We start from the raw sequence: 72,089 nt of genomic DNA, 5'->3' as shown, positions 1-72,089 counted from the left end.
AAATGAACTTTAAGCATTTGTCAAACTCTATGACAGTATTTTATATGTCCCACCAACTTAATTGTTACATGACCCTAGCCTTGCTTGAATGACATAAGTTTTACATTTTCTTTTCAAGGAATGATTATAAAAAGGAACATTCTTCATGATTTTCCAACCAACAAATGAAATCGATCATCCTAATGCTATGAACAACAAAATACTATCATAATCAAGAATATGGGTTGGATTAGACACATTTTCCATACGAAATTCATACTCCGTTTACTGTTTATATTTATATAGGTGTTATATTCCAAATGAGTGATCGAGCATGTAGCTACTTTAATTTCTTAGAGTTAAGGTTATTTTTCTTTCTTCTGATGATCATTGCCATGGTGCATGTATTTTGTCAAATATGAAATATCCTTGTTTTTAACCCAAAACACTATAATCCAAGAGGAGTTTCTTGAATCTACCAAAAAAAAAAAAAAAAAAAAAAGACTTTAGAGTAAAAGAAATTAATCAAAGAGAAAGTCTAAAGTTTTTTAAATAATGTTGATTAATTACTAAACTGTTATACAGCTGTCAATTTGTCATACAACTGAAATGATATGGTAATGAAAATTTATCATTATTAATTTTTTTTTTTTTTCTTACATGTGCTAATTCAAATGTGAATTTCACTATATATAACATCGTCAAGTAGTATAACAATCGTATAACAATATATTAAATAGCAATTGAAAGCATGAGGCTTTTACAAACTCTACTTCTATTAATAGCTAGATAGAAGATTAGCACTACTAGCCGGCTAGGCTACAGGAACTGTTGTTCGTAAATTTTGTGAAGATATAATTGTTTTAAAAGGTAAAATTGTAAAATTGGTTTATATTATTTGACCTTAAAACAAATAAATCACTCTCTATAAAATTTTGAGAGTATTTATGAAATTATAATTTACCCTCAAATAATAAATATAAAAATAAAAAAATAACAAACAACATAAAAGAAAAGAAAAATTGTATGGGGTGGGGGTCATTGACCAACCTCGCTAGCCTGTTTTAGGGTAGTCGAGCAACCCCAAGAGCTTTTGGGAGTGGCCCACCGATTTTAAGGTTGGTTTAACCATCTTTAAAGGCCTTGAGGTAGCTTAATCATTTCATAATCGTTTAGAAGTGGCGGTCGGTTACCATCAAAATCGTCTACTACGTAGCCGAATATTTTTTATAATTATGAAGTGGTTCAACCATCCTTAAAATAGTCAAAATGGGTAGTTGACAACAGCAAATGGCCTTTGTGTCGGTAGGGCATATTACGGCACAAATGGTGTAGTTTTTTTTCTTCTTTCTTCTTCAAGGCAGTACCCTTTTATGGAATTATGGATAACATCGATCCCATCAACTTCTTGTCGTGCTACACCGGCACTAGATGCGCCACAATCAGCTAAGATCAGGTTATTTACGCAGATGACAAAATTTAACTCGTCACCTTTGTCATCATTCAAGGGACCTTCGAGGATAGATCAAATTTTTTAAAATATATATTTAAAAAAAAAAAAAAAAAAAAGAAGAGGAAGAAAAAGAAACACTCAACTATCCTATCCGCACTAAATTAATTGCAGTTTAAGCAATAATCATGATCGGGAAATGTCTCAACCCCATTTGGCCATTAGCTTTAGTTCTCAAGTGGGTGCTTGTATTAATTAATTAATTAAGATTAAAAAAGCAGCAGAAACTCATTCTGCAATCCTTTAATTAATCTATAATTAATAAATATAATTTCTTGAAAGTAACATCTCTGGGGCTGGACACCTTAATTTCTTAACCTAACCCAACTCAGAATGGGAGAATCAATAGAAAATGTTAATAAATTTTGAAGATATTGTTGTAATTCAAACAAGCACGTACATAAATGCCTACATATATGCTTTTGATAATATTCTTTGACGACGAACGTATGCGGCATGCTTAACTCACGTATTTAATAACATCTAAACATAGTTCATGCTCTACTACGTACGTTCTTGTTAATGGATTACTATACACGTATAAAAAATTAAATACTCTCGCCATGAACTTATTGGAGAAATTTCGGAAAGTACGTTATAATAAAAATTAAAAAAAATAAAAAATAAAAAATTTCACTTAAGAATACCGAACTTTTACGTTTTTTTAAAGAAGATACCTAAACTTCAAACTGTCTCAATTTAGGGTATTTATTTTTCGAAAAGTCTCAATTAAAGGTCATCCGTTAGGATTTTCCGTTCAATCCTATCAAAATTTCTAAAATACTTTTTTTTTTTTTTTTTAAAAAAAAAAAGAAAAAAAAATTATTAGGATTTAGGTGTTGGTTAGAATTTACCAGAATTTGCAAAAATGCCCATGCTTGAATTTTTGAAAATTTTTATAATTTTTTTTTTTTTAAAAAAAAATTCGGTACCCTTAAGTAAAGTTGTTCAAATATATATATATATATATATATATATGAGATAATCTAAAGAATCTCTAATCTGGACTAGATTGTTGTCGGTTTATTTTTGTTGGCTACATTCTGATTGACAAAAACGTTTTGATATCAGGGACACCTTTTTTTAGAGGACTTCCAGAAGAATATTGCAGAATATTAATTCCAATATAGAAATGACTGATCAAGGCATGAATATGCACAGAATAAACCTAAGAAGGCAAGTTCTTGTTGAAGGAAATATTTCTGGAGACTGTATAGCTTAGAAAGTCGGTTTTCCCTACAGTCCGTCCGGACGCCCAGATGCTAGAGTCCAGACGCCTAGCTCAAAAACTCAGAAAAGGTCTAAACGGCTCAGCAAACATGAGCCACAGAGAACACCTGTCTACAAAGAGGTCCGAACACTGATACGATGACTACAGATGCAATAAGTACTTTATGCAACCGTTCGGATGTTAGGGTTGCAAGTCCGGACACACTTAAGTGATTTCATGAAATTTTAGTTGCAGATTCGGACGCCGCCTATGCAAATCTGAGTTTAAGTAGAATTAGAATTTTTGAAGCCTATTTAAAGAGGCTCGTAGGCTGTGTTATTGTAAGAATTCAGTGTAGAATTCTCATTGTGCCAATAGATGTGTCTAGACAGAAATTGTTAGATGTGCTAACTCTCTTAAAGTATTTGGTTCGTATTGTTCAACCGTTTGAAGTTTAACTTAGAGAGGTGTTCTAAGTTATAAGAATCTATTGAAGAACTCTTCAGACAAGGGTCTGGTTGAGAGGCAGACAAGTAGGCGCTTGTTAGAGTTCAAGGTACGATTATTGGAAGGGTATTGTGAGTACTACTATCTTGTAACTAGCTTTTCTTTTGAATAGTAGATTTTCTGAGTTTGGCTGCCTTAGAGTGGTTTTTTTCTTTGGCTCAAAAAGTTTTCACTTCGTAACCAAAATATTTGTGTCTATTATTTTTTCGATTTATATTTTGGTTGTTTATTTATTTACAGTTGATTATGTTAGGAGTCTTTATTTTTCAGTTGTGTCTTATGATAAAACCTTGAATTCAGCAAAAGAATTTGTTGTTTGACAATCGGTGATTGACGTACTATGTCTATATATCATCCACTTTTAGTCCTCAAACGAGACCCGAATACACACTGCTGTTCTTCCATGTGCATAAATTCAACAACCACAATATAGAAAACTACTTGATAGAATGATTATGTGGGCTATTGTCAACATTAATCTTTGTAAGAAAGAAGCAGATAATAATAATAATATATATACTTATCGAAGTGACATAAGCTGAACACTTGCAAGTTGCAAGTAATATACTGTAAATTAAAAAGGTGAAATGTTACATAGAGGCGTAAATGCGGACGGATATTTATCGTCTGCATTTGTTATTCAAACATATCTAGTATCCACATATGCGGATGCGGATAACAAAAACCACTATCCAAAAGTTGCTAATATATATTTTTTATATTTTTATATATATTTCACTCATGAATGTGTAATATTTAGACAATTTAAGTTTTTTATATTATGAATTTGTAATATTATTTTTTTACGTTGGATTTGTAATTTATGTTATTGTATATATGTTTGCAGGTTTGATTGTTATGCTCATTTAATCATGGATAAAAAAAAAAAAAGAAAAAAAAAAAGAAAAAAAAAGAGTATTTCTTGTGAGTATTGATTACCATAAATATTTTAAGGTTCTATCCATCATCCTCTTTTTTTCTTGGTTCTACATATTTTTGGTGTTGCATTATATTTTCACGACAAGCCCAAAAGACTAAAAATTGGTCAAAATTATTTTTAAAAACATTTAAAATAGGTTTATTACATATTTGTGGATAGCGGATAATAACCACAATAACCGCACTGATGCGAATAGTAAAAAATAATGTGAATATCTAAAAGTAATATCCCAATTTTACCGATAGTCATTAACGATAGTTTTCTCAAAAATTAGAGTTAAGTAATTCGAATGAAATGATGAACAGAATGAGAAAAGTGTGCAAAAGGGAATGGGGTGAGGGGGCCTTGCGCACCTAGCTAAGATTCTCAAGACGAAGTGCTCATGGTGGCCTGATCTGGCCTCACAAGATGATAATTGCTGAGTGGAATGTTGCATCACCTGATTCTTGCGATTTTGGTTTAGTTTTGGATAAAAAAAGAAAAAGAAAAAGAAGATTTCATTTGGTTTTTATTTCATATCATATGGGTGATGATAATGTCTTTCAAGTGTTATTGAAAATCCATACTGTAAATGAGGGGTAAAGGTGCCCATCTTTTATTATGTGAACATGTCATCCAAAGTGAAAAAGAAATAAAATAATATTTCCACCATACATTGATGTAGATAAAATTATTAGCAAATCTTGCTTTATCATCTACCAAGCACTATAAAAAAACATTTTTTTTATGATGCAAGGGGTGTGTAATATCCCATGAGCCACCTAATTAAATGGATAATATTTATTAATATGATTAATTTATTTTATTAATAAAGTTAGCATTCAAATAATTTTTAAAGGCATTTGTAGACCCTATATAGCCGCAAGTGCATAGTTTTCACAAAAAGCACTTTTATTTTAATTAGGCAATGTTGCCTGTTAATTTCATAAAACAAAGTTAGAAAATTATTTTTCTAAGGCCAAATGGGGATCTCAAAACCTAATTCTTTTTTGAGAAGGGAAAACCCTAGCCTATGAAAACTACCTAATGGAACCCCACAACTAATGATAGAAATGACATAAAATTTTTCACAAACCGGTTTGTAAGAAATTTCTATCATATACTATATTGATAATATTATACTCCTTTCAGATAAGAGAGACCACAATAACTATTTTTTGATTAGGGAGACCGTAAGTAAATCCAATTAGAACTGGAAACAAACTATAAACAATAGCTCCTAAGAAAACTATCCCTATTTCCATGTACCCCATTGTTGCCTCTCATTCTCTCAATTTTACAACCTTTTTAAAGAGAATACACAAGCCCCTAGCAATAATTGGCCACCCATAGTTTTTGAAGAAAATCAATTTCTCTCCAATTTTTTTTATACCACACTACAAAAAATCAGAGGTTTAGTGTCGCTTGAATAACGTCGTTTATGGCCTAAAAAGCGATACTATTCGTTTAGTGCCGTTTTAATAGTGTCGCTTACTAAACAACATTAGACATAGGGTCGAGAATTCAAGATAGCGTAGTTTACTGTTCAAACAATGTTATTTAATGCCGTTTAAGTTCAAATGACACTAAGTTGTTAGTGTCGTTTGAACAGTAAACGACACCAACAACTTAGTGTCGTTTGAACAGTCAAACGACACCAATAGTTTAGTTTCGTTCAGCCTCTAAAAGACACTAAAATATAAGATGAAAAAAAAAAATTGGGCAAATATATGTGTGTGTATTTATTTATTTATTTTGTGCAAAACCTAATTTACAAAATTCAGACATTCACCTATTCAAAACCTAATATACAATCTCAAGTCCATACCAATATACAATCTCAAGTCCAAAACTAATAATCTCAAAATTAAAATGAAAGTCCAAAACAAATAATCTCAAAGTCAAAACTCATAATATCCAAATCACAACTCAAGTCCTACTCAAGTTCAACCACAAGTCCAAACATAACATAGAAACAAGTTGTACCATATGAACAGTAAAAGTTCATAATGCAAACTTCAATCACTTTCAAAGGCATAATCTTGCATCCACGCATTTAATAGAAGAAAATACATTGTCACAATCATAATGTTAAATACAATTCTGAATTCCGTACATATACCTAACTTAAATTAGAGAAGTAATGAAAGAAATTGTTGAGTTGTTTCATTAGCAATAACATAAATCGGTCAAATCACCATCTGACCTTCCAAGCCCCAACATGACTTCACAATAATGTCCCTTAACAATGAACTACAAATTATAAGAGGAAAAATAGTATCCAAAATTAAATAATGGTAAAAGTATAGACGAAACCAAGTAAATTAAATTTGAAATATGTTGAAAATATTTATTAACTTCTAAAACAAACCAAGTGTGTGTGTTTGTGTGCAAACAAATATCTTAAATGCGGAATGTAAATAAGACAAGATATTTGTTATGAAGTGGAAACTCTATAAAGAGAAAAAAACCACTTTGTGGTAGCCAAACCCAGGAAATCCACTATCAAAAAACAAAGTTAGTTATAAGACACTCGTACTCACATAACCCTATGCAGTAGTCATACCTTTAACTTTGACTTGTAACCCAACATAACGCTTTCCATCCAGATCTTCCACCTGAAAGGATTTTTGATGGATTCCTTTACCTTAGGGCCGACCCCTAAGATAGACTTCACACGAACACTTGAGCACACACTGGCACGGGCTTGAGAGTTAGCAGATCTTCGATTCTCCCTAAACACCCTCTCAAAGCACTTTGGAATTCACTGTCGAATTCTGTACAAAACACAGACCTAGAGCCCCCTATTTATAGGCTTCAAGAGACCTCAAAAACTGCTGAGATTCAGACTCTGTTTGTCGAGTGTTCGGACGGAAATTTACCACGTCCGGACGGATTTCTGTGATATCCTTCAGAAACAGTGCAATTCAATCCTTATCAGGTTTGCGTCCGAATGGCTTGACATAGCGTCCGGACAGTCTTCGCTAAAATCCTTTCTGCATTCGAACAAAAATCTGGAGTTTATTTGAACTACTGGATATCGTTCGGACGTGTTGCCGAGTCATCCGGACGGTCTGTAAATACTAAACATCGTCCGGACGTGTTGCCGAGTCGTCCAGACGGATTGCAGAGACTTCCCAAACAGTTTCGATTTCTGAAAACAGACTCGTTGTTGAATACTGATTAACCGAGCGTTCGGACGGTGTTGCTCTGACGTCCGGACGTCTTCAATGTTTATCTGTAAGACACTGTGGGGCGTCTAGACGTCTTCAAAGGCTCGTCTAGACGGTTGCACAAGAACTGGCTGATTTGTCTTGGTTTTTGTAATGGACTCTTTATGAATATCTTCTAGAAGCTTGTGAACAGTAGACGTCTGAATATATGAAGATTCTGAATTGAAAACCATCTTTCCGAAAATGTGAAGATTGAAAAACCGACTGTCCTGTTAAAATGCAATCGTTACATAAAGTGTTTTTGTTTTATCCAGAATGTAGCCAGTAAAAATACTAACAAACTCCCCATTTGGCCATTCTGGGACAAAAACACTTGACCGGTTTGAAAATACATTTCTGGTCTAAACACCAAATACAATAAAAAAAAATCAAAAAAAGACTCCCCCTTTTTGTCACACAATGACAAAGGGTAAACGAAGTATGAAATTAAAACCATAAGTGTTTAAGTAGTACAAAAGTGTCAGCATAAATTTAAAATTGTTCTGAAAATAAGACAAGAACAACAAAAACAACAAAAAAAAAAAACATAAACACTCAATCATCATCATCATCATCATCATCATTCAGCTTGGGATGATGATATTTCAGGCATTCTCTGATGTCGATCTGGCTCTGCTCGACACGCTTTCTGATAAGATTGACTTCTCGATGAAGAGCTGACATGGAAGTCATGAGCTGTACAAAAGTAGCCTCAATGTCAAAAGAGGGAGGCACAACCTGAGATGATGATGATGCGGCTGCTGTGGGGAGATCTAGTGGAGGCTGAGGAACAGCGCCTTGAGCCTCGTGCCGCAACTGGGCATTAGACTTCATGAGAGTCTGGATGCCATGGGGATCTGGAATCCGTGAGTGGGGTTCCGAGTCTGAAATGTCTGGCACTACCTGAAGGAGATTTGAGTGATCAGACACCCAAACAACAGACTCGTGTTCTTCTCATCGCGAACTTCGAGCATAGTGTGCAAGATATGCTTGCACAGGCAAAATGGAGTCCGCATCACAATGGCATATAGAAGGGTGGACTTTTAGAGGGTAAGCTTACTCCGCCGAGCTTGAGGCCAAATGTTTGTCACCACAATTTTTGCTAAAAATCGGTGCATAGGAGCAAAGACACCGATGTTGATCTTGGAGTGTGACTTGTCCTCACACTGTGGTCTTGTCCCAAAGAAGTCGTGGAGAAAATCAATTTTGGGAGCCTCATCAGGAAACAGAGCTCCGGAGACTGGCAAAACAGGGACCCCGATCACAAAACTGATAAGCTGGGGGTTTATCAGAATGGTCTGACCTCTGACCATAGTCTGCATGATCAGTCCATGATCATCATCCTGAGTGACGATCATATGGCCATAAAATTCCCGCATCAGTCTGGGAAAGGCCTGGCAGGCACAATTGTAAAGGTACTCCCAGTTGTTCTCCAGGAGCATCTCAGCAATAGGAAGCAGAACGGGGTCTCTCAGATCTGCGTGGAGAAGATTCTGCTCAGATAGGACCTGTTGTGATTGCATACGATGCAATCGGTCAGCAACTGATTCCTCAATTCTTTGTCTGACTCGGGGAGGAGAACCGTCTGAAGACATGATTTCTGAACAAACAAAAAAAATCACAGACACAAATCCATGAAAGCATTCATTCCTGTTAGTCCAAAAAAAATTTAGGCATTATAACGGCTGAAAAATGGACTATCCAAAAATTTATAACATCAAGAAACCACAAGCCAAACAATATGGAGAACCAAATAACATAATCTCAACCCCACTAATAGCAAATTTTGAGGAATAATACATATTAAATTCAAAATTGTAGAAACCCAAAAACAACCTATTTTAATCATAAAAAGCTTAAAATAAATTAGTAAAGGGTACAAGAATGTACCTGGGGTGGAGATAAAATCCAAAGACGACTTGTGCACATGAGAACTATGCATAAAAAGTACTAGAAAAACGCACAAGACGACAAACAAACACAAAAGGAGGCCAAAAAGTGAGCTGCGGCACGGGGAGAAAGTGATTTAACCCTACAGGGTTCACCGTCCGGACGGAACTTAAGTGACTTCTGGACGTAGTGCCACGTAGAGGTCACAAAAGCACGGTCGTCCGAACAAGAAGAATAAACGTCCGGACGAATCAACCGTATCGTCTGGACATCAGAAATACCGTCTGGACAATCAAAATCATCGTCCGGACGTCCCAACACACCATTTGTACGCTTCACACAAAAAATCTAAAAAAGAGAGGAAATAAAGTAGAAAATATTTGCAAAAATAATTTCCAGAGCACGCATGCATATAACACTGATATCTTAGTTCAATTAGCATTTTTTTAAAAAAAATCCAAGATATAATAGAGAGTTATGTTTTAATCACCACAATAATTTCCCTGCGGAAGAACATTTTTCAATAGAAAATTTAACTTAAGCAATGCGTGTATGTGTGAAGGCTTTCTCAATAAGGTATGAAGTATGCTGATATGACTTAAAACACTCAAATTTTTCAAAGAAGAGAGAAAATCAATTTTAGATCAATCAAAAGTCAAACCTTATTATGCTAGGGCCTAGGTGCCCTCATCTGATACACCCCCCCTAAGCGGCAACACTTTTCTTTTACTATGTTCTTTAGTGACCGTCTATTTCCGCAATGATGTGGTCACTGACTGTTTATTTAGGGACAAGATCAAGAACAAATTTAGCATAAGCAGTGGATCTTTTTATTTATCCATGATTATTTAGTTTTGAATGCCTTTTATTACTTGGTGTTGCAACCTAGAAAGAATGTCAGAGTTTATGGGTTCTTGGTTCAACTAGCGAGTTGGTCAATTTGACTATCTTGACAAAAATATCTCCCATTTAAAAAAAATCCAGAAGCTACAAGTCAGAGGAGAGACACAATTACCTTAGGGGAGCCTGGGAAAGTGCACATTTTTCATCGCAAGAGAAAAGCAACTATCTAGAATGGATGCCACTGGAAGACTTCGCAGATAAAAAAAAACTCTCAGTTATATAAAGGCATTTGAAAAAAATGCATAAAAAACTGAGACATTAGTTAAACATACATAAGATATTTGGAAGTTATAAAACAAGAAAAACTCTGCATCCTTTTAACCCTTTTTTTTTTTTAAAAAATAAAATAAAACAAACATGCTTTCAAAATAAAGAGAGTAGGGTTGACCAAGCATGTATGGTAAAAAAAAACCTGACCTCAGGGAGAGAGGTTTGAGAATAACAAGATAAAAAAAAACAGCCGCTGGACGTGCTTTTATTATCATCCCTATTTAGTACCTGCAGAATTTTCTCAAGACAACCTAAGAGGGAATATAGGAATAGAAAATATGGTTCCAAAACAGCATGCAAAGTTTTTATAAGATGATAAAATAAAATAAACTATGCAAGTGTACCTGTCATGCTCTAGGATTTAGGAACCAAAATCCTAGGCATGTGTGACCTTACCTATTCCGAAGGTCTGTTCCCCTCGGGGAGTGAGTGTTCTCATCCTTGTCCTATCTTTCCTTATGAAGTTGTAAAGTCAGAAAATTGACCAGATCTTGCATGAAAGTACTGGTGGAAGATGTTCCTTCACTGGAGATTTCCCTTGTTGTAGTTTTCTTGGGGACCCAAGTCTTTTTCGCCTGAGTAGGCTTTTACAGCTGCTGATGCCTTGGAGGATGATTTCTGGGCGGTGATCTATGTTGCCTAGGTGACTTAGGTGGAGGACACTTAGGTCTGACATGACTGCTAACTCCACATTGGTGACACATGGGAGTTTTAGGAGCCTGCCACTTTTTCTTCTGCTGAATTTGCCAATATGGGCACTTAGGTCTGATGTGCTCTAGCTTGCCACAGTGATGACATGTGGGAGGCTTTCTCCTGATGGGAAGCTTGAGCAGAGGCTGAGAGTTGACAGGAACTTCTCCTTCCATAACAGCTTTTCCCTTATCCACTCTTGGGGGTGGAGAGTCGGGAATAACTGGCTTCACAAAAATGGTCTTGGAGGTCGAAGGAGTATCAGAAGTAGGAACATACCCAAGTCGGGTCTTGTCAGTTGGGCACTTCTGAATGGAGAGCATGTGAGTGTAACGCCCCGCTTTTGCAAAAAGCGTAGGTGAAAATTTTCGAATTTCCACAAGACATTACTAACTTATCAGAGGTAATTATTTGCAACGGAATAAATGTAATATAAATTGGGATTAGGTTGACACTTTAGAGCTACTACTGAAATACCTCAAATATATATATAAAATGAGTCAGTCAGCATAATTATACAGACAGTAATACCAGTCATGCCACACAGGGCTAAATAATTATACAAGCCAAAATATATATATATATATAACCGGAGAATTATAAATATTGTTTTAAGATAGGCTAATGGACTATAACAGGGTAGTCCCAAAATATAGGCTTTCCAGCCTTACAAAACTGGACCAGGAACTATCTATGTGTCGGGATAGTCCTGATAATCCTCTTCTTCTTCATAGCCTGAACCATTACAAGTACCATACAAAGAGAAGAAAACAACATAAACACTAAAGTAAGTCCGCTGTTTCCAATAATAATATGAGTGCTGATTTATTTAGTTAATGCAACATAATGCAATGACCAAATAATCACATGTATATACAAAATATAATCCATGATCGCGAGTCATAGACATAAAATGAACATAAATGTAATCATAGGGCAATGACAGTCTTAAGTGTAGAGTTTTAGGAATTTCCCTTTTTCCACTACTTTGTTGGCCTTGGCACGGTTAGCGTGTTATTTGAAACCTTGGTTTCCTCACTTAACTTTTAATTATAATCTTTGGGAGCCTTGGCTCCTGGAAACCTTGGTTTCCCTGGTGACCTTGGTACACCAGTTTTTGTATTTATTATTCTTTTCAGGTATCTCCTCATTCACTGAGAACCTTGGAACTCATGTGAAGCCTCGCATACCCACCGTGGATCTTGATCCAACAGCTTGTTATTAGACAAGTTATTAGAAATAATAAAATATGCAAAATCACATGCACAAACAAGTAAATAAAACAGTAAACATAATATCATAGGAAAATCAACCAGCTTCGTCCTCAGTAAGTATAGAGATACTTACTAGTTTCTGCTCCAAAAGTCTTTCTCTATAACTGCATAATTCCAATCATATGGTAATACTAAATTAGTGAAATGATGCTACAAATATGTTCACTATATTTATCCTTAAAGTATCATTTTAACCGTTATCCTAATACTTCCGTTTTTTTGGCTCTCTTAATCAAGATATTGAATGCCATCTTAGGTTATTGAATAATGAAACTAAGACATCCCTTTTTACTAGCCATTAACTCCACTAGTATGTTGATATATATATATATACAACTCTCATTCATACCCTTATGTAGCCAAAATAATACTTTCCACACACACATGCATTAGCCATATACCATTTACACTTACTTACAAGTTCATACTTTAATATTCTGATTCATGCAGGGAATTCCAGCACACAACACACACACACACACACACACACACACACACACACACACACACACCTTCCTTTTCATAAATCAATACACCCATATTTCAACAGCTCACTTCCACACAAAAGTATTAAAGTAAAGCTACTATCTTGCTTGTTTAAAGCCTCATGAGTGTAATTCTTTCAAGAGGAGAAATTACCCATGATTCTTAGGAACACATACTGAATTTTAGAGAGTAGAAAGGAAGATTCACTTACCAAGATTCGCACCCAACAGATTGGATGGAAGAAGGAGGTCAAACTCCAAAGCAAAGTGCTTGAAATGAGTTGGAAGTTGCTGGCTTTCGAGCTAGAATTTGAGAAAGGTTTCTGATGTTGATTATTGGTGTTTTGTTGAGAAACAAGAGAAGATTTAAGGCTTTATTTCTGGCTATAGGTGCTGGCTTCCACAGAAGAATGAGAGAGATTTTTCCATGGGAGATTCAATACCAAAACATTGAAGGGGAGGGGAGCTATCGTGAGTGGCATGGGGAGAGTTTAGGCTGATTTTTGGTATCCCATGCAAGCTATATATAATAACCACGAAGGGATGAGATCAATCCAGCACAAATCCTTCCAAGGGTCGGATCTTTGGCAGCAAGAGAGAGAAATATCCATGCAAGATCATCTAATATCCAAGATTAGATTTCTTCCATATCTTGAGTCATGATTAGATTGTACCACCATATCTAGTTCAATTTCAACCAAACTAAGCTAACTTAGGCTAACTAAATAAGTTTCAATCATCTGAAACCGTTCATAAGCAATGGGTTCAAAATCAATGGTAAAAATCACTTTTCTGCTGTTTACCCGTAAGCTGCGTCACACTGGATAAAATCGCTCGATCGAAACTAAGTCGATCGATCGAAATCGACCTATAATCGCTCGATCGACCAAAAAGTCGCTCGATCGACTTCACTTTACTGATCCAACTTTCTACATGCATAACTACATAATTCTATTAGACTAAGAGCAATTATTAAATCTTATATTTATGCACATAATTTAATAACTTAAGTGGGGTGTCTTTCTCGGGTATTACAGTGAGTGAGCTTCTCGTCTGAGACTCTCTCTAGTTGTAACTGTGTCTCCAGAAGCCTCTCTTCTAAATCATTGATCTTTATGAGCATAGAGGTCTTCTCAGTCCTGAGGCTACTCAGCTCTAGTACCTGTTGCTTGTATTTCTCCCTCAGCTTTAGGAATTCTACATATTGAAGTTGATAGGCTGACTGCATATCTTCTTCTTCTTCACTATTCTCAGAATAGTAGGACTGAGAATCCTCCTTATCTTCATATGGGGCAACGAATGCCAGGAATTTTTCTTCTCAGGAGCTTCTTCTTCTTTCTTAGACTCACCGCTGAGAGTTGCATTAAAGGCTTTCCCTCTTTGTTTCTTCAGATTTGCACATTCAGTCCTGATGTGCCCAAAACCTGAACATTCGAAGCACTGGGGACCCCTTAAATCTTTCTTTTTTGCTTCTTTTGTATCAGTTGTGTGAGGAGCCTTTCTTAATCTGTCAGAGAACTTCTTCTTGAATTTATTATTCTTCATAAAGCGCTTGAAGTTCTTGGCTAACATTGCCACTGCATCTTCATCAACATCCGAGTCTTCGTCATATGAGACTACGGATTTCTTCTTGGATGCCTTAGATGCTTTGAGGGCAATTGTCTTTGCCTTTCTGACCAGAGGTAATGAGTATTCGTATGTCTGAAGAGATCCTACCAGCTCTTCAATCTTCATCTCCTCCAGATCTTTGTTTTTGTTAGTTTTTGTGTTGGCTGCATTCTGTTGGACAAAATCACTTCTATGTAATGTTGCTGCTTTCACAGGGATGCTGCTTTATCCAGAGTCTACTCTTCAGCTATGTTTTTCGAGAAGATTCTGTGAAGTTTTCAAGGATTTATTTCGGTTCCCTGTCAGCCGTCCGGACGACGTGGTATTCCGTCCGGACGCTCATCAGTCAGCAACATCCGTCTAGACGACGAGATCTTTCCGTCTGGACGCCCATCAGTGTCTAGAAGCTTCGAACAGTTCAAGATTGCATCCGTCCGGACGTAATGGCAAATCGTCCGGACGCTCTTCAGAGTTCGAGAAAATCTCAGTGTTCCAGCGCATCGGTCCGCACGACGTGGTTATACCGTCCGGACGCCATTCAGTGTTTGACAAGAAATATGGATTCTGCCTCAAGACACAATTATGGGAAGATGGTTGCTACCGTCCGGACGATGTGTGATCCCGTTCGAACGATGTCCTCTATAAGGCAAGAACATGCATACCAAGTTCAACCATCCGGATATCAGCCTTCATGGTCCGGACGATCAAGCTTCATATATGGAAATTGCGTGCACCAGTTCAACCGTCCGGACATTATCCTTCAAGGTCTGGACGCTCCAAGCCTTATTATGGTAATTTCGTGCAGCCGAAGTGCAACCGTCCGGACGCTAGGGCAACACCGTCTGGACGCGGCCTTGTTATGGAAGATTTCAGCGCTATCTTGGAGAGGTGGTTGCAGTTGACCGTCCGAACGCTCGGTCAAGCTGTCCGGACACCCTCGGGTATTTTGGTCATAACTTTTTACTCAAATATCGGATTGGGCAAATCGTCCGGACGCTCTTTAGAGTTCGAGAAAATCTCAGTGTTCCAGCGCATCCGTCCGCACGACGTGGTTATACCGTCCGGACGCCATTCAGTGTTTGACAAGAAATAGGGATTCTGCCTCAAGACACAGTTATGGGAAGATGGCTGCTACCGTCCGGAAGATGTGTGATCCCGTCCGAACGATGTCCTCTATAAGGCAAGAACGTGCATACCAAGTTCAACCGTCCGGATATCAGCCTTCATGGTCCGGACAATCAAGCTTCATATATGGAAATTGCGTGCACCAGTTCAACCGTCCGGACATTATCCTTCAAGGTCCGGACGCTCCAAGCCTTATTATGGTAATTTCGTGCAGCCGAAGTGCAACCGTCCGGACGCTAGGGCAACACCGTCTGGACGCGGCCTTGTTATGGAAGATTTCAGCGCTATCTTGGAGAGGCGGTTGCAGTTGACCGTCCGGACGCTCGGTCAAGCTGTCCGGACACCCTCGGGTATTTTGGTCATAACTTTTTACTCAAATATCGGATTGGGATGAAATCGGCTTCATTGGAAAGCTTAGAAACAATTCTGTAATTTGAGCATCTGGACGGACCATAAAAGCGTCCGGACGGCCTACGTACGGACGGAAAGATTTTCCCGTCCGGACGGCCCTTCAGAAAATTCCAGAATTACTTTTCGGACAAGAAAAACTTGACCCGTCCGGACGCGCGTACCACAGAATCCGTTTTTGACTCAAAATAGGGTTTCCTAAGCCTATAAATTAGAGGCTCTAGGCATGCTTTCAATACAGAATTCGGTAGTGAATTCTCTACAGCTTAGAGACGTGATATTTCCTCTAAAGCCTTGCCAAGTGTGTGATTTGATCAGCTGTGAAGTCTATGTTAGGGGTTGGCCCTAAGGTAAAGGATTCCACTGAAGACTCATTCAGGTAGGTGAACTTGGTTGGAAAGCATTCGTGTTGGGTTACACGTTAGAGAGCAAGGTACAACCACTGCATCGGTGTATGTGAGTGTTACTGCTTTGTATCTAGCTTTGTCTTCTGAATAGTGGATATCCTGGGTTTGGCTGCCCCGGAGTGGTTTTTCTCTTAATTGAGTTTCCACTTCGTCAACAAAAATCTGTGTGTCATTTACTTTTCGCTGTGCTTTAATTTTTGTTGACACTTATGCACACACTTGTTATTTAAATTAGAAGTCGTTTCAAATTTCAATTTTCAGTTTTCTTCTATGGTTGTCAACTTAATCCTGAAACGCTCAGGCAAAGATCTTAGTATCTTTCAGATGAGTTTTATATCCGAGATTTGCTTCCCAAGACTCACCATTGAGTTTCTTAGGTCGCTAATCTTAGTGTAGAACTCTCCGAATGTCTCATCTTCTAGCATCTTAATTTCTATAAATTTAGAAATCAACATTTGAAGTTTGGCAGATTTTACTAGTTTTGTGCCTTCATATGTTGTTTCTAGAATTTGCCATGCATCTTTAGCAATTTCACAATTTGAAATTCTTGCTAATTCAGATGGTGAAAGTGCTTGACATAGTGCATGGAGGGCTTTATCATTGGACAACCTTGCGCTTGTTTGAACAACAGTAATTTCGTCTGTTTCTTCTGGTTTAATCCAACCAGTTACAACAATTTTTCAAACTTCAATACATTTTAAAAAGAAGCGCATTCGGAATTTCCAATAGCCATAGTTTGTTCCATCAAAGGACGGAATAGAATTAAGATTTTGAGACATAATAATCAAAAACAGAAGTCAAAAGGATACACTTCAGAAATAAATCTAAAAACAGAGTGTACCAAGCTCTGATACCAATTGAAAATATTTATTGACTTCTAAAACAAACCAAGTGTGTGTGTGGTTGTGTGCAAACAAATATCTTAAATGCGGAATGTAAATAAGACAAGATATTTGTTACGAAGTGGAAACTCTATGAAGGGAAAAAATCCACTCCGAGTCAGCCAAACCCAAGAAATCCACTATCCAAAAAACAAAGCTAATTACAAGACACTCGTCCTCACATAATCCTATGCAGTAGTCATACCTTTAACTCTGACGTGTAACACAACACAAACGCTTCCCAACCAGATCTTCCACCTGAAAAGGTTTTTGATGGATTCCTTTACCTTGGGGACGACCTCTAAGATAGACTTCACACGAACACTTGAGCACACACCGGCACCGGCTTGAGAGCTAGTAGATCTTCGATTCTCCCTAAACACCCTCTCAAAGCACTATGTAATTCAAAAGATCTTAAAAACTGCTGAGATTCGGACTCTGTCTGTCGAGCGTTTGGACGGAAATTTGCCACTTCCAGAAGAATTTCTGTGATATCCTCCAGAAATAGCGCAATTCAATCCTTATCAGGATTGCGTCCGAAAGGCTTGACGGAGCGTCCGAACGGTCTTCGCTAAAATCCTTTCCGCGTTCGAACGAAAATCTGGAGTTTATCTGAACTACTGGATATCGTCCGGACGTGTTGCCAAGTCATCTGGACAGTCTGCAAATACTGAACATCGTCCAGACGTGTTGCTGAGTCATCCAGACGGATTGTAGAGACTTCCCAAACAATGTTGATTATGAAAACAGACTCCTTGTTGAATACTGATTGATCGAGCGTCTAGACGGTGTTGCTCTGACATCCGGAAGTCTTCAATGTTTATCTGTAAGACACTGTGTGGCGTCTGGACGTCTTCAAAGGCTCGTCCGGACGGTTGCATAGGAACCGACTGATTTGTCTTGGTTTTTGTAATGGACTCTTCTTGAATATCTTCTAGAAGCTTGTGAACGGTAGATGTCTGAATATATGAAGATTCTAAATTGAAAACTGTCTTTCCGAAAACTTGAAGATTGAAAAACCAACTGTCTTGTTAAAATGTAACCATTACATAAAGTGTTTTTGTTTTATCCAGAATGTAGCCAATAAAAATACTAACATATGTGAATAAGAGCGAGCATGGAAAACATGTTGAAAATTTAAATAGACTTCTAATTTTAACAAGTGTGTGCAAGAGTGTGCAACAAAATATCAAAATGCGGGATTAAAAGAGACATATTTTGTTGATGAAGTGGAAACTCAGTTAAGAGAAAAATCACTCCAGGGCAACCAAACCCATGATATCCCCTATTTAGAAGATAAAACTAGTTACAAAGCAGTAGCACTCACATACTCTTATACAGTGATCGTACCTTGAACTCTAACGTGTAACCCAACACGAACGCCTCCCAACCAAGTCACCTATTTGAAGGGGTCTTCAATGGAATCCTTTAACTTAGGGCCAACTCCTAAGATAGACTTCAGTTTCAGCACAGCAACAACACTTGGTAACGGCTTGAGAGTGAGCAGATAAGCACAATAACTCTAAAATAAAACTCTTTAAGCACTACGGAATTCACAACCGAACTCTTACAATTCTCAAGCCTAGGGACCTTTATTTATAGGATGTAGAGTCAAATGAGCGTTTGGCTTGAAATACCTAGGTGCCGTCCGGACGAAAGACATAAGGCGTCCAGACGGACAACTGTGCAATTAGCTTTCTAAATTTCGTAGAAAATCTTTCCTGAATTGAGCCACATCCAGACAGTGTTGCCCTGTCATCCGGACGGTCACACTTTAGCTGCACGCAATTTTCATATCAAGGCTTGGCGTGTTCGGACCATAGCATATGTCATCCGGACGGTTGATCTGATGCACGCAATTTCCATATATGAAGCTCAAGCGTCCGGACCATGAATCCAACGTCTGAACGTCTGGATTTTGAATGCATGACTTGCCTTATGGATGAGCGCGTCCGGACGGGAATCCACATCGTTCGGATGGTTGCAGTTGTCTTCCCATATCTGTGTTTTGAAAAGAAATCCCATAGTTGATCGAATACTGAACAGCGGCCGGACTTGTTGCTGAAAGGTCCAGACGGATGCAAGCTGGAGCAGTTCGAAGCTTCTCGACACAGAGGAAGGTTTGGACGGAAAGTTCTTGTCGTCTGGACAGATGATGCTTGGACAATTGAGCATCCGGATGGAATATTACGTTGTCCAGATGGTTGCAAGGGATCCAATTTATTTCACTTGAAATCTGTGCAGAACTTTTTAGAAACATATCTCTAAAGAAGACTTCTGAAAACTAACTGAACCCCTAATTAAAAGCATCATTGTTTATGTTACTGACTGATGAGTGTCCAGGTGTTTCACCAGGCTGTTCGGACGATAAACTCGGCATCTGACTTTTACTGAGCTGTAGACTTTTTAGAGTCTTCTTGGAGTCCGAAAATTCCTTCCATAGCTTTGTCCGCGACCGCAAGTTAAATCGTTCGAGTAGAATAGTCAGGTCAGTATTTTAGCTGTTTGCAAGCTTAATCTTTATCTGAAGTTTCCTTATCTTTTTTTGATTTACCCCCATAACTTAGTCCGCAACAGCGGGCTAAGCCGTTCGAGGTGGGTAGCCAGGTACCCTGGATGTCCCTTCTATAACTCTTTCGAGTCGTCTGAGGAGGGAGTCGGGTAGATAGTCCCTTGGGAATCCCTTTCATAACTCTTTCGAGTTGTTCGAGGAAGGGAGTCGGGTGGATAGTCCCTTGGGTATCCCTTCCATAACTTTTTTGAGTCATCCGAGGAAGGGAGTCGGGTAGATAGTTGGTGATGCTTTGTCATACTTGAGAATAAATTGGCAAAGAACTTGCTTTATTGATGTGGAAATTACTGGACATAAATGATTACATATCGTATTTCTTCAAGTGTTCAGCATTCCATGCTCTCAAGAGCTTCTTTCTAGTCTCGGGTTTCAAATGATAGGCCCCATTTTCCTGGCACCTTACTACTTGATAGGGGCCCTCCCATTTCAGTGCTAGCTTGCCTTCGGCCGAATCTTTTGTCATTAATCTAACTTTTCTGAGAACCCAATTGCCAACCTGGAACTTCCTGGGTTGCGCAGTCTTATTAAAGTATCGAGTGGTCCGACCCTGATAGGCTGCCCAAGTGACTTGCGCATCATTTTTTTCCCTCCAAAACATCTAAATGTAGGTTGATGCCTTCATCATTGAGGCCGAGGTTGTAGTAGGCCACTCTAAAGCTTGGGGAACCAACCTCGGCCAGAATAACTGCCTTAGTCCCATAAGTGAGAGAGAAAGGTGTCTCGCCTGTCAGAGTTTTGATGGTGGTTCGGTACGACCAGAGCACTTCCGGGATATATTCAACCCAAGCTCCTTTCTTCTTTTTGAGCTTCTTCTTCAATGTTCTCACTAGGGTCTTGTTTGTCACCTCTACTTGTTCATTCGCCTTCAGGCGCAATGGAGTTGAATAATAGTTGTGGTAATGGAGTTCGGAGGACCAGTCCCGAAACGGTCCATAGTCAAACTGTTTTCCATTATCTGTGATGAATGCATGCGGTATCCCGAACTGACATACAACCAACCTCTAAAGAAAATTAGTCACGTTTGCCGTGGTTATAGCTGCCAATGCTTCTGCCTTGGCCCACTTAGTGAAATAATCAACAGCTACAACTAAGAACTTCTGACTTCCTTTTCTCGGGGGCATCAGCCCTACAATGTCCTCCCCCATTTCGCAAAGGGCCACGAAAAAGTGATGGGAGTGAGCTTCTCGAGTGAAGTCTTCATAATTCTAGAGAATCTCTAGCATTTATCACAATGCTTCACAACTCAGGCCGAGTCCTTGTTCATTGAAGGCCAATAATAATCGGCCTGTATTGCCTTATGTGCCAACATTCGTCCCCCAGAATGGTTTTCGCACACACCTTCATGGATCTCCTTCATCACATACTCTGCTTTGGTCTTTGAGAGGCACTTCATGAGGCGTTTGGAGTAACCCTTTTTCTAAAGTATTCCCCTAAGCAGATTGTACTGGGTCACTTGTAACTTGGTCTTTCGAGACCTAGCCCTGTCTTCGGGTAATAAATCGTTCTTCAAATACTAAACGATGTCAGTAGCCCACTCTGGTTCAGTCGAAGTTGCATCCAATTCCATAATATCAGACTTTGGAGATATAGATGGCTCAGACAGAACGATTATTCGTTGGTGCGAAACTTCAATCTCCTCTTCAGTTCCTGAAGCTAACTTCGAGGGCTCATCTGCTTGAGTATTTGCTTCCCTAGGTATCTTCATCACAACAACCCCGTCAAAATAAGATTGGTACTTGCGTACCTGCTCCAGATATCTGGCCATTTGGTCTTCCTGAGTGTCAAACTGCCCCTAGACTTGGCCCACCACTACTTGAGAATCACTTCGGATTTCTACATTCATAGCGCCCATCTCTCGGGATATAGCCAAGCTAGCTATTACTGCCGCATATTCTGCTTCGTTGTTGGTGGTGACAAAATCGAACTTGATGGCAAATCAAAATTCTTGGCCTTCGGGGTTTATCATTGTAACTCCCACTCCACTTCTTGGACCCGTCTACATGTACAACCCAAGTAGACTCCTGAGGAAGGAAGCTCTTCACTTTCTGGGATATTGCAAAATTTCACCAAGAAATCTGCTAAAGCCTGACCCTTAATAGCTGTCCGAGGGTAAAACACGACGTCAAACTGTCCGAGCTCTACCGCCCAGTTATCTAGTCCTCCTAAGAGGTCGTGCTTTTGCAGAACTTTCCTCATGGGATACTTGGTTAATACCCGGATCACATGAGCTTGAAAAAAAGGTTCTCAATCTCCGAGCCGAGATAACAAGGGTGAAAGCTAACTTCTCGATCCGAGGGTACCACTCTTCTGCTCCATGAAGGGCCTTACTTGCGAAGTGGACCGGTTTCAAGACTCATGCATCTTTTCTAACCAGCGCCGAGCTTACTGCCGAGGGAGACACAACCAAATAAAGGTAGAGTACCTCCCCCATGGTGGGTCGGCTCAACAATTGAGGGTTCATCAAGTATTCCTTCAATTTTTCGAACGCCTCCTCACATTCCTCACTCCAGGTAAATGCTTTTCTTGAAATCTTAAAAAAGGGAAACAACTTATCTGTAGATCGTGAGATGAATCGGTTTATGGACATGATTCTCCCTGTTAGTTATTAGAACCGTTTTGTAGTCCTTGGTGGTTGCATATCGAGGACGGCCTTGACCTTCTCTGGGTTTGCCTCGATGCTCCTCTGCAACACCATAAATCCCAAGGACTTTCCAAAAGAAACCTTGAAAGCACACTTCGCGGGATTAAGCCTCATCCTGTGTTTTCGCCTTGTGTGGAAGGTCTCTTGGAGTTCTACTATGTGCTTGGTTGCCTGGATGCTCTTCACCAGCATATCATCTACGTAAACTTCGACATTCCTGCCAACCTGCCTCTGAAACATCTTGCTTATTGACCTTTGATAAGTGGCATCGGCATTTTTCAATTCAAAGGGCATCATCTTGTAGCAGTAGAGTCCTCGATTTGTGATGAAAGAAGTTTTCTCTTGATCTGCCTCATCCATATAAATTTGGAGTTCATGCCCCGATGTAGAGTCTACCAAAAGATCAGTTCGAGGCAATGGGAAGCTATCCTTCAAGCATGCCTTATTCAAGTCAGTGAAGTCTACACATATTCTCCACTTGCCGTTAGACTTTTTCACTAGTACTACATTAGCAAGCCATTCTGGGTAATCTACCTCTCGGATTAATTCAACCTTCAGTAACTTTTTGACCTCTTCTACAATAGCCTGATTTCGCTCTGTAGGGAAAGCCCTCCTTCTCTGTTTCACAAGCCAATGATTAGGGTCCACATTTAGCTTGTGGACAATGATCGAGGGATCAATCCCTGGCATGTCTTTGTGGCTCCAGGCAAATACATCACTGTTGCACTTTAAGAATGCCATTAGTTCTTCCTTCATAGGTTGGGGGAGTTGCAAACCAATGCGGGCCATATTCTCAGGATCACTGACCTCAAACTCCTCCAGGTCTTCAACAGGCTCCCCCAACTGTGACTCCTATTTTTCTTCCTCTTTGATTTTCTCCACGAGATTGTACTTCTAGGGAGAATTCTTCAAAGATAAGTTATAGCAACATCGAGCTTCCCTCTAATCTCCCTTCACAACTTCGATCCCTTCCTCTGTTGGGAACATCATACTTAGGTGCAGTGTTGAGGTGACTGCTATTTACTTGCTAAGAGCCGTTCTTCAAAAGCTGGCATTGTAAGCCGATTTTCTATCTACCAACAAAGCTCTCACCATGATGACCTTCTGGCTCGGATAGGTCCCAACGGTGACGGGGAGTTCGATAGATCCAAAAGGTAACACCTTCTCCCCGACGAAACCTAACAAATGGCATGAGACCGGGACCACCCTATCCCGAGGAATGCCCATATGATCGAAAGCTGACTTAAACAAGATATCAACCGAGCTTCCTGTATCAAAAAGGATAAGCCGAGTCTGGTGATTGGCTATGGTCAATGATACTACGAGGGCGTCGGTATGTGGGAGACAAACTCCAGCATAGTCTTCATCCGAGAACCCCACAACCACATGATCACATTTTCTAGAATTAGAGGGCTTCTGCACCGAATAGACCTCAAAATCATCTAACTGCCTGGCATAAGCCTTCCGAGCCGAGATAGATTCTCCTCCTTCGCCGAATCCTCTCGAGATGGTGTGAATTATAGGGAGGTTATCTTTCTGCACCTGTCTGGCTCTACTTCTACTTCTCCCACGTCTTTCTTCTTCCCAAGGCCAAAGAGTACGATCCCTAGCCCTCTCTCGCCTTTCTTCTCGCCTTGGTGGATAGTCTCTCTTGTCATGCCTATCTTCTTCTCGTCTAGGCCTTGGAGCTTGGGCTCGCTCTTGTTGCCGCTGATTCCTCTCACTGACAAGAAATCGAACTAACTTATCATTTTCAATAAGCTTTTCGATCAGCTGCCTCAAGGATATACATTGCTCGGTGAGATGGCCATACGAATCATGGAAGGCACAAAACTTGTTGGCTAGTAGAGGGGGTGGAACTCTCAGAATTGGCTTAGGCCTTTGGAATGTGGGGTTGTTCTGTATCTCCACAAGAACCTCAGTGAGAGTGGCATTCAAAGGGGTCCACTTGTAATCCCCGAAGTTCTTTTTCACCTTCTTATGATCCAAAAAGTTGTCATCTTGTACTGCCTCGAGTTTCTTTTTCTTCCTGAATTTCTCTGCAGAAGGCCCTGGTAGCTACTGAGTAAGGCCTAGGAGGGCTCCGAGTGTCTCCTCTTGATTAATATACTTGTCCACCTTTATCATGAAAGAGTGGAGATCTTTCAATGGTTTCAACGCCAATTTTGCCATCAATGGCCCATTCTTCTTCAGCCCTTGAAATATTGCACCATAGATGAAATCATCTAGTGCACTCTCGGTATCTAACTTTTCCTGGTTAAATCTCCAGAGATAATCTTTTAATGATTCGCTTGGACCCTGACATACCAAGAGCAGATATCCTTAGGGTTTTCTCCTAACCTTGCCTAGCATAAACTGTGCCAAGAACTTCTTCTCGAAGGTGTCAAAACTGTCAATTGATTTCGGGAGGAGGCTCTTAAGCTAGTCTCGGGCCTTTCCTGACAAGGTGAGGGGAAAGGCCCGACACGCCACCACGTTGGGAGTCTTATGCAAAGATGTATGAGATTGAAAATTATCCAAATGCTCAATCGGAACTTCGCAACCTGAAAAAATGGGAATGCCTGGGACTTTAAACTTCTCAGAAAGATTGAAGTTGGCCACTTCATCAGTAAACATAGATTCTGTGTTTCGGAAGAGGATGTTTACCAGAGACTACTTCCCACTCTGTTTTAGATCCATGGTCTTTGACAGCATATCATACTTTGCGCCCAAGTCGAGGACCATTTGCTGTAACCTGGTCTCAGCCTCCGTAGGTAAAGGTGGGGGCTGGTTTTCGGGCAGAACGTTATTCTCGTTCCGGGGCTCTGCCCTTTCTCCCTATCCTTCCTAGTGATCGCTTGGAGCCACTCAGCTTGCAACAATGCATTCTGGGCTAATAAATCCTCCACGTTCTTCTGTGCCTGAGCCAATTGTTGATTTGGATTGGCTATTATGGCCTCAGGGCCAAGGGATCCTTCCTCCTCGTGGGTGTTGTTTAGACCCGGATTTGCACAGCGTGTATTCACCATTAAGGATTTGTTTTTGGAGGAACAATGTCGTTCACACAGACGGCACCAAATTGTTGGTACAGTTTTCGGTATGGCGACGTGTTGCCTCGTGATTCGTCCTTCATCTTCTAAATTGACTTTCCTCGTACTTGCAAAAGCAACAAACAACTAGTCGAGGGTTGTAATACCCCGTATTTTAAGATATTAAATAAAATATCTTAAAATAAGATTTAAGACCTAATAATATAAATAGAATAAATATGAATATTTATTAGATAAATATTCATCAATATTTTTATTCATCAATTTTAAGTATAAATGTTTATAAAATTAAATATTTACTAGAAATATTATAATGGATATAATTTATTAAAGAAATTTAAATAAAAGAAAATTCGGATGAACAGTATGTCGATCGATCTACCAAAAGTGTCGATCGACCCACATACTATTCATGTCGATCGAAGGTGAACAGTGTGTCGATCGATCCACCAAAAAAGTCGATCGATCGACTTCTACAGGAAACAGATTCATGCACCGAATCTTCGAAAATCCAATTTTTAATACTAAATCTCTCCAAATCTTTGTCATAGCTGTTAGATGCGATCATTTTGGAGCAATCTTGGCCGTTCGTTTTAGTATAAATGGAGTCCAACCCTCTCATTCAATTCATGTTTCAATTCTCTCCAAATCTCTCTCAATTTCTCTCCCAATCTCTCTCAAATTCTGTCTCTCTCACTCTTGGGTCAGTCCAACAAAGAAGAAGAAGAAATTAGTAGGATCCTTATTGTAAGTCTCTTACTCTCAAGCTCTTCTTCTCTCCTTCTTTATATCTCTCTGTCTTTCTCGGCTCTACTATGTAGGAAGAAGAAGAAGAAGAAGAAGAATAAGAGAAGAATTAAAGAAAAAGAAAAAGAAAAAGAATAAAAGAAGAAAGAAGAAAATATAAGGAAAATAATGTTTAGTTTTAAATAAAGTGTTATTTTAATATTTGGTGATTTTATAGTTTTTATTATTTTAAACATCTAACATTTTAAGATGTGTTTTAAACAGGGTATTTCAAGCGGAGTATTGAATTATAAAAATACGCCGTTATGATGCCCGGGTGAAAATATATTATTTTACAAAAGCGCCGTTACGCTGCCCAAATACTTTTAAGTATTTTAGGCGTTATTAATACTAATGCCGTTATTCTGCTCAGATTTTATGAAAATAAAATATGGTTATTATTCTATTCACTTGTTTTGAAACATAAAGCTCATTATTTATATTTGGTAAGTTATTATGTTTATTTGATATAAAAATAAATATATATGCTTTTTAATGTTAAAGCTTTTATAATGCCATTTTAAATAAAATGGGTATTTTGGTCATTATTTATAAATGCTATTATAATGCTCGCATGAAATATGTGGCATTATAATTAATCAATTTTATATGCTGTTATAATGTCCAAACGACATTATGTTATTTACAGATCAAAAGCGATAAAAATAATATTATGAGAATTGTTTTAATAAAAGATGTTTATAGGCTTCAATAAATATTAGTAATAAAATGTAATTGGACCAATTTTATATGTTGTGGTAATGTTCAAGCGAAAATAGAAGATAATATTTAAATAGGTCAGAAATTAGAAAAGGATTAAAATGTATTTTTAGTGAATTATACTAATTCACTATTTGCTTGTATTATATATGTACATATTGCAGTGATTATACTTGTAAACGCTTTCCTGAAGCCAGAAGAATTACTGTGAGTATTTCTTACTCACTGAGATTGATACGTGTGGATTAGTCTTTAATGACTAGTGATTGCTGTTTTATTTAATTGTATGCGTATGGTTTGGCACTTGATACGTTTATCATGATTTGGTTGGAATTATGTATATGATGTTGTTTGCATGATTATAATGTTGTAAAGTTATGAGTTATGAATTGGTTAATAAAAAGACCAAAGGTTTAGGTACCAAGGTGTTAGTGATTGAGGAGACCAATGGATGAACTGGGGTTTAAGTACCAAGGCGTCAAGCAATTGACTAGACCAACGGGTAAACCGAAGTTTAGGTACCAAGGCATCAATACACTTATAAGACCGGCGGATAAACCAAAGGTTGCAGGAATAAAAATAATAAGCTGGCGGGCATAAGGCCCACAGAGGGAGCACAAGGCTCCATAAAGATGATAAGCTGGCGGGCACAAGGCTCACAGTCGGGGCACAAGGCCCTAAGAACCAACAAGCTTTACAGTTTAAGGAGCACAAGGCTCATAGAAGCTAAGCACAAGGCTTTAGCAAGAATGAATGCAAGTATATGACTTAAGTAAATAAATAGTTAAAGTAGATAAATGAATGTGATTAAATGTATGTGAATATAATTGTCATCATTTGATTGCATTGCATATGGTTAAATAAATCAGTGTATCATTGTGGTTAAGGACCGTTGACTCACTCGACCACAGCATAAGATTGTGGTGTTAACCACAATCACATGCGAGTTTTTGCAGGAACAAAGGAAGCAGCTTAAGGACGAGACTTTTAGTGTATAATCATTATTTGGAAAAAGCAGTAATTATGTATTTATTAAGTGCCGCATGAGACACATACGTTATTATTTTGGATGTAATTATTATATCAAAACAAAAGGTTATTATTTTTATATTAAGGTTATTTAGTAAGCTCTAATGTGTCATTGTAAAGAAAGAAAAATATATTTCACTGCCAATATTTATAACTCTGATGAGTTAGTAATGTCACGTGGAAATCGAAAAAAATTCACTTACACTTTTTGTAAAAGCAGAGCGTTACAGGGGTGCCAACTACACCACTCTAAATACCTGATGTTGCAATCTTATTTATAGGCTCGCAGTTATAGACTTATTGGAGTTCTTGAAGCATAATTTGATTAGGAGTTTGAGTCCTGGATTGCATAGGTTTCAGCCTTATCTTCATAGAGTTTGAATAAGTTGGTAGAGTCCAAGTTGGGTAGTAGCCTGCCTCTTCAATCTTGATTCCACATTATTAGAAGTCTTATCCCACTGATTATGGGATAGAGACTTATCTCGAGGTTCCCGGGATAAGGGCCTTATCACATCGTTTAGAGTCCTAGCTTCAGGGATTAACCCAAACTAGTGTTCTGTTAATACTTAATTACTTACTTGTTGAGTCTAAGAAGATACCTCCGAGACGATTGTAGTGTACTTCGACCAATCCTCCGAGGTGTAAATATCCGAGACATGTTCTCTCCAATCAGACTAGGAAATCTCAGGATATTCACGCCTTGGGGACTCTTTAGGTCTGAAGTGATCAATCCCAGAGATATGTAACGGTCCGAGATGATCTCTTCATGTAAGATTGTGACAAACCTCTGAGATGTTCTGTCCTAGGTGACCCAGCCGAGTCGGGTCTGGGGGTTGAACCTCTGACTCGTCAAGGGGTCCACGTGGCTTCAAAGCTGATTATTTCCCCAACACTCCTCATGATAGTGCGTTAGAGAGAGTGGCATAGTAGATTCATTAGGAGCATAGTTGTGGCTAGGGAGGGGTGGGGATATGGGCACAGTTTCTTCATCTAGATCATAATTATGGCTTGGTAAGGATGTTGGGATGGAACTACCAGGTAACCTTTCATATTTGCTGCAAGAAACAGACATAGTATCTTACAATACCATTATTGCGACACGAATGTGTAAGCTACAATGCAACTACTTTAAAAACATGTCTTTACATTTACCAAACTTTAATTAATTATAATAGTGTTATTGTGACACAGATGTGTAAACTACAATAACTCTATTATAATGCTTGTCTTTATCTTTAATTGTAAAAAAAGAATTTAAAGTGATGGACAAAATAAGCAGAAAAAGACCCAAAACAATATAAGTCTCACAAAGGAACTAATATATATGTTATTTTGTATGTATATAATTTATATGCAGAAACAAGTCAAGTGATCTAGTCAGAAGAGTGTAAGTATGGAAGTATTTACTGGGGAATGACACTGCTTTTTGTTAATATATTAGTTGTTGTTTTATTCATTATTTGCTTTGAATATATGCACATAAATGGAATAATGCATATTGTGTCTTAATGAAGTGTAGAGCTAAAAAGATATAGCTATCAATAGGACTAGGTAGTAATGACTATCAATCCAAAGACTACTGATAAGTAAACAAGTTGGGGAGTAACTGTTGTTGATCATGAATATACAAAGTACATCCAGCAGAAACCGATCTCAAGAAAAATTATACTTTAAGTTAAATTGTAGTGCCCCAAATTATTATCAAGGGTTAATTAGGTCTTAATTAGGGATTTGGAATTTTTTGACTTTTTGAGTTGATCGAACAAGGAAGGTTTGCGGTTCCCACTAGGAACATTCGTGGTCCCCACAACAAACGATCGTTGACGTGTTGTACTGTGTGTCGAAAATTACATCCCACGCCTCCAGCATGCGAGTCAGACCATACCTCGAATGATCGCAGTCATATACCGAACAATCACCTAACCCAAAATTTTAAGCGAATGTTCACAATTCGCTTGACAAATGTTCGCCAAAAGCCAGAACAGTTAATTCTTATCTACTTTGATTTCATCTCGTATAAATACCACCGCCCTCGCCTATTCTACCTCATTTTTGCCCATTTCAACAGTATAATTCTAGAGGGAGTGTGAGAGAGTGTTTTGGATAGAGAGAATGAGCTCTTTTAGTTTTTGATCTTGAAGAAAGGTAACACCCTTAACTCACTTCTTAAGTTATTTTTATGTTGCTTAGTAAGTTTTCATGACTTAGCTTATGGTTTTGGTGCCTCTACTTAGCTTGTTTTGGGTTTTGAAAAATTAAATAATGACTTCTAAAAACCTAGTGTGTGTTTGTGTGCAACAAAATATCTTAAATACAAAAAATAAAAGAGACAAGATATTTGTTGACGAAGTGGAAACTCTGTGAAAAGAAAAACCACTCCGGGGCAGCCAAACCTAGGAAATCCACTATCCAAAGACAAAGCAAGTTACAAAGCACTTGTACTCACAAAACCCATTGTAGTAGTCATACAATTAACTATAACACGAAGACCATCATGAACGCTTCCCAACCAAGTCTCCTACTTGAAGGGGTCTTTGATAGAATCCTTTACCTTAGGGTCGACCCCTAAGTTAGACTTCACACGAACAACGTAGCACACATCAGCAACGGCTTGAGAGCTAGCGGACCTTCAATTCTCCCTAAACACCCTATCAAAGCTAAGAGAATTTAATATCGAATTCTGTACATTATGCATGCCTAGAGCCCTCTTTATATAGGCTTTACAAATCCTATTTCAACTCAAAATAAGGTGTCCTACACCAACAAAGATTCGGACTCTGGGCGCGTGTCTAGAATTTTCTCTTGGCTGTACAGACAATTTGGTTGTAGCATTTTTCGTTAGCTTTCCAATGACACCAATTTCATCCCAATCCGATATTTGAACAGAAAGTTATGATCAAAATACTGGATGGCATCTAGACGGCTTGATCGAGCCTCCTAACGGTCAACTGCAACCGCCTTTCCAAAATAGCGTAATTCTTCCCATAACAGGTCCACGTCCGGATGGCTTGGCCGAGCGTCCGGACAGTTTTCGCAGTATCTTCTTTCTGCTCTCATAAAGGAAACCCGGAATATTCTGGAATGCTGGACATCGTCCGGACGTCTTGTAGAAACTTCCCAAACGGGGTCGACTGAAATCCAACTCCGTGTAGAAATTGGAGAAGCTTGACCTAGCGTCGGGACGGTGTTGCCCTGACGTCTAGACATCTTCAACGCTAAAGCTTCTAGACATTGCAGGGCGTCTGGAAGCCTTCAAAGTCTCGTCCAGACAGTTGAACAGGAATCGGCTGTTCTGACTTGAAAATTGCATGAAATCTTCATGGACATCTTCTTAGAAAGTTGTGACCATACACATGGCATGAAATGAGACACTGTCCATATTACTTGAAGAATTTAAATAGAACCGATAATCCTGTTAAAAAGCAACCGTTACATAAAGTGTTTTTTTCAACCAGAATGTTGTTGATATAAAATGCTAACAAACTCTCCCTTTGGCCATTCTGAGACAAAAAACACTTGACCGGTTTGGAAATACATTCCCGGTCCAAAACAAAAAATACTTCCCCTTTTCGTCTCAAAATGACAAAGGGTAAACAGAGTATAAGAGAAAACCACAATTACTAAAATTCAAAACAATAAGAATAATAGTAAAGTGTCTCATCAAAAGCTCAAAACAACATAAGAGAAATCCAAAACCTCAAGATATCACGTTTCCTGAATTTGAGCCACTTCAGTTTCTTGCTCCTGAAGCCGGGAAACTATAGACTGAAAATTTTCAGTCACTTGAGTCTTCTAGCCTGAAATTGATCATCCGCAGAAAGAAATCCTCTAGACAAGTGGTCTGCAAGATGATAAAGATGATTCACCACTGAATCTCTAGCTGGTACAGATCTATAAGAAAAGGTTATGGAAGACTCTGTATGAGCAAGGGGAATGAGCTCATCTAAAATTTGAGATCTCTGGAACATATGATTTCAACACTAGTCTGTTTTGCAAAGAGCCCTCTGTCTGATACTATCTTGGAAGCCGCTGGACAACATATTCCTGAAAATATTTAAACAGAAATCCATCCAAAAATATCACCACAATGAAACCAAATGAAAATAAATATTAGATCCTGTTAGTTTCAAATAGAATGTGGTATTATGATGGCTATCAATTGGATGCATAAAGAAATACAAAAGTAAATATATCAATCCAAAAGGCATAGATTAGTAATATCCATCCAGCATAAAGACAGAAAAAGATATTCATGCACAATCTCTTAAATCATAATCAATTAAAGATTCCAATATTCTAAAAAGAACCAAAACTTAGGAGAATAAGGAAAGTCAAAGGAAATACTTGGGAATGAGAAAAGATGTGCAGAGAATGACAAAATCTCGTGATTAGTCCGAGAGAAAACACACATAACACAACATGATAGAACAGGCAAAAAGTTGTGTGTGTGTGTGCTTGGCAGAGAAAGCAAAAAGCTCGCGTCCAGACGTGGTACATACTTGTCCGGACGGCATGCTGTCAGATAAGAGATCGACAAAGCCAAGCACGTCTGGACACAAGAACATGTCAGTCCGGACGCTTCAACTAGAAGCTGAAAAACAGAGGGAAATATGCAGAAATTTTTTTTGTAACGTTAGCTTTTGAACATGCATGTATAAATAACTGATAAAACAATCAAATAGCATTTCAAAAATATACCAAGATATAATTGAGAGTTAAGAGTCAATAAGCACAAAAAGTTCCCTGCAGATAGAAATTTTTCAATAGTAAACTTAACTCATGCAATGAGTGTGTGTGTGTGTGAAAGCTTTCTCAATAAAGTATGAGTTTACTGATATGACTTAAAGCAACTAGATTTTCTAAATAAGAGAGAAAATCAATGTTAGATCAATCAAAAGTCAAACCTTATTTTACTAGGACCTAGCCACCCTCATCTTATACACTCCCCTAAAGCTGTAGCAGTTTTATTTTACGTCGCCTTTTACTGATCGTCTATTTCCGCAATGATTTGGTCACTGACTGTTTCTATAGGGACAAGTTCAAGAACATATTTTATAACACAAAAGCAGTGGATCTTTTTATTTATCCATATTTATTCAGTTTTGAATGCTTTTTATCACTTAGTGCTGTAACCTAGAAAGAATGCCAGAATTTATGGGTTCTAGGTTCAACTAGCGAGTTTGTCAATTTGACCATCTTAGCAAAAAAAATCTCTCTCATTAGAATTTCCAGAAGCTAAAAGTCAAAGAGAAAAAATGTACCTTAGAGGAGCTTTGGATAGTGTACAATTTTTCATTGCATGAGAAAAGCAACTATCTAGCATTAAGATGCACAACAAAACTTAGCAGATATCAAACTTAAAATCTCAATCATATATAAGCATATTCAATTAATTCACAATGAATTGAGATATCATGCAAAAATACATACAATATTTGAAAGGCTATTAAAAAAAAAAAATTCTGAATCTTCTCACCCAATTTTTTTTTTTTTTTTTGAAAAATAAAAGCGAAAAAAACAACAAAGACATGCTTAAAAGGAAAAGAACATATGTCTAGGCAAAGCATGTAGGTAAGAGCAAACCTATCCTCAAGGAGAGAGGTTTGACTATACCAAGATAGAAAAGCAGTGACATACTTTCTCTGTCATCCCTAGAATGTACCAGCAGAAAATTCTCAAAGCAACTAAGAGAAAATCTAGGGATAGAAAAGGTGGTTCCTCAAACAAAATGCAAGGCAAAAATAGGATATATAAGATATGACAATCAATGCAATGCAAACATACCTGGTATGCACTAGGATTTAGGAACCAAAATCCTAGGCATGGTGAGACTGCACCTATACTAGGTGAGTCCACTCCCCCTCAAGGGGTGAATGGTCTCATCCTTTCTGACCCAACCCTGGTGTACTCGTGGTAGATGTGATCGAGTATTGCTCATACTGTCCATTCTCATAAGCATCCCTTGTAACAAGCTCAGCAACCCATCATAGGCATGGTTGCTATCGGGCTTTTAAGGCTTTTTCTTGTAGTGCCTTGATGTGTTCTTTGGAACAGACTGCTGTTGTTGCTGCTGATGCTATGAAACCTGATCTCCCGCCGAAGGTAGAGTACCTGATGTGGTCTTAGTAGGCAACTTCCTTTGAGCCTTCTTCTTCTGAGCTTTGAGCTATGGACATTTGGGTCCGATGTGACCAGTGATGCCGCAATGATGACAAGTGGGCAGGCTTCTTTTGTTGGAATACTGCTTGACTTTCTCTGCAGAAATATTGTTAGCATTCTTACAAACAATATTGTCCTTACCTTTTATATGTCTCCTATGCGGAGGAACATATTTTGATGAGGAAGAATCTTCAACTTCACTTTTCCTCAAAGCATCCTGCTTAATCCAAGGCCTATGGGATTTCAACAAATAACAATTTGGCCTAATATGACCAATCTTCCCACAATTATGACACTTAGGAATAAACTTACCTTGTATTCTTGATTCCTTGGAGTTAGGAATCACATGATTAGTTAAGCAAGAATTATCTAAACAAGCTGTATCTTCTATCATAGGCTTAATATCAATAGAATCTAATTCAGAATCAGAAGCATGTGAAGTAGAAGTACTTAAATCATTAACAATTAAATCAGGCTTGTTAGAAATATCTGTATGAATACAAAGCATGCTTTTCAAATTATTACTAGATAATTTTTCCAAGAGATCATCTGATTCTTTTAATTTATTCTCAAGTGCATCAACGGTAACAAAAAGCATGGTATTCTCAAATTTCAAAGAGTCAATCGAAACATGTGATTCAGATAATTGTAAAATGAAATACTATTTTTCTTGCTTAATCTTCTTGAGTTCTTTATTGGATTTCTTAAAGAGTTTACCTATCAAAAGGGTATCTTTAGAGAAATCATAAAAATCATCTTCAAAGAACTCAAGAAGATTTATGTTAGAAGAAGTCATGGATCACACTGAGGAAATAAATCAAACACAAGTGTACCCGCTTTGAGACCAATTGAAAAATTAAATAATGACTTCTAAAAACCTTTTGTGTGTTTGTTGTGTGCATCAAAATATCTTAAATGCGGAAAATAAAAGAGACAAGATATTTGTTGACGAAATGAAAACTCTGTGAAGAGAAAAACCACTCCGGGGCAGCCAAACCCAAGAAATCCACTATCCAAAGACAAAGCAAGTTACAAAGCACTCGTACTCACAAAACCCATTGCAATAGTCATACCTTTAACTATAACATGAAGACCATCGTGAACGCTTCCCAACCAAGTCTCCTACTTGAAGGGGTCTTTGATAGAATCCTTTACCTTAGGGCCAACCCCTAAGATAGACTTCACACGAACAAAGTAGCACACACTGGCATCGGCTTGAGAGCTAGCAGATCTTCAATTCTCCCTAAACACCCTCTCAAAGCTAAGAGAATTCAATACCGAATTTTGTACATTATGCATGTCTAGAGCCCTCTTTATATAGGCTTTACAAATCCTATTTCAACTCAAATAAGGAGTCCTACACCAAAAAAGATTTGGACTTTGGGTGCACTTCTAGTCGTTTCTCTTGGCCATCCGAACATCCATGTTGTAGTATTTTTTGTTATCTTTCTAATGACACCAATTTCATCCCAATCCGATATTTGAACAGAACGTTATGATCAAAATACTGGAGGGCATCCGGACGGCTTGACCGAGTGTCCAGACGGTCAACTGCAACCACCTTTCCAAAATAGCGCAATTCTTCCCATAACAGGTCCACATCCGGACGGCTTGGCCGAGGGTCCGAATAGTCTTCGCTGTATCTCCTTTCCGCGCTCGTAAAGGAAACCCGGAATATTCTTGAATGCTGGACATTGTCCGGACGTGTTGCCAAGTCGTCTAGACGTCTTGCAGAAACTTCCCAAACAATGTTGATTGAAATCCAACTCCGTGTAGAAATTGGAGAAGCTTGACCTAGCGTTCGGACGGTGTTGCCCTGACATCCGGACGTCTTCAACGCTGAAGCTTCTAGACACTGCAGGGCGTCTGGACGCCTTCAAAGGCTGGTCCGGATGGTTGCACAGGAAGCGGATGTTCTGACTTTGGAAATTGCATGGAATCTTCATGGACATCTTCTTAGAAACTTGTGACCATACACATGGCATGAAATGAGACACTGTCCATATTATTTGAAGACTCTGAATAGAACCAATAATCCTGTTAAAAAGCAACCGTTACATAAAGTGTTTTTGTTAACCTGAATGTTGCCAATATAAAATGCTAACAGTTTTAATTCTAGATTATTGTTTGATTAATAATTTGAGTAGGTTTAACGTACCAAGTTCTACATAGAAATGTTATTGAGGCTTAGGACTCTGTTAGAGATCATATTAATACCCTATGACTTACTTAGAACCAGTTTTGTGGATTTTAGGTTTGGATTTGGAATTCTACCCAAGCACCGAATGTTCAACCTTCACTGGATGAACGAACGATATGCAAACCGAACGTTTGACCCTCTTGGCCCAACAATCGGCAGATGGGTAAAAAGTCTACCTTTGAACTGTTTAGGACTTTAGACCTGTTTTTGCTCGAGTTTAAGGTTGATGATAGGTTTTTCTTAGATTTCGAGGTTGTGAAGCCTCAATAAGACTTTTTGGAGGAGCTGTGTGATACAAGTGAGTAAAAATCACATGGATACCTGTTATTATCAATTTTTGCATAGCATAATTATTTTGTGTATCAAAACATTCGTATTTACAACTCACATGAAATATCCTTTTAATTGCTGTGAACTCTATTTTGTGAAAATGTGTGATTAATGGCAAGATAATGAAATGATGAGATTATGAAAGCACGCTTGTAAAATACGATGAAGACTAAATTGCATCGTGTAGAAAAATGGTCATGGGCTTACTATTATATGGGTTATTCTTTTATGGTCAAAAGTTTATAATGTGTTTCGATGGGCCTTGGATCCAATGGTTATTTTGTGACCAGCACACTAAGCTTGATTGGAGGCCACAGTTACTGCTTTGCTAGTAGTATGCACCATTCGAGGTCGGACTCAATCGGATTGCTAGTATATGAAGGTATGCGTACATATCCGAGAGCATCGGTGTTGTATTACAGGTCCCTCATGACAGTGCCAACCCTGTTGGGAATGGGTTAATAACCTGGGTAGACCGCCTGAAATGGATCTATGACATGACTCTTGTTATAAGTATATATTATATCTATATCGTATACATCATCATCTTGTACAACGAAATAATACTTTAATGCATGTGATTACAATTTAAACTGAGTACACCATATGATAACAAGTGTATCATGTGTATTATAACTCACTAAGTCATGGATTTACGCTTATATCTTTCCACCTATGAAACATGTATTGTTTTGTAGATAATGTTTGTGATGAGAAGTTGGGAGCAGCATATGGTCCTGCTAAAAGGAGTACTCAGGTTCATTTTTTAGGAGTTAGATCCCATATGGCTGGCGCTAATGTGGAGAGGACCTAGTGAATCCCGCTAGGATATGATAGATATCAACTTTATGTTTTATCTACTTAAGTGTAGGACTTGACTCTTGATGTTAGTGACTCTTAGACCTTGGCTTCGGATTTGTACCTATTATTTGTGATGACTTGTCTTATGACCGTACTTTGGAAGCTTCAGCTATCTATGATATTTTTAGTTTACTCTGGTAATTCTTAATGTGATTGTGGATTTTAGAATGCTATCTTTATTCTTTTAAGTGAAAGTTTTCTACTGTAGACTCTCTTCAGAGAGGATGAGATCCCTATGGTCTTGTTCTTCTAAGAATAAGACTGGGAGACAAACAATGAAGTTAACTACCAGTTAGTTAATTTCACTTGGACGTTACATAAACAAGGTTAGATTAAAACATATACACAAGGTCGTCATACTTACAATCAAATTAGGCCTCTCCTAGGCATGTAAGGCTCTTTACTTTTGGTTGAAATTCTACTTGCATGTTAAATGATCAAAAACACATTCTTGATGTTCTTGATTAAACATTCAGATCTTCTCTTTGATGGCTAATTATGACCGTGAGTGTGGACTCACAAACTATTTTCAAACCAATAAAATAGATAGAAGCATAAACTTAAGAAAACCAAATATTTTGTCTTGAATATTTCTCATGACTCTCTTGCACGTTCTTGTGCCTTTCACAAAAATAATTGTGAAACTTGAGTCTCACAGTTTTTTAACTTATGAATTAATGAATTCTATCAATTAGTGAATGTGTGTAATTTATGGTTTACTGTGGTCATCTATTTATAGACTTAAATTTACAATCATGATTAGGCTAGAATTGTAGTAGAACAAGGACTGGAGTCATAGAAGAACTAAGACTAGAATTAATGCAGAACTAGGACTAGAGTTATAGAAGAAATAGAACTCCTAGTCCTATCCTCTAGGGTGCAAGGCCAAGGGGAGAAAAACATTCCCCTTGGCCTTGCATCACACGGCTATGAGGAGAAAATATTCTCCCCATGCGCCTAGGGCTAGGGTTTTAAACTTAGTCCACTACTACACAATCTTAAGCATGAACTTGGTTTTATCCTTTAGGCCTAATGGTCCTTTAACTCTTCTTAAGCCCATTGGAATAAATTTAAAGAGCCCAAAGCTCTTTAATGGCTTAAGCCCTTTAGGAAATAAATTTCTAAGCCTAATCATCTCTATGTAATAAGCCACTTAGAAATTAAATTCCTTTGGCACGTGTTTTATCAAAGAAAACAATCCCAATAAATAAATGCATAACCAAGGCCCAAATCATATAGTTAATTTACATTAGCTCAAAGAGTAACCTAAAGGAAAAAATACAATTAGCTTCAATAGGTCTGTGATAATATCACACGATACTATTAATCATAATTGATTCCTGTTAGTATTTTATGTTGGCTACATTTTGGATGACAAAAACACTTTATGTAATGGTTGCAATTTAAACAGGGTGATCGGTTTCTATTTAGAGTCTTCATGTAATATGGACAATGTTCATTTCAAGCCATGTGACTGATCACAAGTTTCTAGAAGATCTCCATGAAGATTCCATGCAGTTTCCATGTCAAAACAACCGGTTCTTGTGCAACTGTCCAGACGGGCCTTTGAAGGCATCCGGATGCCCCTCAGTGTCTAGAAGCTTCAGCATTGAAGTCGTCTGGACGTCAGAGCAACACCATCTGAACGCTAGGTCAAGCTTATCCAATTTCTACACACAATTGGATTTCAGTCGACACTGTTTGGGAAGTCTCTACAAAAAGTCCGGACGGCGTGGCAACACGTCTGGACGCTGTCCAGCATTTCAGAATATTCCAGACTTCCTTTTCGAGAGCGAAAATGAGTTACAATGACGACCGTTCGGACGCTCGGCCAAGCCGTCTGAACGTGGACCTGTTATGGAAAGAATTTCGCTATTCTGGAAGGCGGTCGTAGAAGACCATCCGGACTAGGCTAACTCCCGTCCAGACACTCAATAGCCAGAGTTCGAATTGGTGCAGATTTAGGTTTTCTGTAAGCCTATCAATAGAAGGCTCTAGGCTTGTAAGTTGTATGAATTCTGTATCGAATTCCATAGTTCTTAGAGAGGGTGTTTAGGGAGAAGTGAAGATCCGCTAGCTCTCTAGCCGTTGTCGGTGTGTGCTCAACAGTTCGTGTGGAGTCTATATTAAGGGTCCGCCCTAAGGTAAAGGAATCCATCAAAGACCCTTTCAAGTAGGAGACTTGGTTGGGAAGCGTTTATGATGGGCTTCGTGTTATAGTTAAAGGTATGACTACTGCAATAGGTTTTGTGAGTACGAGTGCTTTGTAACTTGCTTTGTTTTTGGATAGTGGATTTCTTGGGTTTGGCTTCCCCGGAGTGGTTTTTCTCTTCTCAGAGTTTGCACTTCGTGAACAAATATCTTGTCTTCTTTAAATTCCGCATTTAAGATATTTTGTTGCACACAAACACACACTTGGTTATTTAGAAGTCAATATTTATTTTCAATTCCACTAAACAAATATGACTACACTGTAATATGTATTTTCAATTTAGTGAATTAATCCATGTGACGTACTTATTTATTACATACTACCACTCCATAAAATCATTATGTAGTTGAACCAAAGTAAAAAACACTATAACTTTGTTCACTACCTCTTTTTGTTCATAACTTGATTTAATCACATGATTATCCTTTTTGTACCTTGTGAGATTTCATCTCACCTTGCACAAAGTTTCAGTATATCCCACTGAATCACTCAGGCCCGAGCATTAGGATAATCATTCCTATTAAATCTACATCAAAGGGAATATTCCTTACACTTTTTCTTGTCAAAGGATTTAAATTCCTTCTTGTAGAAGGTGTTCTCACGATGCTACATGTGATCACCTAATGCAAGAAGATGTTGACCATGATTGATCTCACACATGTATACATCAAAGAGACCTACACTTTACATCTGAGTTCACAATCTTTTCGGGATTTAGAGTAACTGTTATAAATCGTCGGGCACGTACACTATTCTTTATCATAGTGTTAAAAGTGGGATGACTCATGTAGTCTGCTCGGTGCATAGTACTACCTTGCTCTTACACCAACATATCAACCCGAAACCCTATCTTCTTGTCCTAATCAAAATAGATCATTGAAGTTGACATGTTATAGTATAGATAGATTTCTCAGTTCCATTTACGACTATGACAATCTTTTATAAGTTATAACAACCTATGGCTATGATGTTCTGTGTGATAATCTCATTACTCTCACCATAGTCAAATACAATGTAATTTAGGAACTTTACACATATATAATTTGAAAATACTCAAACATGTATGTACATGTAAAAATGTTAATGTATATGTCTAATGTTCAAAATTATACAATTATATAAATGCATCAACAAAGCAATTAGAGTTTTGGACACTAGTCCCAACAGTAATAGCTACCAATGGACTGGGGAGTAACAGCTACCAGTTCAAAAAACCAATAAGATTTATGTGGTAGAAAGTAACGGCTTCCAAATCTATCCGCTAATCAAGTAATGGCTCTAAACGAGAGGTGTGAAAGAAAATAAATATAAGACTTTACTCAAACCAAATGGTCGCTAAATTGCATATGCATATATTTAGAATCGTTATTATCAATATTGCTTTGATAAACCAATATTCTCTTATATTATTGCAACAGAAGACTCACTTGTTTGCCTATTTACATAGACTTTGATGCAGGACCTTAGGTTGAGGGAGAAGGTCCCTTTGCCAGTTTTAATGACTATTAGACCATTTGCTGTGTGTTTTCAGCTAGCCTCTGAGAAGCTAGCTTTATTTGTTTATGCTTATTTCTTTCAGCATATGTAATATGACATTAACTTAGTTTATGTTTAGTATTGTTTAATTATGTATACTTAGGTGTCGCTTGTGGCACTTACTTTTATTTGACGCATTTAGTGTGCATTTATATAAAACTAAACTAGGTTAATATTTATCTTTAAGGTATTTTAGTAAACTCAAATGTATTATATGATGAATTATTAATGTATTAAAAAGAAAAAAAAATATTTCGTTGCGAGATTCTATCTCTGATGTCGTAACATCACATGAGAAATTAGAGATATTCACTTACGACCTTATTGTATAAGGCTGGGGCGTCACACTAAAGTCCTATCTAAACCTTAACACAACACGTTCCAAGATTTTATTAATGTTCTAAACATTTTTCTACACACAAGTATCGTCTATAAGCATAACACATCTTGTCTTTGTCTTTAAACAACCAACCCAATACTAGATCTAGCATAAATCTTTATCAAACTCATGGGCTTAAAAATAATGCTAGGAGCCATCCTTTTATCCTCTCAAAGTTGATGTGGCTTTCAAAATCACCATTTAATCAAAGTCCAATAGTGATCCATCCAAAATTCAATGATGATTTTAAGAGCCACATCAATTTGGGAGGATAAAAAGAATATGAAAAGATGGTCCCTAACATTACTCTTACCTTAAAGCTCTTTGATCATCAAGTTATTCATGCAAATCCATTAAGTTATCAAGGTCCTAACCATATACTATCCATGCAATATCCATCAACCATACTAGTACATTAACCCTAGGTGCTCGATCTACAACTACAAGGCTAAACCCACGAAAATACAGCTAAACAATAACTAAACAAAGGCACAGCATGATAACAATAGTAATAGAGTCAAGGTTAAGCTTAAAGGATTATATTTCCTTCAAAACAAGACCTCAAGAGAGATCATTCTCTCTCCAAATCCACACTTCCCCGACCACTTGGTCGCGAAGCTTATCTGAGAGATGTAGGGTTCTCTTAGCTTAAGGATGGCAAAAATGGAAGCTAAGGGTGTAAGAATGATATTTAAAGCAACAAATTAATGCACATGATGGCTGAGGTGGTGAAAATTAAATGCTCTTAGGCAGACATCAAACAATCGGCCAATCGGGATCCAAATTCAAGGGTTTGGGATCCAACTTCAAATGTTTTCCAATGAGAGTTTGAGATCCAACTTCGAATGTTCACCTACGTAGACAAATTTCTAAAAGCCTAAAACTCCACATCCTATCACTTAGAACCAATCATAACATCTCACACTAATAAGGCATTCTTAATCCAAATAATAATTTTGGGGTGTTATAGTCGAAGTCCACCGAAATCCGCCACCATTCGCTGTTGATAAGTCTTGAATTATTCTATTGAAGACCCCTTAATTTACATTTGTTATGCCTAGTTTTGTGTTGTAAATATAACGTTTTGTTGTATTTTTGTGTTTTGTCTAATTTTCAGGTCTTAGTTGAAATCTAGTTCAAAACACTTGAATTAGACCTGAAAATACATCAAGGGCGATTTGGTCATTTTCAGAGTTCAAAATTGCTCCTGCCAAGTGAAGATTCGGCTAAGGCAAATAGATCGATCGATCGAATCATCAGTTAAAGAAAAATCGATCGTGCGAGATGCGATTGATCGAGACAGGGCAACCACGAATGCGATCAAGCGAAATACGATCGATCGACTTTATAATCGATCGATCGAATTTGGATATTTTCGGAACAATCTGGAACAATGTTGACATGTCACTCTTTTAGATATTCCTAGATATTTCTTAGATATTTCCTAGATATTTTTAGATATTTTCTAGATATTTCTTAGATATTATTAGATATTTCCAAATATCTCTTATCTTATCTTATCTTATCTTATCCTATCCTATCCTATCCTATCTTATCCTATCTTATCTTATCTCTTCTTTAGATATTATTTTGTAAATCTCATCCTCTATATATATGAGGCATGGATGAGAGTAATAGGCATGCATTTTCTTGGGACTTTCATTTTCTCAGGTGTATCTTCTTAGTTAATTTTAATGCTTTTCATTTCTTTTATGTAATCCGAATTCCATACTTTCAATATATTTTTTTTTGTTTATATTGATCATGTTTCTTTATTATTTTTATGCTTAAATTAGTTTACTTCATGTCTAGCTAAATTAGTTATTAGGGTTTAATCAAAATCCTCTCCAAAAACCATGAAGTGTTCTTGATGTTCTTGAAATTTTCTTAATATGTTTGATGATTGTGTAAGGCTAGAGGATTGCAAAACCCATGCTAAAAGGTTTTGTTTTCAATATTTCAATCCATTTATTCATGAAAAGAGTTATGCTTGTCTATGAGTTTTCTTGGATTCATGAGTAAAATCAACATTTTTGAAAGAGAATGATGTCTTGTGCAATGATGCTTTTTGACATAATGTGTGTTTTCTCATTAGAGTCACCTTATAGGGTATACTAGGGAATACCAGTCGTTTCACACCTTTGGTAGTTTAAACCATTTTTCAATTATAGTGTAACTTTTACTTGATGCGTTCGGTGTAAAACTAGATACCTTATCATTTTGGCCTAACTAGGGTTTTCATATATTGTGTATGCTTATTAGGATGTGTTGTAAAGTAGTAAGGTAGGGAGCATTAATCACTCCACGCCTTTCGTAGTGTAAACGTTTTTCAATTATAGGCTAATCTTTACGTGGAGTTGATTAATGTAAAACTAGGTGCTTTATAACTACGTCTTAACAAAAGTGTTTTCATGTCGAGGTCATCGTAATGGTTGACGCCCATTACGTGCTCATATCATGTATGTTAGGAAGATCCATATAGACTTTAAGCATTTCATTGGTTGAGGACTGGACAAGATCAATACCCTAAGTTTTCTCCTAGTTTGTTTTTAATTTCCGCTTTCATTCCTTCACTTTATTGTTGTAGCTTCAATTCTACAACCTTTGCTTTCATTTTTATCTTTAAGTTAAGTTAGATACGCTCTTTAATATTCCATTATGCAAAACAACCAATAATCTCTGTGGTTCGATCACCCTTACTATAGTACAATCGATACATACTATTGCGAGTGGTAAACTTATAAATTTAAAATCCACGTAGCCGCTTGGTGCGCTACCTGCTGTCCCTACTGGAGGTTGCCAAAATCCTCCACCAGTGTTCGCTGGAGATTGCCAGAAGTTGCTGACTGTTTTTCACCGTCGCTGATTTTCTGTAGAAGCCAAATGCCGAAAAATATTTTTTTAAAATAACGGAGCCTTAGTTATAGCTTTGTGTGTTCTATTTATGACTTTTGCACTTCTAAGACTTCTAAGTTAACAAAATTAACCCTAGCAGATTGAGGGTGTTAAAGGCCGTGTCTTTTAGAACCTCAGGTCGCAAGCCAACCCAGCCATGTGGGGGTGGTTCGGCCACCAGTGTTATTTTAATTTTTTTTAGGTTAAGTTTTTTTAAGGGCAATTTTGGATTTTCAAAGGTGAAATAAGGGCATTTTTGAAATTTTCTGGTCAAAGTGATCACGTGGCACGTGACCACTTTTCTATCCAAACGGGCAGGGATATCTAACGGAGTGGCCTTTTCATCACAGTTTGGTAGTTTGATGTATCAAAGTGTCACGCTTGTCACTTTATAAGACTTTATTGAAAATGATTGGTAGTTGAAGGGACTTTTTTTGTACTTTTGTTTCCAATACATTACTAACAACCTTGAAGCATTAATTCAATTGGAAAATAATGCTAATTGCTAGCTCAAAAATTTAGCTGACAAGGCATTGTTTTCTTTGGCACAGAGAAGAAGCATGTATTTGAAGAGAAGTAATACTAGGGATATTATGACATTTGTTACTTCTTCTGTTCTTTTTTTTCCTTTTTTTTTTTTTTTTTTTTTTATACCTTTTTTTTTTTTAAAAAAAAAAAATTCAAAAGGGCAGGCCAGGGAGGCCAATTGTGGCTATTCTATTTTGGCATGACCATAGTAATACCTCCCCACTAGGAGCTGCACAAAAGGGGCTTAAACGGTTGGAACCGCAAGTGCTCCCTCAAGTCCTACTTGAGTCATAGCTTGACTCAGCCCTACCAGAATATCAATGGAAGCAAAGGTAGTTTACACTAATCAAGCATGGAGATTTCCATTGTGGTATTCGAACTCATGCCTTAGTGTGTACCTAAAAATTTTGGAGATTTTCTTGGGCCATTGAACCACCACCCTAAATGGTGACATTTGTTACTATTTACTTATAAATTAGTGTGATTATATATATCAGAGTAATTCTACAAGTTCCTTTTATATTTCTCTTATATCTCTCCAATAATGAGATGACTTTTAAAAATACTATTTGATCAAAATTCAATAATGATCAATACCAAACACAATGATTTTAAAAGTCACATTATTATTAAAGGGACATAAGAGAGACTTCTAACATTACTGTATATATCACGCTATTAGGTGCAATGTGTGAAATTATGACTCCATGTTTCGCATGTCAACTGGAAAGTTACCAAGAATAGGCGAAACTTAACGACTCTATAAGCAAATTAATTCATAACTCAATTATAATAAAATACATTTTAAAAAATAAAAAAATAAAAAACCGAAACACCGAAATGTAAGAAACCAAGCTACAACATGCAAATAAAGTTATAGAGACAATAAATAAATAATAAAGCTCTCTCAAGACGAATTGAACCATAACTTGACCCAACTCTATATAAAATCTAATAAGTTTGGGATAATTGTACTACTGATTCTTGTGGTTGACCTAAATTACAAATCACACCCTGTGGTACAAAATGTTCATGGAAGGTTCTTGTGGTAAACTATAATTATGAATAATTTCCTGAACCCGTTTTTTCATCCACCAAGTTATCAGAATCAGTTAGTTTGTCACGTTATATAAATAGTTACACAATCTCTAAATATCATTTGTATTGTAATCCACTAACAAATTCTATTAACTTGATGGACGGAAAACGGGTTCAGGAAGTGATTCGTAATTATAGTTTACCACAAGAATTCTCCATGAACTTTTTGTACCACAGGAAGTGATTCATAATTTAGGCCAACCCCAAATACCAGTGATCGATGCAATTATTCTAATAAATTTTGGGCCTCACCCAACACTTTTAAGAGTGAACCCAATTGCTGTGGTGGTCATTATGTTGGGACGTGGACTTATCATTGTATTGGGCCTGCAGTTCAAATTAGACGGACCCAATACATAAAACTCAAAATCTTTTGCACTTCCAAACTCCAATCCAGCTTCTCGTTCAGGACGCACCCCCCAAACCCCCCCCCGGCCCCCCAAAAACAAAAACACACGTGCTTGAATCCCCCATTGTCGAGTTCTCAATAGCCAGAGACGATTCCCACCGGCGCCCGCCGACTACTCTGCGGACATCTGGTTAGATCCTCTTTCTGTCTCCCTCCTCCTTTTACTTTTTGTTGGAGATCTAAGGCACTCTTCAACCAAAAATGAAGCATCGTTAGTCGAATTCTATGGTTTGATTTTTACAATGTTTGTTGTTAGGTTTACACAATTTCTATAATTCCTGAAATTTTCGACCTTGGTTGGTTCGAGGCCTGCATACCTTTTTCTTGTGTGCCCTTGTTATCTGGGAAAACAACTGTCTGTGATTTGGAAAAAACACTGTTTTTGGTTGTGGGTATTGGGGAAAAACTTAGCAAGGGTACCGGTTGTTTCTTTTTCTTTTTCTTTTTTTAATTTAAGTTTTTAATGTTTTCTAAATGAAAGAACGACTGTGGCAAGAGAGCTTGTCACGTGATCATCCAAGCGAATATGAACGGGGGTTGCATAATGTTGATGTTTCTTGCAATTTAGCTCATATTTCTAGTTTTATGTAATGAACTGTATTTAGGCTAGACTTGGGGCCCTGATGGGCTTCCTTCGATTTCCATCGGACTTCAACTATAAAGCTATATGTCAATGACTCCATATTTTGCTATACGTCTCCACTTGGTTTGTTAAATTTTTTTACCTTGTACATTAAACTTAACTCGTAAGCCTCCTCTGTCTCTGTATTGGCAGTTCAACATTGCATCCTTTGAGCATTTGATGGTTCAAAGTTTTAATTGTGGCAATTTTTAATGTCTTCCAATATCTTAATTGGAAGTACGGTTCAATAAGTCCATCTGTTGCATTTATTTTTTCTCTTGATGGGAATTGCTTAGTTCATTGGTCTTAAGAGTACAAGCATTTGTCTTTTTTCAAATTACATAGAGCAACACACTTTTGCCCGTGTATACTCAACAATTTTTCCTTAATGTGTGAATCCATTACCACATTTTTTTATACCCAACCTTAACCAGGAGCCTTCTTTTTTAAATCAATCTTATGGGTTGTCTCCAAGATCACTTGTGGGCCATTTGGGCTTGCTCGCGCCATGCAACTTTGTCCCTGCTCCAAGAGCCTTGTTTGTGCCTGCACCTTACACTTTCATCCCTACTTTACGAACTCTTGTCCATGCCTGTGATATGCATATTTGCTCCTACTCTAGGGACCCTCATCCATAGTTGTGTGATACACCTTTTGCCCCTACTCTAGGGACCCTCATCCATAATTGTGTGATACACCTTTTGCCCCTACTCTAGGGAACCTTATCCATGGCCGCATTACTCCATCATATTGTACACCGTCATCAACTCTTATACCGCATATTTGGGAGATTGAATCTTGAAGAGTCCTCCAGTAAGACCATAATACAGAATTTTGGATACCACTTAACGTAAAAGTTGAAGCCTATGAGTTTAGGCCTAACTAGTGGTATATTAACCATTCAAATTTGTAGCATCTTTCCAATGTGGGATTCAACCCTTTTTACACTCACACATGTATACTCAACAATCTTCCCATCATGTATGAATCCATCACCATATTGCTACTCTCCTTTGTACTTGCGCCTTGCACCTTTATCCATACTCCATGGACCCTTGTCCATACTTGCGTTATGCATCTTTGTTCCTACAACATGGACCCTGATCCGTACTTGGCACATTTTACCCCTTCTAGGACCTTCATCCATACCCGTACCATTTTACCATATACTGCTCTGATACCACTTGTTGGGGGAGAATGACATCTTGGGAAATCTTCTAGTAAGACCATAATATCGCATGTTAGGGCATCACCAAACTCAAAAACTTAAGCCTATGAGTTTAGGCCCAACTAGTGCCATATTAGCCATTCATGTGTATGCTCGAACACATTCATATACCTCATGTGAGTTTTGGCTGATATAATTATACGAGTTCAGGTTTAATGGGAGATCTCTTCTCTCCGTATTTACCTGATTGCCAGTGATTTTTCTGTCTTTTGACAATATTGTGATATAGAGACACGTGGATTATTTGACAATAATGATCAAACTGTAGATCGAGCACAGGAAAACAGCAATCCAGGTCTCCCTTTTCTGATTTTCATACTCTCATGCTCAAGGTTCTATTCACAATATTAAGGCTTTTTCTTGAAAAAGTTACCCACTCATTGCAAAGCTTGCTATGCTTATTGTGGCTTGAGTACCCCTGTTGTGTTCATTTGTCACTCTATTATTATGAGCTAGATACCTAATGAAAGAACTCATTACTGACACGGAAAGTATAAAAGGAAAGTTTGCATTGTATGTTTCTAATCCCACACAATCACTTCGTTGGATGTTTTCAGGTATTTTGTGTGGGAGTCACTCTGGTTATGGGTGACTTTTCTATTCAGATTAGCAGCAACCTTCTTAATCGGCTTGCTGATGACACTGAAAAGTTGAAGAAGAAAACTAAAAGGTCTAAATCTAAGGTACCACGAGAGCCTAGACAGCCCCATACTAAGGCAAACCGGAAGCAGATTTCTGATGATTCTGAAACGTCCAAGGGGGCTGCTCCTCCAGGATGGCCATTGCATCCTCCAGTGTTCCTACCAATAAACCCTCCTGCACAATCTGCCTACACAGAGTTGGATGCAATTCGATCTGTCATTCATGATAGTGAGAGGGTTTTGGAGAGGTTGCAGAAGCAGGAGGAGAACATGGTACAGGAAGTAACACAAAGAGCAAAGGATCTCCGTGACAAGGAGTTCAAGCTTCCATACCAGAAGCCTATGCCCTGCTTGGCTGAGAATGATGCTTGGTTGGCGTGCTACAAGGAGCATGCCAAAGACTCCCTTAAATGTTCTCCTCTGGTTAAAAACTTTGAAGATTGTATTCGCAGAGCTAGGCAGCAAGTGAGTTCAGCGGAGAAGTAGACTTTCCTGGAGGAAAATTTATTTCTCACACATACATGAGTGCAAGCTAATATCCAGTTTGAATGACACCTAGATTTTTGTGGTACAAATAAATTAAAGAACACTCAATTGATATCTCCATTATTGGGTTCCATGCTATGTTTTCTCAGCGTCATTCACAATTTTGTTAGTCTTTTACCCCTCACATCTCTAAACTATGTTACTTTTCATAAATGTGATGTAACGTGTTCACTGGAGTGACCTTTTATTTGCATTAGATCATGCCGAAATGTGTCTTTATTGGAAGGCTATCTTGTTTAATTTTAGCCCCCCAAGATACCATCTTGCAATTAATTTTGATCACCAACTGCTTATTTCATCAGATTATATGATTTTTGTATCAGTTGAACATTCTCCTACACTCAATTTTCTTAGCAACTAAATTGAAGAATGGAAGCAAAATCGTGAGGATAACCTCTCAACCATAACATGGAACGAAATTTCATAACAAAATATCTTCAAAACTAACAGTTTTAGTCATTTACTCGATTCTCTCAACAATAAAACAGAGCTAGAGAAAATGAAGGAAAAATCATGAAGATCGCCTCTCAAAATCACAACCGTCTCTCTTTCTTCTTTATATCACTAGAAAAATAAGAAGGATCCTGCTGCATTACCACTTCATTGACTAATCTAGGACTATATCAACTTAGTATCAGAGGCAGGCATGGTTGATCAACGGTCAGATCATCAATTTGAAAGATTGGAAAACGAGTTGTTGAAGGAGAATGATGCTAAAACAAATGGATGAAATGTTCATTGCCGATTTGAGCAATTCTTGGCTGGAAGGTTTCGGCATATGCGCACTGAGCCCATGATGCGTTCACATTATTAGTCATACTAAGTAGCCGTTGGAGTCCAATAAGGAACTCACGTTCCAAGGCAGATTCTTAGTCTCAGATCCGTTTGGGTTTGAGATTTCAAAACTACGATTTAAAAATAGTAATTTTAAAATGTAGGATTTGAAAAAGTGATTTTTAAAAACGCAATTAAGTATTGGCAAAATCACAGTCTGGTTTTTAAAATCGCAAGTTAGCCTTTTAAAATTCTACGTTTTCAAAAAAGCTTCCAATTGCCTGTGATTTGAAAAGTAGTTTTCTACATTTTTAAATCGCAATATTTTAAAAACACAATTCCCAAACGGTTCATTTTTTGAAATTTGATTTAAAATCGCACTTTTATTTTTTTTTAATTTTTTTAATTTTTTTTTAATTTTTTTTTAATTTTTTTTTTTTTTTTTTTTTTTTTTTTTTTTACAAAATCGCAAACGCACACTAATAAGGAAACGTAATATTCTAATTTGGAAATATCATAATATAGAATCAAATAGAACCCTAGTCCTAGTCAAATTAGGTCTTCTACTAGATTCCTACGTACTCAGTCGAATTAGGTTTTCATAATTCCTTTGTAATCTTTCTTCTATTTAAAGAAGTTGACATCAATAAAAAGATGAACTTGAATATTATATACAACTAGCTCATAACCCTTGCTATGTGCGGGATTCTTCATTATAATTTAGTTTCAGAATTTAGACATATTTTCATCGTACTTTTTTATTATAGCTTAAAAAATGCTTGTAAAAAAAAATATATATATATCACACATCTTTCAATAAAAAGATAATAAAGGCTAAGACATTTAATTTTATTTTAACCCAAAAAAAGTAAAACTTTTTAAAATATTTGTTCACATAGGTGTAGTTTATAATAAAAAGAAGTATTAAAAAAAAATAGCAAAAAGAAAATCTAAATTTCAAATATTACAGCGTAGGTGCTGTAGTTTTTTCAATGGTCAAGATGGTGCTGCAATTTTTTTTTACAGCACCTAAGCCAAATCCTACAAAATAAAACAAATTTTTTCACTCAACATTTAATGAATCAAATAAATCCTTTCACATCATGTTTAATGCTTAATCAAATAATTTTTTTTTTCCTTATTTTGCTTTCAAAAGCAGAAAAAACACACACTTCAAAATTTTTTTTGAGTGAATCATACAAAAAAAAAAAAAAAAACCATTAAAAAATTCAAATATATTCAAAAAAAGACCCTTAATTGTATTTCAATCCATATAAATTAAAACATATTAAAATCTTTGTTCCCATATCAGTAGTTTAAAATGAAAAGAAGTATAAAGAAAAAAAAAAAAGAAAAAGAAAAAGAAGAAGAAAAAAGCAAGAAGAAAACCTGTAGATTATGATTATCAAAGCATTAATAAAAAAAATAGTAGGGGTCTCTAATATTATTGGTGTGATACATATTACATTTCGATACAAATAAAACCCATATAATTTTGAACATTGTTATAAAAATACATAGCAAACTAAACAAAATGGCTAAAAATCGAGTAAATTATACAAACGAAAACAAAAATACTCCTTAAAACATTCAAAATAAGACACTTAATTTTAGTTTAATCCATATAAATTAAAACATGTTAAAATCTTTGTGCCCATATGAATAGTTTATAACGAAAAAGAAGTATAAAGAAAAAAAAAATGGCAAGAAGAAAATATGGTTTAATCTAATTACCAAAACGTTAATAAAAAATTAGCAGGAATCTATGATATTATTAGTGTGATACTTATTATATTTAAATAAAAATAAAACCCAAGTAATTATTGTTGGGGACAAAATTAACCCCGAAGACACGTGGATTCTGATCTTGAAACATCTCGGTGTTACGTCTCGGATATTTGTTAAGAACAGTAGAAAAGGTTGTTTAGGTATAATGACGCCTCGGCCTTATAGAACCCAGTTACGGCAAGGAATATACCAAGACCTCCAAGTATAATCGGAGCGAACATGTCTCGGATATTTATGCCTCGGAGATTTGACAAAAACTACAAGACCATACAGGAAGTTTGAGTTACAACTCGATATAGAAGATTGCCTCGGAGTGATAACACCTCGGATAATATCATCTTGATATAATAACATCTCGGATCTTCCACAACCCTGTTATGGTGCAGCAATATCCCGAGATCTCCTAGTCTTGTTGGAGCGAACATGTCTCGGATATTATCACCTCGGGGGTTGGTCGAAGTGCACCGCAGTTGTCTTAGAATGTGATAAGGCCAGTATCCCAGAAGATCAGGGATAAGCCTCTATTCCATAATTAATGGGATAAGGTAGATAATGACACATAATTAAGATTAAAAAGGTATGAATGCAATTCAATTTGAACTCTGCAGCCTCATTGGAATTCCCTGAAGATAAGGTCAGGGTTCAACCAGACTAGGACTCAAACTCCTAATCCAACTGGGCTTCAAGGATTCTAGTAAGACTGCAACTACCGGCCTATAAATAAGACCATCACACCAGGTATAAACACACGCATTCTTTGAACTCGAAAGATATAGACACTCTCCAGAAAATTGATTTGAACTGACTTAGGCATCGGAGTGGGCGTAGTCGGCACCCCCGACGAGTTGTTTGTTATTTTGCAGGAATCAAGGTTTCAGGTCTGAACCAGGCAGCGAATCACTAGGCGACACGTCACCATACCGGAAACTGTACCAACAGTTTGGCGCCGTCTGTGGGAACCGACTAGTTGTTCTTACGAAAATCAAATCCGTGATGGTGACTACGAGACGATCCAATCCGGTTCAAAACGAAACCCAAGAAGAGGTGCGACCTACTAATCGGGATGATGTCCGCGGAGAAGTAGGATCTGCTGGTCCAGAGGCCAAAATAATCCAACTAAGTCAACAGTTGGCCCAGGCACAGAAGAATGTGGAGGATTTGCTGGCTTAGAATGCTTTGCTTATAGCTGCTCAGACTTCGCCACCATTCAATCACAATGCGATTGAAGGAACAAATCCTGATGGAAACCCCGAGGGGTTAGGGGAGAGAGCTGTGAGGCGGAACGAGGATCATGTAGAGCCCACTAATCCGGTTCCACCTACAGACTCCGAAAAAAGGCTGCAGGAGATGGTCCTAGACTTGGGCGCAAAGTATGATGCACTATCGAGAACTATTGATCAGAAATGTGACGGGAAGGAGTCTCTCGTTGACAACCTTTTTCAGCACAAGGAGTCAATATTTACCGAAGAAGTATCCAACTTCGACCTGCCTGGAAGGTTCAAGGTACCTGACATCCCTGTTTTTTCAGGTAGTGAAGATCCGGTGGAGCATTTGGATAATTTTCGATCTCACGTATCCTTGCATAAGACACTGGATGCTGTGGCGTGTCGAGCCTTTCCTCTCACCTTGTCAGGAAAGGCCCGAGACTGGCTCAGAAATCTTCCCCCAAGGTAGAATGATAGTTTTGACGCTCTTGGAAGGAAATTCCTGGCCCAGTTCGTGTCCGGAAGAGCAAGAAGAAAACCCAGAGGATACCTACTCTCTGTGCGGCAGGGACCGAACGAGTCTTTAAAAGACTATTTATGGAGATTCAACCAGGAAAAGCTGGAGACAGAAAGCGCACCAGACGACTTCATTTACGGTGCAATTTTCCAAGGGTTGAAGAAAGACGGACCGCTGATTGCGGACTTGGCGTTGAAACCACCGAAAGACCTTCATACCTTTATGGTAAAGATGGACAGGTACATTAATCAGGAGGAAACTCTCCGAGCCCTTCTCGATAATTCCCAGCAGCAACAACATCCTTCCACCGAGAAGCCCAAGAAGAAGAAGAATCCCGAGCCCATACAGGACGCCGGTCCCGGAGAATACAAGAAGGTGAAGAGGAATTTCAGAGATTATAAGTGAACTCCATTAAATGCCTCTCTCACCGAAGTGCTTATGGAACTCAAAAAAGATCCGAATTACCAGAGGCCGAGACCCATTCCAAGAGATCCACCTTTGCGCTTGGCTTACAAATACTGTGCCTTCCATGATTCATATGGTCACCTGATTGAGCAGTGTGTGTCACTGAGGCAATTGATTGAGAAATTCATTGAGAATGGGAAACTAGTCTGATTTCTCGTCAACGAGAAAATCAATAGGAGCGGGACCAATACCCGTGGCCAAGGAGAGAAGAAGATCGGACTGAAAGAAGAAACTATTAACCGAGACAAGAAGAAAGAAGAGGAAGAAGCAGAGAGCCAGCCCCTCGGCCTCGGAGGGACGAAAGAAGGGAGAGAAGCAGGAGTAGAGCTCGGGTGGAGCAGCAAGGCAACCTTCCTATCATCCACACCATCTCGGGAGGATTTGGAGGAGGAGGTGAGTCCAATTCAGCTCAGAAGGCATATGCCAGGCATCTGGATGATTTCGAGGTATATTTGGTCCAAAAGCCCCCAAAGTCTCAGAAATATAACCCTCTGATTATAGGGTTCTCGAATGATGATTATGCTGGAGTCTTACTTCCGCACACAGACGCCCTTGTGGTTACCCTAACAATAGCAAATTATCAGACTCGACGGATCCTCGTTGACACAGGGAGCTCGGCTGATATTCTGTTCAAGTCAGCCTTTGATCACATGGGAGTCCCACGAGAAAAGGTGGTCCCGGTCTCATGCCAATTACAGGGTTTCGCTGGAGAAAAGGTGTTGCCTCTCGGTTCTATCGATCTTCCTGTGACAGCGGGAACTTATCCGAGGCAAAAGGTCATCATGGTGAAGTTCTTGATAGTTGACAGAGTCTCAGCCTATAATGCCATTATCGGAAGGATAGCTCTCAATGACTTAAAAGCTGTGACCTCAACACCGTATCTCAGTATGAAGGTCCCGACAAAGGAAGGAGTTGGAGTGGTTAAGGGAGACCAGAAGGAGGCTAGGCGTTGTTACAACTTATCCTTGAAAGACACCCCAAGACAGCACAATCAGGGTGAGAAAGCTAAGGAGGACGGGAAATAGCAGTCACCGTTGGGGGAGCCTGTGGAAGGCTTGGAGGAGTTCGAAATAGGTGACTCGGGAAAGAAAGTTCATATGGGCTCACAACTCCCCCAACTCGTGAAGGAAGATCTGGTGGCGTTCTTAAAGTGAAACAGTGATGTATTCGCCTGGAGCCATGAAGATATGCCAGGGATTGATCCCTCGGTCATTGTCCATAAACTAAATGTGGACCCAAATCATCGGCCTGTAAAACAGAGAAGAAGGACTTTTGCCGCAGAACGAAATCAAGCTGTTGCAGAAGAGGTAGAGAAGTTATTGAAAGCCGGATTTATCCGAGAGGTGGATTATCCCGAGTGGTTGGCCAATGTGGTACTAGTGAAGAAGTCTAATGGCAAGTAGAGGATGTGCGTCGACTTCACTGACTTGAATAAGGCATGCCCAAAGGATAGCTTTCCTTTGCCTCGGATAGATTTGTTGGTCGATTCAACGTCTGGACACGAGCTCTTAAGCTTTATGGATGCCTTCTCGGGATACAATCAAATCTACATGGAAGAAGCAGACCAAGAAAAAACTGCTTTCATCACAGACCGAGGACTTTACTGCTATAAGATGATGCCCTTTGGTTTGAAGAATGCAGGAGCCACTTATCAGCGACTGGTGAACCGGCTGTTTCGAAATCAAATTGGCAGAAACGTTGAAGTATACGTAGATGACCTGCTGGTTAAAAGTATTCAGGCAACCAAGCACATAGAAGACCTCTGAGAGACTTTTCGGACTCTGAGAGAATACAACATGAAGCTTAACCCTATGAAGTGTTCCTTCAGAGTTTCTTCAGGCAAATTTCTGGGGTTCATGGTGTCACAGAGGGGCATCGAAGCAAACCCGGAGAAGGTCAGAGCTATCCTCAAGATGGAGGCCCCGAGAACAACGAAACAACTCCAACGATTGACAGGAAGGATTGCGGCCTTGAACCGTTTCATATCACGGTCAACAGATAAGTGCCTTCCCTTCTTTAAAATTTTAAGAAAAGCATTTATGTGGAGTGAGGAATGTGAGGAAGCTTTTGGGAAGTTGAAGGAATACTTAACAAACCCTCCATTGTTGAGCCGCCCGATCGAAGGGGAAATACTCTATCTCTATTTGGCAGTATCTCCCTTAGCGGTAAGCTCGGCGCTAGTCCGAGAAGATTCAGGAGTTCAGAAACCTGTTTAATTTACAAGTAAAGCATTACATGGAGCAGAAGAAAGGTATCCCCGGATCGAGAAATTGGCATTCGCTTTGATTATCTCAGCCAGGAGATTGAGGCCATACTTTCAGGCTCATGCTATTAGAGTCTTGACCGAGTATCCGATGAAGAAGATTCTGCAAAAACCTGACCTCTCAGGAAGATTAGTCAACTGGGCGATGGAACTCGGACAATTTGATATCGAGTTTCATCCTCTGACGGCTATCAAGGGACAGGTTCTGGCAGATTTCCTTGTGGAATTTTGCAATATCCCCGAAGCAGAAGAACTTCCTAAAGAATTAACCTGGGTAGTGTTTGTAGATGGCTCTTCAGCACAGGGCAGAAGTGGGGTAGGTGTCCTCCTCAGAATTCCTGAAGGTCAATAGTTCGGTTTTGCTGTAAAACTAGACTTTGTCACAACAAATAACGAAGCTGAATACGAAGCCGTGATAGCAGGTTTGGCATTATCCTGAGAGATGGGAGCAACTAATGTTGAAATCCGAAGTGATTCCAAAGTGGTGGTGGGTCAAGTTCAAGGACAATTTGAAGCACAAGAAGCTCGAATGGCCAGATATTTGGAAGAGGTGCGCCGATTCCAATCTTATTTCGAAAGGGTTGTCATCACAAAGATATCTCGGGTTGAAAATATCCAAGCCGATGAATTCTTGAAGATCGCATCAGGAATAGATGAAGAGATTGAAGCATCGAAAAGACAGATTATCGTTTTGACCTAGCCGTCAATAACTCCGAGGGCTAAAGTCATGGAAGCAAATCTAACCCCGGATGAACCAGAATGGGCGATAGAGATTATTCAGTTCCTCATAAATGGGTTGCTGCCCGAAGACAAGGTTGCGGCTGGGAAGGTAAAGATACAAGCAACAAGGTTCTACCTCCTCGGAGAAGTACTGTACAAAAGAGGATACTCCGAACCCCTGCTCAAATGCCTCTCTAAGACCGAGGCGGATTATGTTCTCAGGGAAATCCATGAAGGTGTGTGCGGAAACCATTTAGGAGGGAGGATGCTGGCACAAAAAACTATCCGAGCAGGTTATTATTGGCCTACAATCAAAAAGGATTCGGCTCTCCTCGTCAAGACCTGTGACAAATGCCAGAGGTTCTTAAGAATTATGAAAGCAAGTCCCGAGAAGCTTAATCCCCTCATGTCTCCAAGGCCATTTGCGAAATGGGGGGTGGATATAGTCGGCCCAATGCCGGTAGGGAAAGGAAGTCGGAAGTTCTTAGTTGTAGCTGTAGATTATTTTACTAAATGGGCAGAAGCAGAGGCATTAGCACCTATAACCACAACAAATATCACAAGTTTCCTCTAGAAGTCGGTGGTGTGCCGATTCGGGATCCCTAATGCTTTGGTCACAGATAATGGGAAGTAATTTGATTGTGAACCATTCTGGAAGTGGTGTTCGGATCTTCCTATCCGAAACTATTATGCCTCGGTACTTTACCCAAAGGCAAATGGTCAGGTAGAAGCGATGAATAAGACCCTGGTGAAGACTTTGAAGAAAAAGCTTGATAAGAAGAAAGGAGCATGGGTTGAATACATTCCAGAGGTGCTGTGGTCGTACCGAACCCCAAGAAGAACTCCAACAGGCAAGACACCATTCTCACTTACATATGGGGCTGAGGCTGTGATACCAGTCGAAGTAGGATCTCCAAGCTTTCGTGTAGCTTACTACAATCCAGGGCTTAATGACGAGAAGGCCAAGGTATACCTAGATCTTTTGCAGGAGAAAAGAGACGACGCTCAAGTCACATGGGCAGCATATCAGAATCGAATAGCTCGGTATTTCAACCAACAAGTGGTCCCCAGGAAGTTCTAGCTTGGAGATTGGGTACTCAAGAAGGTGAGCTTAATGAAGAAAGATCCAACGGAAGGCAAAATGGGACCCAAATGTGAAGGCCCCTATAAGGTAGTGGGATGCCATCAGAAAAGGGCCTACTGCCTGATGACCGAGACAGGGAAGATACTCCCGAGACCATGGAATGCCGAGCACTTGAAGAAATATTACATGTAATTCTTTGTTTTTCTCAACAATTTTATATTCAATAAAGAAGTTTCATTTCCAATTCATATCAACAATTGTAAAAGTCTAAGAATTAGCCCGACTCCCCCCCTCGAATGACTCAAAAGAGTTATGGGGGACACTTAGAAAAGAATCCACTTGCATCTTTTCCTCGGACAACCCGAGAGGGTCATGGAAAGGATGCAATGGGAGAAACCCCTCGATTAGGGGTTATTAGCGGAATAACACTAAGAATGTCCGATTCCTTTCCTCGAATGACCCGAAAGGGTTATGGGAAGGATATTAAGGCAAGAAACTTCTTAGTTAGTCCAACACTGAGAGCAAAGAAGAGCAGACAGTCCTCTGGTATTGATTGATCTCTGCTAAGAATAAAGCAGCAATCCGAGGCAGAATGGAAGCACTTCTTCATCAAACTTCTCCAAAGATGATCAAGCTACATCAACGTCCATTTGACTCCTCCCCTCGAACGACTCGAAAGAGTTATGGTGGGGATGCTCAGGAAAGAATCCACCCGAATCCTTTCCTCGAACAACCCGAAAGGGTCATGGAAAGGATTCAAAGGGTTGAAACCTCCCGGTTGGGGGTTTCCGAAGGATGAGGACTAGAATCCACCCGATTCCTTTCCTCGAACAACCCCAAAGGGTCATGGAAAGGATACAAAGGGTTGAAACCCCTCGGTTGGGGGTTTCCGAAGGATAAGACTAAGGATATCCAGAAAAGAATCCGCCCTAATCCTTTCCTCGGATAACCCGAAAGGGTCATGGAAAGGATACAAAGGGTTGAAACCTCCCGGTTGGGGGTTTCCGAAGGATAAGGTTATGGATATCCCGATTAGAATCCGCCCGAATCCTTTCCTCGAACAACCCGAAAGGGTCATGGAAAGGATTCAATGGGAAGAAACCCCTTGGTTGGGGGTTTCCGAAGGGATAAGATTAAGAATTAGCCCAAATCCTTTTCTCGGATGACCCGAAAGGGTTATGGAAAGGAAACCACGGCAAGATTGAAAGTTTCCGGAAGGACAAGAACCTTCAGGATAGTTCGGCCCAAGACAAGAAACCTCTTGGTTGGAGGTCTCCAAATGCTATGAACATGGATCATTTAAATTCAAAAATGAGGAAATTGAAAGGTTAAGACTTCAATTCGGTAATTTCATTTCATTGATATATAAACTCTTTTACAGATTACAAAGATTTCAAAAATGAAGAAAAAATTCAGGCCCGAGAACAGCTTTTAGCTTGGGGGATCGTCAAGAGGATCCTCTCGGGGATCCGGTGCGTCGTCACCCCAACTCAGAACGTCTGGCATGAATTCTTTACCGAATTCGTCCGTTTCTAAGATTGCTTCCTTAGGAAACCCAACCAGTTGCGGCTCAACTATTTTGGGGTCGAACTTGTATTTGGGGTTCATTACCAAAGTTCGAAAGTTTTCGAAACCCCAATTGCATCCCCGAGCCTAGCTCTGGTCCCGAAGGAACGGCACATAGCTCAGTTGCTTCAGATAGCGCTTCAGTTTTGCTTGGCCCGCATCATATCTAGCCCTAAGCCTAAGTAAGAGACTCTCCGAATGATCCTGCGCCTTAACAGCTTTGTCTCTTTCAGCCTCAAGTCTTTCAACTTCGGCCTTCAGCTTGTCCTTTTATACCTCAGCATTTAAGGCATTCTTGCACGCTTCGGAGCATTCGTTCTGCACGACCGACAAGCGAGAGGATAACTGATCTACACGATCAAGCTCGGTAGAAAGACTTGCAACAGAGCGAGTATACCGCTCATTTGCCTCCAATACTTCATTCTTCAAACGAGCATTGGCAGAGCGCTCCTCGGATATAGTCAAGTCCCGGGCAGCAAGCTCTTCATCTCTAGATTGAAGGAGGGCCTTCAAAGCTGCCACTTCCTTCTCCATATTCGAGACTTGAGCTTGCACTTCGGGGGCTGGAGCGGTAGGTTGCACCTGACGATTTTCATACCTCTGCCAGAGGGCAGTCATCTTCACCAGAAGCTACAAGAGAAAGGTAGGCAAACTCTGGATTAAGAACTAAGAATTGGTTTAAATGAAGGCTTGTTCTCGGAAACTCACCTGATAATGAGATATAAGAATGCCTTGCGCAATTTTGTCGGGGGAGGAAACCCCTGCATTTCCCAAGAACCCTTCCAGAATCAGATTTTTTATGGCCTCCATTGGATGACCAAGAAGGCCTCGGCCCAAGACCTCAAAGCACGCGGAAACCCTGGAAGAAGAACTGGGGCCTACAGAGGGAGCGGTTTCTGCACTCGGAGCTGCCATAGACCCAGAAGGCCTTAATTCAGAAGTGCTGGCCTCGGTATGGGACCTGTCCCTAGCAGAAGCTTCGGGATGCAGATTTGCTTCGGGAATGGTGGCCTCGGCATTGACCCTCGATCCTTCAGGCTCTTCGAGACCAACGCCCGGTGTATCCTGAACACCCGCTCGCTGAGAAGTCTTTGGTTCTTCGGTATTCCCCCTCTCGGTTGTTCCTGTTTCAGCTTCGTTTGGGTCAGGAGCTGTACATGGTTCTTGGGGGGTTTCATGCCCCATTTCACAATCACAACTGGGGGGTGGCGGAGTTTCTGGACGCTCTGATGAAGGAGTCCGAGGAGTGCCTTCCTCCACAAAGTCTTCGACCGAAGCTTCATCTCGGGGAGTGCCAACATCCTCATCCCTCTCTTCAATAGATTCACCACCCGAAGGGGCAGACTCTTGCCGTACCTCCTCGGCGTCAGAAGGCCTTATGACCGCCTTACCCACATCCACTCAGCCTCTGAAATTATTTCGACAAGACGATCTTGGACACTGAATTTCCACTTCCTCGCCGGATGTTTCACCCTACGCATGACTTGCATGTTATGGGCCTCAGGTCTCGGTTCATCCCCCTCTTCAGATCTCTCTGGTGCCGGACTAGTTACTGTGGAAGCTCCGACATGAGTTTCCTCAAGAGGAGTATCGGGGCCCTAGTACGATGCCTCGGAGCCGAACTCGTCCCTTAAGACAAAAGGGGGCGTAAAACCAGCTTCTTGTGTAGGAGAGACTTCTGGAACGAAACCCTGAAAGCTCGCTGATCCCTCTTCGGTATTGGTTCCAGCCATAGACACTCTCGGAGGGGTTCTATTCACACCCGAGGCAGCCAAGGGGATTTTCTGCTTCTTCCTCAAAGGAACATCCTCAGGGATTTCTTTGGCTAGGCCAGAAGGTCTCTTCTTGATGACAGGCCTCGGAGATGGAGGCGCATCATTTCTTTTCTTGACCACCCCTCTTTTGGTGATTGTCCTCTTGTCTCTCGGAATATTGTATCCAAGAAACTGCCTCAAATTCTCCTCGGTCACAAGATTGTCAAAATCGACTTCCTCAAATTTCTCAGCTTTGACCCTAACTGCAGACCAGTCACTTATCTTCTTAACATCCTCTTGGTCAGATATACTAAGTGAAGGGGTCTCGCTTCGGTCAGGCCATAGCAATTGCCAAGTCCGAGGCATCCTACGGTTCTCGGGCAAAATAGTACCTTCGGGGCATTCCCATTCCCCCGAAACTCGGAAAAACTGTTGCTCCCAGAACTTGTTGTTTGTTAACCCACTCTTGAGTTATGGTGCAGCAATATCTCGAGATCTCCTAGTCTTGTCGGAGCGAACATGTCTCGGATATTATCACCTCGGGGGTTGGTTGAAGTGTGCCGCAGTTGTCTTAGAATGTGATAAGGCCAGTATCCTAGAAGATTAGGGATAAGCCTCTATTCCATAATTAATGGGATAAGGTAGATAATGACACGGAATTAAGATTAAAAAGGTACGAATGCAATTCAATTTGAACTCTGCAGCCTCATTCGAATTCCTTGAAGATAAGGTCAGGGTTCAACCAGACTAGGACTCAAACTCCTAATCCAACTGGGCTTCAAGGATTCTAGTAAGACTGCAACTACTGGCCTATAAATAAGACCATCACACCAAGTATAAACACATGCATTCTTTGAACTCGAAAGATATAGACACTCTCCAGAAAATTGATTTGAACTGACTTAGGCATCGGAGTGGGCGTAGTCGGCACCCCCGATGAGTTGTTTGTTATTTTGCAGGAATCAAGGTTTCAAGTTTGAACCAGGCAGTGAATCACTAGGCGACACGTCACCATACCGGAAACTGTACCAACAGTTATAAACATTTAAAAAATATATTGAATAAACTAAACAAAATATTTTTTACGAATACAAAATAAAACAAAATCTTTCATTAAACATTTAATGCAATCAAATAAATTCTCACATCATGTTCAATGCTTAATATCTCTTCGGTGTTTCAAAAGTATATATATTATTTTTATGCACAACAATCAAATAAATTTTGACTTTGTTTTGCTTTCACAAGCATAAAAATACTTTCAAAAAATGGCTAAAAATGGAGTAAATCACATAAACGAAAAAAAATTAAATTCAGGAAAACATAAGTCTTTATCTTAGTTTAATGCAAGTTGTATATTTAGGTGGTGGAGAATCATATATCTAATGCATATACATTAAAACATGTTTAAATCTATGTTCCCATAGGTATACATGGTTTAAAATGAAAAGTATAAAGAAAAAAAATATATATAAAAAAAATACATAGTTTAATCTAAATATCAAAGCATTAATACAAAATTAGTATGAATCTATATGTGATACCTATTATATTTCAATACAAATACAACACAAATAATTCTAAACATTAGGAAAAAAAAATATACAGAGAAAAATAAACATCTTTTATGAAAATTTATTCCCATAGGTAGACATGGTTGAAAACAGAAAGCATAAAGAAAAAAAATGGCAGAAGAATATCTAGATTCTAAATATAAAATGCATAAAATCTAAAGTCCTTCAACCTCCACAAAAAAAAAAAAAAATGGAAAAGAAAAGAGAAAAGGAAAGAAAAGAAAGCAAAGTCCAAAAAAAAAAAAAACAAAATTATGTACTTCAACACTCTGTTCTTCTCTTGAATGTCGCTGCTGGATGCTTTTGATTTCACAATTTAAGATGTTTCAAACCCTGAAGAGAAAGATGTATAAATAACCAATTTAAGAGAGTAATATGACTTTTCAACTTACTTGTCAGGTTTCTTTAGAATTAATGCATGCAATACCTATATGGTCAATTATGGGTAGTTAATGTAATACGTTATTAGTTTTAAATTTTGTCTCTCTATAATTTTGGAGAGTCATGAATTTCGAAACCATAATATTGTACATTAAAATTTTGTACTTAATGAAATCTCAAATAAGGAAAATTTTTGAAATAAAATTTTGGAGAAAAAAAAAATCTGACCACTTGGAATTAATGCATGTTTTTAATTTTAATTTTTTTAAAAAATCTCACAACTTAATGCGGCTATAATGACACTTAATGATATAATGCGAAAAAATCATTATTTTGGTCTCATGCAGATTAACATCCAGGATCGTTTTCATTAAAGCACAATAAATTTATTAAAATCATGACAAAACCGGTTCAACCTTTAAAATTCACCGGTTTTTTTTACTTAAAAAACCGTTTAGTGTTTAAAAATTATGAGTTCACGCCACGTGTTATAATTTTCGATTGCACAAAGAACATTGGATGAATATATAAATCACATAAAATTTTAGTATCAAAATAACCATAATTTTAGTTTTAATTCATATAAATTAAAACATTTAAAATATTCTCATATGTGTAGTTTAAAATGGAAAGAAGTGTAAAGGAAAAAGAATAGCAAAAGAAAAACCTGGATTTTGATTATCAAAGCATTAATAGTAAGATTAATAGTAGGAATCTATAATAAGGAAAAAGAATAGCAAAAGAAAAACTTGGATTTTGATTATCAAAGCATTAATAGTAAGATTAATAGTAGGAATCTATAATATTGTTAGTGTGATACATACCTATTATTTTTTAATAAAAATAATATCCATATAATTTTGAACATTAAAAAAAAAAAAGCATTTCAAATTTAATGCTTAATTAATTCTTTAGTGTTTTAAAAGCATTTCTATTCCTTTTGTGCATAATAATCAAATAAAATTTTGTCTTTTTTGGCTTTCAAAAGCAGAATAACACTTCCAAAAAATAAGAGAAAATCGTTTAAATCACACAAAAGAAAAACAAATATCCCATAAAACATTCAAATGAATTAAAACATAAGACCCGTATTTTTCGTTTAATTCATATAAATTAAAATATGTTAAAATCTTTGTTTCCATAGGTGTAGTTTAGAATGAAAATAAGTATGAAGAAGAAAAATAACAAGAAGAAAACTATGATTTTGATTATCAAAGCATAAAATAAAAAATTAGCAGGAATTTTTTTTATTGTCGATGTGATAACTATTATATTTCAATCCTATATAATTCTGAACATTCGAAAAGGCAAATGAACGAAAAAAAATAAATAAAAAAATTCAAATGAAGAATTGCTCAACCAAAAATTTCACAAACAAAATGGAAACATATTTAGATTTCAACTAAAAATATAAAATACTAAAGAAACATCTTTCTCCATAATAGAGCCTTACTTGTATCATTAATTGAGAGAGAGACTAATTGTATCATTAATAGAGGGAGAGAGACATTAAATAGACCAGTTTAGTCACTAAAAAGTATGGGTTCTTACCACGTGTCACTATTCTATGCCATTCTAAGGAGGAACTCGACTTTTAAATATATATATGATTGGTGTGTTTTGGTCCTTTGGAGGTCAAAGCTCCCTTAAAGTAGCCATATCTTATTTTCTTGGAGTCGATACAAGTTGATTCTCATCAAGTACTAGTATCAAAACTAGGCTTCCTTTCATTAACAAGAAATTGTTAATCATAGAGGCACGATTTCCCTCAATAGAAACCAGCTAAAACAAAGTAGACTTGAGCTTTATTTTTTTGGTTCGTTTGTTAGCTCTTGGTGAGTGTTGAGTATTGTTCCCTTGTTTGTGGGGTGTATCCAGTGTTTACTGGAGTGATGGAATCTGTTGTGTTTGGTTTATAAATGCATTGACTGATCCAAAAAAAAAAAAAAAGTAGGACATCAAGTGAGAATCATCATAGGGTGTTCCAAGAGTAAAAGCTCGATCTACCGAGATTTTGTTCTGGAATCTTGTCCCGTGACACGATCAGTCACCCAAGGAGAGCAGAAAAATGTAATGGAGGCCGGGATGAGCAACCTGGAACAATCCGTGAAGTCAGTAACCGATGGGCAGCAAGAAATTCGCGAAGAACTCAGGGAATGCATGACCGAACTCTTTGATCTTCTATCCACTCAAGGAAAATCACGACAGGAAGAGTGAGAGACGTCGTATGGGAAACGAATTGCAGCGGAAGGGGAGAACTCCAACAGTAGAGAATCCCGACAGCCTTACATTCAGAGGCACATGAAGTTGGATTTTGTTGGAGAAATAATTAGCACCAAAGACACGTGAGCCTAAGGTAGTATCGGGGGCCGAGCCCATTGGGTTAGCCGGGCCAGATCAGACCTAAGTACAAGACCATTCGTTATCTCCAAAAAGACGCATATCCCAAACATATCAAGATAGACTTCTATCCCATCAAATATGGGATAAGGTACCTAATAGAATGACATTAGCTAAAGAGAGTGTCATATACAGTTTGGACTCTACTACCCAATTTGAATTCTGTGAAGATAAGATTAAAGGCTATGTGATCTAGGACTCAGACTCCTAATCAAATTATGCTCCAAGTATTCTAGCAGTTTTATAACTGTAAACTGTGAGCCTATAAATAAAACCACTACGCCAGGTATTTTTAACAGGCAGATTCTCTAAGCTTTGAGATTATTGATACTCTCCAAAAAATAAATAGTTTGAATTGACTTAAGCATCGGAGTGGGGGTATGGTCGGCACCCCCACGAGCCGACGAGCCGTTTATTATTTTGCAGATTACGAGGAGAGTTAATTACAAGGAAGGCAACGAATCACAAGACAACACGTCACTGTACCGAAAACTGTACCAACAGTTTGGCGCCGTCTGTGGGAAAGAAGAATCGTTCTTACGAAAAAATAAATCCTCAACGGTGACTGCGCGATCAAATCAAGTTTGAAATCCTAGATCGAAATCTGGCAGATGTGTTACACGGGTGTACAGTCTCAAATTCGTGTTTGCACAAACTCAGTGATTTGTTCGGTGATGATGGGTCGATTTATTTCTGAAAAACAAATCAAAAAGAAAGAAAAGACCAAGAGATTAAAGCGGATGTTTCCTCCAAGTCAGATCTCCCACTTCCAGAAAATCCAAACAAGACAAAGAAAAAGATGGGTCAAAAAGAAAGGAGATTTTGGGGTCTAGCAAGCCTGGTTTGGAAAGCCCAAACAGATCAGTCCAAAAAGAAAAACAAACCGACAGGTATGTCCAACCTGGTCCAGTTCTGATTTCTTCCCCGAAGAACGGAAGAACCCTCGGCTAGTCGGCTCCAGTAGTCCACCCGATCTGGATTCAACGTGATGCACTACAGATAAGAGGGCTTTGTAGAGGTCTTCACAGTGCGCATTGGGCAGTTTGATCCTCACTAAAAGATGCAGACCCACCATCGTCTCGTGACCCGCCAAAGATCTGGAACCCGTGGCGGCTCTAGATCACAGTCCAGGCGACCCTTATCTACCGAGTCGTGGTTCTGGATTTCCAAGGCAGTGGCAACGAAGAGATTCCACCCAGAATCCACCGAGTGGAGTCAATAGACCTTAGGCTCGAGCCAGACGTCGGGTGGTGGACATCTTTGAACTGCACAAAGATGAAAAGGATGAAGAAGAGCAACCAGAGGTAGCAAGGTTTTCATCCTCCAAGGAGCTGATCGAATTAGGGGCTTGAAATTGGGTGGCTACGGTGGTTGGGCCATCGACGTCATGAGTGGGTAACGGCTGGAGCTGTGTTTCACGGCCCTGTGTGTTAGATTTTGGATGTTTTGATTTGCTGTTCTTGGCTGAATGAGAGTGGGTTTTGGAGTTTGAGTTCTTTCCTCTGTTTCGGAGATTGAAAGGTTGATCGGGTATTCTCTTTCAGTTGTAGTTGACAAATTGATTGAAATTTCTATGTTTGAATTTGGAGGTTTTGTGGATAAATTGAGGTGTTTTGGGTTTTCAAGTGAACTGGGTTTCGAGAAGAGTTTTGATTTGGTGATGTTTGGAGTTGATGACTGAATGGATGAAAGAGGTACTGTGCTAGTCGATTAGGTGATAGATTTTAGTTGGAGGATTTCTCTGCTGGTGGCTATTCTGTAATTGGCCAAATAGCGAGTTTTGATTTGGGTTCATTCTCCATTTCAATTCCTCGGCCTGGGTTGTAGTTTGTTTGAAAGATTTGAAGCTGTATATCTCAGAACTGATGCAGAGATTGTTGGGGGATACATTTCTTTCTTGATTATGAGGCATGCGTTCTGGTTTTCAAATAGACTTGAACGACTGTCATTAACAATCTCTCGAAGCTGAGGACAATTCGAATGTGATTGAAATAGAGGCCACGTTGAAGGACTTCACGCTCAAAGCTTTGAACGACGTGTGCCCGTACCCAAAAGTTTTCATATTCAACACCCAACCATGGAGATAATCCGGCTCTGACTGTGACCCGCTAGAGTTTGAAGCAAGATCTGGAACCACCAGCGCCTGAGATGGAACCAGAACTATACGACATCAGAAAAAAAAAAAAAAGAAAAAAAAGAAAAAGAGAAGACCCAGAGATGCATCCGGACACTCCAAGAAGTTCCAGAAGCTTCCTCCTCGAAGCCCTCTCGTCTGCAGAGCACCACGTCGAGTTCGGGTCTGGTAGGTGTGACGTCGAGGAGCGTGGTGTCGTCTCCGGTATCTGGGTCTTTGCATGGGCTTCTTGTGACTAGTTCACCTCGGAGGAAGAAGATGGAGACACGGTGCTGTGGACACAAGGCGCTGTGCAAGGAATGGTTTTGGCCAAAATCTTGAGCCAGAACACTGATGGGCCAGAACTTCAGCGACTTGCTGTTCAACGAATGCCGAGGCCCGACTCGGTCAAATTCTGCCTTGTTTACCAAGCCATGGCTCAGAACCTCCGTGGCACCAAAGACAGTCAGAATTCGAAGGATGCCCGGATTGTTTGCATGGTCTTGGCAGTTGGGATGGTCTACTTGACAACCGAAGCCCAAAACAAGGTCCTCAAAATTTTGGCTTTTAAATAAAAAAAAAAAAAAGAAAAAAAAAGAAAAGAAAGAAAAGAAAAGCCCAAAAAGAAGAAGAGCACAATGTTTTGGTCCAGAAGATAAAAGGAAGAAAGTAAACTCCGTGGTGGCCACTCTCCGAAAAGTTAGATCCGAGGGTGTTCTACCGAGGAGAAAGGATAGATTCGAGGGTGTTCTACCCAAGTGAAAAGATAGATCCGAGGGTGTTCTACCAAGGTGAAAAGATAGACCCGAGGGTGTCATACCGAGAAGAAATTATAATCTGAGAAGTTTGATCCGGGGGCGTTCTTCCAAGAAGAAAAGATAGACCCGAGGGTTTTCTACAGAGGCGAAAAGTATATACCGAGATGACACATACCGAGAGTATTATTCAGAGGGTACTATCCCGAAGACCCTATGCCCGAGCTTCTAGTTCCAAATGGCACACTCCGAGGACCCCTCCAGATTTGCCATTCTTCGAAGTGCATAGTCACATGCCGAGTGACCAATCCGAATCGAGGGTCCAGTTTGAGGAACTCTCCCAAAGAGCCCCATATCGAGTGGCGTGCAAGATAAGGAACTCCAAGTAAGATAGTTCATCAAATTCACCAGATAAGTTCATACTCTTCTTTTACAAACATGATTCATGTTAAAGTAAGGATAAATGTTGGTTTTTATTTTATCAACCAGAAAAAAAATATATATATGCATGCACTTGTACGCTTTGCCGGAATATATATATATATATATATAAAATAAACTCATGTGTTGAGGCCTTACTCCTGCCGTGAGCGAAAGGATCACGAAATCATCCCGACAGATGAAAAAATTATATGGTGCTACTGTGCATTTTGCTATTTTGTTTTAGTATATGCAGTGCTTTGTTAACCCTTTTCGCAGAAAAGATATGAGGAGACAACCCCTACAACAAATTATACAAGGAAAGTCTCTCGGTTAGTCCAACACCGAGAGCCAGGGAGACAACCCTGCAGAGAAAAATAAGGAAAGTCTCTCGGTTAGTCCAACATCGAGAGCCAAGGAGACAACCCTGCAGAGAAAACAATGAAAGTCTCTCAGTTAGTCCAACACCGAGAGCCAGGGAGACAACCCTGCAGAGAAAACAAGGAAAGTCTCTCAGTTGATCTCTGCTAAGAATGTCCCATTCCTTTCCTCAAACGACCCAAAAGGGTTATGGGAAGGATATCAAGGCAATAAACTTCTCAGTTAGTCCAACACCGAGAGCAAGGAAGAACAAACAGTCCCCAAGTATTGATTGATCTCTGCCAAGAATAAAGCAGCAGTCCGAAACAAAGTAAAAGCACTTCTTCATCAAACTTCTCCAAAGATGATCAAGCTACATCAACAAAGATGAAGACACACCCGACTCCCTTCCTTGAACGACCCGAAAGGGTTATGGAAGGGATAACCAGGATAAGGTTACCTTCCTCGAACAACCCGAAAGGGTTATGGAGGGGATACCCAGGATAAGGTTTCCTTCCTCGAACGACCCGAAAGGGTTATGGAAGGGATACCAGGATAAGGTTACCTTCCTCTAACGACCCGAAAGGGTTATGGAAGGGAGACCCAGGATAAGGTTACCTTCCTCGAACGACCCGAAAGGGTTATGGAAGGGAAACCCAGGATAAGATTTCCTTCCTCGAACGACCTGAAAGGGTTATTGAGGGAATACCCAAGATAAGGTTTCCTTCCTCGAACGACCCGAAAGGGTTATGGAAGGGATGCCTAAGGAAGAATCCGCCAGACTTCCTTCCTCGAACGACTCGAAAGGGTTATGGAAGGGATGCTCAAGGAAGAAACCCCTCGATTGGGGGTTTTCAAAGGATTAGGATAAGGATAATCTAAGGCTTCATCACCACAAGATATGACTCCTCAAAGATCGAGAAAAAGGCAAAATTCACCAAAGCTGATTCAAACTCTAGGGCAGAAATCTCGTAAGAAAAGGCTCAAACTTAAAAGGGATACCCAGGTACCTAACTATCCACCTCGAACGACTTAGCCCGCGGTCGCGGACTAAAGTTATGGGGGGTAGCTCAGGGAAGATAAAACTTCTGCAAAGGAAGGTGAAGCTCAGTGACCTAACTACCCACCTCGAATGACTTAGCCTGTGATCGCAGACTAAAGTTATGGGGGGTAGCTCAAAAAGGTAAAGCTTCAAGATGACAAAGCTTCAGGAAGGTAAAGCTTCAAAAAGGTAAATAGGAAGGTAAAGTTTCAGAATGATAAAGCTTCAGGATGATAAAGCTTTAGGATGAGAAAGTTTTAGGAAAGATTCAGGATGATAAAGCTTCAAAAAGATAAAGCTTCAGGATGACAAGGCTTCAGAAAGATAAAGTTTCAGAAAGATAAAACTTCAGAAAGGTAAACAGGAAGGTAAAGTTTCAGAATGATAAAGCTTCAAGACGACAAAGCTTTAGAATGACAAAGATTCAGGAACAAAAAGCTTCGGGATGACAAAGCTTCAGAAAGGAAGGCAAAGATTCAGGAAAGATTCAGGAAAGATTCAGGATGATAAAGCTTCAAGAAGATAAAGCTTCAAGATGACAAAGCTTTAGGATGACAAAGCTTCAGAAAGATAAAGTTTCAGAAAGATAAAGCTTCAGAAAGATAAAGCTTCAGGATGACAAAGTTTCAGGAAGATAAAGCTTCAAGAAGATAAAGCTTCAGAAAGGTAAAGCTTCAGGAATGTATGAGGATAAAACCTCTTTAAAAAATCATCAAGTAAGACTCAACACTTTGATGCAAATAGTTTTTTCTATTCTCCTCTGTAGAATTTTTCAACAAACCGATTGTTTGTTCAAAATTTTTAGGGGTAGCTTAAATTTCAAAAAATTAGACCAATTCTTCCCTCAGAAAAAACTAACACAAACCGATTGTTTGTTCAAGTTTTGTGGGTAACTCTAGTATAAAAAGTAAGATTTATAAGAAACCGAGATATATCTCGGAAGAAGATTTTGAATGAGAAACTTTAAACTTTTTTCCAGGTAAAGATGTTCAATTCAGTTTGAAAAATTATGATGTTCTACGGCTAATAAGATAACGAAAGTGAAAGTCAAAATGTCCAAGACTTTCCATTCATTAACATTGAAATTTTGTTCATTACAAAAATTTTTTTTTTTACATGAAAAAGAAAAGATACATTTGAAAAGGAAAGTTCAAGTATTTACAGGCTGAAGCCCCGAGATTCACTCCGAACTCCGAGATCTCTTTTACA

At 38.7% G+C, this 72,089-nt stretch overlaps 1 protein-coding gene across 2 annotated transcripts; it reads left to right on the top strand.

The window, feature by feature from the left end:
• The first annotated feature begins 46,678 nt into the window (after positions 1-46,678).
• LOC133853718 (uncharacterized) lies at positions 46,679-49,778 on the top strand. 2 transcript variants are annotated; one of them, XM_062289740.1, is made up of 3 exons: positions 46,708-46,792; positions 48,742-48,807; positions 49,070-49,778. In XM_062289740.1, the coding sequence occupies exon 3, from the start codon at positions 49,097-49,099 to the stop codon at positions 49,637-49,639; it is 543 nt and encodes a 180-aa protein (XP_062145724.1). In that variant the 5' UTR covers positions 46,708-46,792; positions 48,742-48,807; positions 49,070-49,096; the 3' UTR covers positions 49,640-49,778. The 2 variants fall into 2 exon arrangements, with proteins under 2 accessions (XP_062145723.1, XP_062145724.1); XM_062289739.1 differs by lacking the exon at positions 48,742-48,807 and having other exon boundaries at positions 46,679-46,792.
• The last annotated feature ends 22,311 nt before the right edge of the window (positions 49,779-72,089 follow it).

Source organism: Alnus glutinosa, chromosome 13 (genome assembly GCF_958979055.1).
Source record: "Alnus glutinosa chromosome 13, dhAlnGlut1.1, whole genome shotgun sequence".
NCBI lineage: Eukaryota > Viridiplantae > Streptophyta > Magnoliopsida > Fagales > Betulaceae > Alnus > Alnus glutinosa.
This window is presented reverse-complemented; position numbering and strand designations above follow the sequence as displayed.

What these genes read in the sequence shown, in the direction of transcription:
- LOC133853718 (XM_062289739.1), top strand. Translation starts at nt 49,097, where the DNA reads ATGGGTGACTTTTCTATTCAGATTAGCAGCAACCTTCTTAATCGGCTT.